Source organism: Amblyomma americanum, chromosome 10 (genome assembly GCF_052857255.1).
Source record: "Amblyomma americanum isolate KBUSLIRL-KWMA chromosome 10, ASM5285725v1, whole genome shotgun sequence".
Lineage (NCBI taxonomy): Eukaryota > Metazoa > Arthropoda > Arachnida > Ixodida > Ixodidae > Amblyomma > Amblyomma americanum.
The window spans coordinates 17,236,500-17,295,674 of record NC_135506.1 but is presented as its reverse complement, the minus strand read 5'-3'; the positions used below and the strand labels follow the sequence as shown (position 1 = coordinate 17,295,674).

Below are 59,175 nucleotides of genomic sequence, written 5' to 3'. Positions count from 1 at the left end.
GAGAGGCAAAAATAATCAAAGGGTGGCAAAGAGTGGCAAAGAGGGACAAAGAGTGTCGTGGAGGCGTCAATGCTTTCGCATTCCTCCAATGCTGGTTGCCGCAGTGATGACTACCGTTTTTGCTTCTACGCCCTCGATCTTCTACGCCCTCGAGGATTATCCATCCCAACTCCTGTGAACCCTAATATTTTGACGGTGGTAAAAGTGTAACTGCAAAAGTACAACTTTCACGAGCAAACCTAGTACAAAAAAAAACAAATAAGCAATCCTGTGAGTGCGACTGAAATTCTCTTTTAGTGGTAGCGGAAGCTCAAAGAATTCCGTAGCGCGCATAGCGAATCGCAATGGAGCGCCAAAATATCTCCTCGCGAGCTCAAATAATTTATTACCCAATAAAGTTACTGCTTTTACTAATGGCAGTCGCTACTTTTTCGTGGTGCAAAAGTTCAATAGCTACCCATATTATACCCGTCGCAACAAGTACGCAAAGATCTGCCCAGGATGTTTTTTTTTTTTTTTAACTTGGAGTGATCTGCTTGAAGCAGCTGAACGTTTTGTTCATTTCTTCAGACAGTGAACCTTCAGATCAATCAAATTTTTTGGTCGACTGTCACATTAAATCGCATTTTGTTGTATTGTTTCCTTTTTTTTTATATGCTCGCGGTACATGAAACAATGACTACCATTATTTCTTGAGCAACAATTTGAATTAAAAAGTCCGCACTGAGCTGGTATCTGCACTGAGCTACCGTGGCCCATTGAGTTTCTCAATATTGCCTAGAGATAAAGGTGGCGCCACCGTCTATGTGTTTTTCTTAAAGAGCACCTCATCCTGCGCGGCGACGGCGGGGAGACGAGGTTTCGTATTTCGATGGCCCAGTGTTAGGCAGAAAATGTGGGTTCTGCTTCGAATTCGGTAGCTGCGCCGCGATGCTCTCTTGTGTGCGCCGATTAAATTATTTCAGTGATGCGATTTTCACTTATTTAATAAATTTAACGCCAGTGAAAGTTCGATGATAAGCTGGTATGAAAACTTTCGCAGCATTTCTTTGCGGTATTTCCCGAGGAGAGTTCTTTTGTTACGGCTGAATCGCTCCATACCCTTCAATAATAAAGCCAATTTAGAAAGCTTATCTTCGAGGCATTACTGCGCTTGTTTATGGTAGATGAAATACAGTGCCGCCAGGTTTCCCGCTAGGTAATATCAATCAACTCTGTGATTCTGAACTACCATGCTTCACTATTAACGCAGCTCCCTCAGCACTTGCAACTGTAGAGAACTAACTAAGCGCTATCCTCTATCGTCTCAAGTGTCGACCGTCATCTCAGATTATTCGAAGGATTCGTTTAACAGGCGTCCTCCCTAGCAACTGACGTCCATAGGAACAAGATATCTAATCAATCATTTATGACGCACTTTGCCGCAGCATAAGTACAAGCCAGCACTTAAGTACACTGACCTCAAGGCACAGTCGCGTTGGAGCGTGACCCTTTCAGCGGGGACGCTTGGCTTTTTTTTTTATTCCTTTTAGAATTCCTGCCTTGTTATGAAGTGTAGCTGTATAGCACAGAAAATAAAGAAAGGATAGTCGTGACGAAGAAACAGGGTGAAAAGAAACTGAAAGATCGGAAAGCTGCGCCCAGCTTCACGAAACTACTTTTCATACTAGTGCTGTGCCTCTGCGAACTATTCTCCGAATAGTAATTCAGTTCAATTAATCTTCTCTCAGTGAAAGAAATGCACAGAAGCAAAAATAGAGAAATTCCATTCTATTATTTTTGTAGCGTTCCGCAATGAAGTGTGCTTCAGATCTGACTAAAATTGTAGCTAGAGCTCCGCATAACAAACCAGGAGGTAAAGATATGATCTCAACTACCAAGATTCAGGGGTAAATTCAGCTTATGCGGCTGAAATGTTTCTGTTGCACGTTTACTATGTTGTCGGTGGCCGAGAATTTTTCTAGCACATTCATGTGCACAACACGTTCAATTCCATTTCTTTATCGTAGTCAGTCACGGGTAATAAATTGAGCAGAACAGTTACAAGGAAACCGATAAGAAAGAACTCTGTAGGTATTAGATTTTTAATGTGCGTTTTGTGTTGTTAGCCCTATTTAATAATATTTAACTCATTTACAACTACTTCATATCAACCGCCGTACTTAAAGCTATTCATTCGGGTCGGCCTGGCAATTAACAGAAGCATATATGTTTCTAAATATAAGTGTCACTCGTCGAACTCAGTCAAATCTTCCTTGTTTCTCACTACTCTGTGTGTTGTGATTTCGCATTTTCCACTGCTCAGTTGCACCCGCCGCGGTGGCTCAGTGGTTAGGGCGCTCGACTACTGATCCGGAGTTCCCGGGTTCGAACCCGACCCCGGCGGCTGCGTTTTTATGGAGGAAAAACGCTAAGGCGCCCGTGTGCTGTGCGATGTCAGTGCACGTTAAAGATCCCCAGGTAGTCGAAATTATTCCGGAGCCCTTCACTACGGCACCTCTTCCTTCCTTTCTGCTTTCACTCCCTCCTTTATCCCTTCCCTTACGGCGCGGTTCAGGTGTCCAAAGATATATGAGACAGATACTGCGCCATTTACTTTCCCCCAAAACCAATTATTAATTATTATCAGTGGTCAGTTGCAAGCAATACTCTTCTAGAAATATCTCCATGCGCCGGCAAGAGGTCGAACAGATCAAGCAACAACTACGCAGTACTGTCTTCGCCTATCCTTTGGGTGCAAACCTCGGAATCTCTGAAAACCAACTTGTATAGTAAAGTTCGGCTTTGCTATCCACAAAAAGCACATGCTGAACATGTGGCACAAAGCCTAATCTGCATCAAGAACTTTTCCTACCCGCCGCGGTGGCTCAGTGGTTAGGGCGCTCGGCTACTGATCCGGAGTAGCCGGGCTCGAACCCGCCCGCGGCGGCTGCGTTTTTATGAAGGCAAAACGCTAAGGCGCCCGTGTGCTGAGCGATGTCAGTGTACGTTAAAGATCCTCAGGTGGTCGAAATTATTCCGGAGCCCTCCACTTCGGCATCTCTTCCTTCCTTTCTTCTTTCACTCCCTCGTTTATCCCTTCTCTCAAGGCGCGGTTCAGGTGACCAACAATATATGAGACAGATACTGCGCCATTTCCTTCCCCCAAAACCAATTATTATTATTACATTCATCTTTCCGGCAGTCTATCTGCGCTTCCCGTCAATAGACTTATGTGCCTGTCAACACATCATTTATTTCGCCATGCTATCAGCGGTCCCTCGGTTATTCTTTGTGTTGCAGCGATTTTTAGTATTACTGTTGTTGATGATGGTAATGGTTGTTCTAGAAATTTTTTCTTATTTGCAATGATCGGTGGAAATCAGGCTCTTAATAAGAGTCAATCTCCTGTTCTTTACCATACCTCCAGTCACCTCCGTTCTGCCTATATTGTTTGCCTAAAAAATGTTCACTTCAGATGAACTTAAAAGCGCTGTACAGATATAAGCCTATATGTTTATTGAAGATCTATTACGAGTTTTTTTTTTATATTCCTTAATCATCTTCCTTCTGATGGTCCTTATTTTTCGGATCAGGACCTGGGACATACTTCAATACAATAGCAGAATATTATTGTGTTTGCGCTGGATATGTTATTGCTGCTAATTTAGTCATAATGAAAAAAGATGACAGAGCGCAAATTATGCGCAAAGAATAAATCGAAGTCAGGCGTGCCATCGGGCAGAAACACGTTACCCGGTACGGACCTCTCCCAGGCCGACCACGGGATGTAGAAGACTGAATTTTGGGGCCAAACCAGCGGATGTTACAGGACTTCCTTCGAGAGTGCAGTGTGTATCTATATTTGTAGATAATACTTTATGCCAGCAGGTACACTGTCGCAATAAAAAAAGAGTTAGGCAAAGTAAAATGTTGAAATTATTTTCTGGAAGAGCCTTACTTTAGAGAATGAGCAAATGCTTTTTGCGTTTTAATCTAAACGTCTTCTATACGACATTTAACTGCTGAATTTTATAAGACGAAAGGAAATAAATAATCATAAAGATTATGCCCCTCAGCACATTCCATTTTATTTTGTGGAAAATTTATTCATGCTCAGAGACAGTGATGAACAAGGTTCGCTTTGAAAGCATAGCGACGAGTCAGTCGGGCTTGCGCACAAGTGTAGTTGAAAGGACTCTATTTGTTGCACTGACTCGTTAGTCGCCTAAAATCACGGAGCGTTAGTGGCCGACGACGCTGTTATTTTGAACATGCTGTCCGTGCGCCGCCATGTGACCTTTAAAATTAAATTTCTAAGAAATTCTTTCAAGCATTGACGGCTGCATGAACTCTTCCACGCTTAGCTTCAATCTCTCCCACAATTTTATTTGCGCTTGTACTTTTCGAAGTTGTTCTTCAGTGCTAACGACCAGGCTGCTAGCATTGTTGCCCTCGCCAATGGTCATTAACTTGCAACTGTCCTGGCGGATATACCCTACATCCAGTGCACGCTACATCGTTTCCGTACAGCGTTTAGACTAATTCGTCCTAATGTCATTTTGTATATAGATATGCGACCGTCGTGCAGTCGTGAAGACCACGGGAATAGGATCTGTCATAGGTTCACAGGACACGCGGTATTCGTTCGAATAGTATCTTTGGTACTTGCGTACCCCATGAAGCCAGCAAAGACCTCAGAGGTCAAAGTGAGACCCCTTCTCAGCTCGCATAAAAATTGAGCATCTGGGGTTTCGTAAATGCAGCCCAACAAGAATAAAATGCAAAGCTTGCGGATTTCCAACCAATATGTAGCCTCATCCTTAAGACAAAATCTATATTTATGATGACTGGCGAAGTAGCCTAAACTTTTGCTGTTGATCTGCCTCGCCAGTTCACGAAAACCAAGGTATAATTTGTGGGGACTGTGTGGATATGACTTCGCCACACAAGCGTCACTGTGTGAAGGCTTGTGAAAAATCGGTCACATCGAGCTTTCGTCACGCATCTCGTTGTGAACGAATAGCACGTGGTCGGAGCTTGCAGGCGTGTATGGAAACCCGCAATAGCGTAATATGCCATGCATATTTTTTCACAAGTCAAAGTTTTCGAATAACACGTCTCAAGCTCACGAAGTGAACAAGGCAGGGAGGCCCTCAGGGTGCTTGCTAACGTTTCGACAACAGGACTTGTCCTCTTGACGAAACGTTGGCAAGCACCCTGAGGCCTTCCCCTTCCTTGTACACTTTGTGAATGTTGAGAAGCCATCTGCCTACCCTCCCTCTGCTATAATATCCAACTAGTTGGTTGCTCATCACGAAACAAAACAGCGCGCACTTCACAAAGGACACAGAAAGGGAAGACTAGCTCGAGATGTGTTATTCAAGTTCATTTCTAGTACATTTGGCATCCATCCTTTGCCGTCACAGCGACACTGTCACGTCTTTGCTTTCTGTGTCCTTTGTGAACTTTGCGCTGTTTTGTTTCGTCAAAGTTCTCATTTACGGCTTCGCGGATCCTTATGGTTTGGTTTGGTTTATGGGGGTTTAACGTCCCAAAGCGACTCAGGCTATGAGAGACGCCGTAGTGAAGGGCTCCGGGAATTTCGACCACCTGGGGTTCTTTAACGTGCACTGACATCGCACAGTACACGGGCCTCTAGAATTTCGCCTCCATCGCAATTCGACCGCCGCGACCGGTATCGAACCCGCGTCTTGGATCCTTATGCGTTGATTCATGGAATTCTTCAGAATCAACGGAGAAAGCGGCCCGATGACTTTATCTTCGACCTCCGCTAACTTTTCATGAGTGAGAACGCACTGAGTGAGTGAGTGAGTGAGTGAGTGAGTGAGTGAGTGAGTGAGTGAGTGAGTGAGTGAGTGAGTGAGTGAGTGAGTGAGTGAGTGAGTGAGTGAGTGAGTGAGTGAGTGAGTGAGTGAGTGACAGAGGGGAAGAGTGAGTGAGTGAGTGAGTGACAGAGGGGAAGAGTGAGTGAGTAGTGGGAGAGAATGAGCAAGCTAAAGTATTTAGTGAATAAGCCTGCGACTGAGGGATTGAGTGAGTGTGTAAACGAGTGAATGAGAGAATAAGCTAACGGATTAGTGAGTTGAGTTAAGTTGAGGTGTTGAATGCTACAGGTGGGGTTAGCCTTGCTTTATCTGCCGGCAATTGCTCCACCGCAGCGTCCCTTCGATATAAACAATGCCGCATCTACCCCGCTAAGCGCACAGACTCTTATAATAGCACACATTCTCTCCCGCAGTCACCATCTATGCACACAATCACTCCACACAGTCCACATCACAGTCCACTCCAGAAGTCACCATCTATGCACATAATCAGTCACACTAGAACATAGGCCATTGTAGTGCCACACTCCATACACACATTCACTCACAGTACAAAGTAGTGCACTCCGGAAGACACCATCTACGCACACATTCAATCACAGTAGGCCATAGTCCGTTCCTGCTGTCACCATTTAAAAACAAGATCCGCGTTCTGCAGAAATGTTAAAAGAAGGCGTGCAGCCTCCCTTCTGCACGTCTGGTTTCCACTCGGGTAGACAATGTCCTGCACTGTGCTGTGACGGGTTCCTGTCTTCTTGAAGGAAGCGAACATCACATGCCTTTCCGCGTTGTACTCTGGGCAGTACATAATATAATGTTCGATATCCCCGCACACACCACATAAAGAGCAGAGCGGAGACGATGCTATGCCCGTCTTATGCATCCAGGTAGGAGTGCGAGCAGAGGCCGTGCGAATTCGATGTAGAAGGGTCGCCTGAGATCTTCTCAGTCCCTTGGTCACACATGGCTTGTGGGACGCACTCCGCAGGGTACTGAAGTGATTAGTGAGTGAGCGAGTGCGTATTACTTTTCGATTGAGTGCGTGAATGAGCGATTGAGTGAGTGTCCGAGAGTGAGTAAACTAACGAATCAGTTAGTGAGCGAGTTTGTAAGCATTGCTGAATGGGAGTCAGAGAGTGAGTAAACCCAATAATGTGTGATTGAGCGTGCGAGTGTGTATGAGTGACAGACTGAATGTGTGTGAAAACGAGTCAAACGTATTCCTGCACTTCCCTATAACCGCTAGCTCGTTAATAGGCTTCCTCTTCACTAGCTTCTTCCGTTCCCTCTTGAAGTCTAAGCTAATTCGAGACTTTACCATTCTGTAGTCGCTACAACGCATTTCTCCGATGACGCCCACGTCCTGAACGATGCCAGGTTGACCGCATAGTATGAAGTCTACTTCATTTTTATTACCACCGCTGGAGCCCTTCCACGTTCATTTCCTGTGTTCTCGTTTTGCGGAAGAAGGAACTCATTATCCGTAAGTTATTTTTCTCTGCGAATTCTGCTACTAAATCACCCATGCTATTCCTAGAGCCTATGCCATAGTCGCCTACTGCCTAGTCTCCAGCGTGCTTCCTCTCTACCATGGCATTGAAGTCGCCCATTAGTGCAACGTACTCTGTTTTTACTTCGTTCATTGCCTACTCCACGTCTTCATAGAAGCTTTATACGACAAGATCATTTTAGCTACAAGTAGGAGCGTAGGCCTGTACTACATTTAATTTGTAGCTCTTATTAAGTCTAATTACGATAGATGCAACCCTCTCGTCAATGCTACAGAATTCCCCTATGTTGCCAGCTGGATCCTGATTGATGGGGAATCCCACACATAGTTCTCGTCTGTCCACTAATCCACGGCATTATAATACGTGCACACTCTAACACTGTATGCGCTTCGTCTGTTCTAACCTCATAAAGCCCTATTACATCCCATTTAATACCCGATTATTCCTCTAACAGCATTGCTAGACTAGCCTCACTTAAGGTTCTGGCGTTAAGCGTCGCCAGGTTCAGTTTCCAATGGCAGCCTGCCCCGAGCCAGATATTTTTAGCACCCTCCGCTGCGTCAAAGGTCTGACCGCCGTCTTGGTCAATCCGTAACCGCTGGGGACTGAGGGCCGAAGGTTACCTATAGGCGGTTGTGACCAAATACTAGTTTAGGGTGGGCAAATACTGTTGAGGTGAGGCAGTACGTTGTCGGTTCTGGTTACAGATATCAGGCCACATTCCAAGACTGATTGTGGAATCCCATCGGCACGCCGAGTTTTATTTTTTTTTAACCCGGTGGGAAATTGCGCGTTGCCGGGATTCGAATCTCGGTCCTCTTGTACGCGAGGCGTATGCTCCTCTAAGTAATCGCTTCATTCTCAGCCGTAGCCAGAAGAACTCCTGAAAACCACGAAGCAGGCTTTTGGAATGTGGCTAGTAATGCTACTGCACTAAATGTGGCGGAAATAATAGAACCCGGCTACATAAATGAATACTGTACTTCATCGCAGAGGAGAGCTGTTAAGCCGCTTTTGAAATGCTCGAAAGCCCCAGGACTGAGTTCAAGGTTGAAAACTTTCAGAGTGTGCTCAGTGTACCCTTTTAGCTACGGACTACGGACGCGTGAAAAAGTGATCTTTCTTTCCTCTCTTTCCTTTCTATCTCTCCCTCCGTTCCCCTTCCCAAGTGTAGGGTAGCATACTCGCTCTCTCTCTTCTCTACATTCCGTGGAATACATAATCTATGTACACTGCCTGTACACGGCCGACTTGCGGTTCAATGACTTTTATTGTCTGCAAAGCAACATTTTAAACTGAAGCTATAGACATTTCAGAGAATCTTTTGCAGGCTAGGGCAGTGAATATATGCATTTTGTTTTTGTCATGCATATCGCGGAAACAAGATTGTTTCGCAAAAAAAACATACCTCTTGTTCAAAAATAACAGTACAAAAAACGGGGACGAAGCGTAGAAAAACAGAGGACAACCGCTGTCCTTCGTCCCCGTTTTTTGCGCTGTTATTTTTGAAAATGTATCACCAACTCGCGCGCCTAGCTATCGTGTTGAACATACCTCAGCTCCGACGCACATGCGTATCCCTGTACACGAATAGGCCAGCACTTCGTGCTTCAGAGCAAGACGCGGTACTTAGCTTTGGGAGTCTCTTTCATGTAGCAGCTTCCGTTTCGAATCGACCCCCTTTTGCTGGTGAGGGGGACACTGCGGTTTTCCATTTTTTTAATTTTCAAAATTTTTTGCCCGAGAACGCAGGACATGTCACTAATGAGGTAGTGAAACAAACGTATTCATATATTTCTTGTTTTTTTAAAATCAGTCAGCGCTATTATAAAGGTGTCCGCATTGTGAAATAACGCTGTGCTTTTCAGGACATGTGCACATTCAACTCTTGCTCATGCATACACTAAGAGTTTTCGAGCCTGTCGGCAATCAGTAGTTCCTATTGATCATCACATCGTCGGCCTCATCATAGTAGATCATAACTTAGGAGGAGGAAAGACTGATGAATACAGGAATACAGGGTAATGAACGTATTAAGTTGGACAAGTGTCGTGTGAACAATGTACCGAGGACGGGGTCCAGTCTAGGAATAAGGAAGTTCGTTACGTTACTCAGCGCAGGAAGCTATGAAGGAGAAAGTAAAGCCTTTTTTTTTTCACACAAGCACTAAGCAGCAGTGCAATAATTTTCGAATAGTTTATTTGGAGATAGCGAAGCCCACAAAACATACATTGCTGAGATAAGTAAAATTTCCAGGTTGCTCTTACATAGCATCAGCCATTACCTCAAGCGCCAATATAACACAAAAAAAATTAATAGTGCGCTGCTTACACCACACTGAGTAAAAGCTTTAGACGTGCAAGGTTTCCAACCTATGCGAATAATAGTCTAAAATTTTAAGGTTGTTTTCTTCACACCTAAAGGAAGGACTTTGAAACCCCAGTTTATGCAAGCACTGCTTTTTTCTCTATAGTCCTTACTTTATACGCTAATTGCGACTTTTGCAAAGGCCTTAACAGAACGAATTACAGAACCTTTATATTCGCCGCGTATGTTCGCATGAATTCAGAGAAACAATATACTTTTTTTAAAACTACGCAATCTAAAAAATGTACTATCAGTTGCATGCGAATCATTTTAATTTAGCAGCAACTTCAAGCAAATAGATGCAAATTACTGACATCGGTATTGACCTCTATTCGTATCAACACACGTAACTGGCAATGAACTTTGCGAGCACTAATTTACGCCCACTACGTTTCGCCTGCTGCTGACTATGTCCACGCCGCTCACAAAGAGCTCGATCATCTTGAACACGGCCGGAGAGGCATCGAACGTCGTATGATGTCCCGCTCGGGAAAGGGCCACACACGTCAAGCCTTTCGTTGTCTTCACGTATCCCACAAGCTTTGACCCTTCGCCCGACTCGTACCAGGGCCGCCTTGCTGCCTTCCTCAGGGCCGCCGTACCTGTCCAGTTCAATGAAAGGATGTACTTCTCCAACTTCACAGCGGGGAGCACGGTATCCACGGTCCCCCAGAAGGCCAACACCTTCGTAGCGTCCAGAAGGTACTCCATCTTGTCCCGGAGGTCGATGAGGTAGTCGCCAGCGAGGTACAGCATGACGTGCAGCCGGTTGCTATCCACAACAGCCTGTGGGCTCAAGTGCAAAGACTTCTTGAGCAGAGGCCTTTGCATGTACCTGTAGTAGTGGACAAATTCCGGAGGTCTCTGGTCACTGAGCAGGCTAGCGTGGTCATTGTAGCCGGTGAGCTTCGAGAATAGGCTGGGCGTAGGGTGTAGTCGGAAGATGGTGTGGCTGAGAAGGTGGAGAGCTAAGGTACGGTTGATGCTCCACAGGCCACGAACGCGTTGCATGGCCTGGTTGAAGATCGCATGGCCGTTGTGGTCGAGCATACCATAGTGGAACAGAGTGTCGGAGGAGTCCATGAGGTCCAAGACGTTGCCCACCGCTGGAGCAGCGACTATCACCCCCGACACTTTTAGGGGTACGCTCGGGTCTTGCTTCGTCAAGAGGCTGTGAGCCAGTGTCACGGCTGCACGCGCTGGAAAGAGCCATAGATGTTACTGAGCGCAATCACCAGAGCAGAGGCGTGGGTTGGTCACTTTGTCAACAAGAGCATTGAACCAACTTTGAAACTAGGACTTTTTGGTTCATTTTCATAAAACCGTAGCCCATCCGTAATACTTGGGGCGAGGACTATATGCAAGCACATACATTGCCAACATCCAACAGTTTCATTAGGAATACGCACCGCACACTCCTGTTATTTCCGCACAACACGAAGTGACATGCATGAATTCTAGCACAGTCTAAGGGAAGCAAATTTTTTATCAGACATCAGACAAACGTATATGGACAACAGTATGTAGTCCAGGCTGGTCGTTGCATTAATGATCGAAATGTAGAGCAGAAAGGCAACACGCAGAAAAAGGACGAACAAGATTTCTGGCTTGTATTACATAGCGACACGTGTAAACATTAATGTAAGCAGCTCTACCAAAAATGCTTTTTAATGGGAAAGAGCGAGGGCAAGACTACACGGGAGACTATCGAGGCCAAAAAAAATTAAAAACTGCTCGATTATGAAGCGTTTGCGTTAGCATTCCTACTGTCTCTCTGACAAGGAACTTGCTTTCCTTGGGTCATGCTAAAATTCGGGAATATCATGTTGTGCTCTGGAAATGGGGTCTTGTATATATAGATGTGCGTGTTTTAAAAAGTTAGCGGAGTTTCTTAACGTCTCGTCTTTTTCTCGCCTCTTTCGATTCTCTACGGTTTCACGAGCACACACACTAAGCGATTTTTCATCCCTTCTCTGTCGAACTACTCTTTCATAACCACTAGCACTTCAGCGGTTAACTGTTAACATGCTACAAATCGTTCCTTATGGCCCAACTGTTAATCTGAAGCGAGCAGCGTAGGGGTGCAACCGTTCATTCAAATAATTGGCGGTGGTTTAGCTCTGGTTAAACCTGGAGTGTCGCGATAGCTACAGCTGGCCGAGTGGAACTTGCTCAGTCGAATTGCAAAGTCAGTCTTTCGCCGCTCCGTTTCGCTGGGCGTTCCTTCTTCATCTTCGTCCCTATTGACACGGCGCATGCGCACAGCTGTGGCGCCAGCGCGCCACGCCGCCGGCAGCATCAGCTGCTCCGCACCACGTGGCTGGTCACGTGAGCAACCAGGTGACGAACCACGTGATCATCCATGGCGCCGCGCCGCCGGCAGCTGCACCGCACCACGTGACCAACCACGTGACAGCGTGGCGGCGCCGCCACGCTGAAGGCTCAAAATGCTACCGTAATGTAGCTATCGTTACAAAAGAGCAACGTTTCAAAGCAAAAAAAGAATTCATCCCTGGGATGGGCACCCGAACACTGCGTCCTCAATTGGGAAGCGGGCGCGCTATTAACCAGACACCACTACAACTAATCCAGCATTCTAAATACGTTCGTTAGAGGTACGAAGCATTGAAGAGGTAAGTTTAGGCCAGGTGCATTTTATCCAGAGTATTGCTATTATGCGTCCTAAGTGACGGTGTTATCCCGCGCTTCCGCAGCAGGCTTTGATAAGCCTGAAAAAATAGACGCGCTTATAGTGGCATCCTTCTGTAAAAAAAAAAAAACACGTTCGAGTCGTGTATGTATTGAACATAGCCTCACAGCCGGCGCTGCCGTGATCAAGACAACGTTCACTCGGTCCCTAATCGCGGTCTTCCTTCCTTGTCGCCACTCGGGGTAGAGTCTCGGCTTTTCGCGGGCGATGTCGAGTACATATTGCCGCAACGAGGACCGGCCACTTGCCACTTCACGCACCACTTCACTACCACACAGTTTAAAACCATAAACTTAGACAAAATCAATGAAATCACGCATATCATTAAGGTGCACCTCGCAACTCACCAACATGCATCATTGGAAAAGCGTCGTACTTACAGCGCTCATTCTCAGTTTACTATCACTGCGATGGCATTAAGCCTTTCTATAAGCAGAACTCGCGGCCTCTGCACGGCAGTGACAGTCGTCATTTACTCGAACTACCTTATCTGATTACTTTTTTCACTTCGTGCGTATTTTTGCGTACTTCGATTATAAAAGGCGAAAGTTTAATAGCAGAAAATGTGTCAACAAATTTTTGTGCTTACAGCGGAGCAGAGCAAGGGAGCGAGGACTGTAAATGATGTCGTTGGTCGCTCTGTTGGACTCTTTTTAACCGAAGGCTGAGCCTTGTCCTGGTCGTTGTTACTCCCGAAAAAAAAAATCGCTTAGAGTGTAGAATGAGTGATCTCCAAGTTGAGTTCTTTTCAAAGAGAAGTTCTTATTTCCAAGACCATGAACTCATAACACGGGAAGGGACTCACGTAGCTGCATGAGAATAAAACCAACAGTCCTTGAAACCAACGAAACTTAAAGGGACTTTGCCTTCAAATAATGCTAGCCTCCTTTGTTAGCTCCCAATCTCAACCTACTCCCAACTCAACCTCAGCAACTGAAGCAATTGCAAATCCCTTATACTTGAAGTTAAAATCACAAATGTTTAAGCCTTCAGAGTTGAAGCCATGTGAAATGGGCCTATGTTTAATTTTCCCAATTTTCAAGACGATTGTGCCATTCATATAAAATATGATTTTCTATTCGGCAGTTGATTAATGGTTTGATTTTATCGTGTTTAACGTCCCAAAGCGACTACGGCTATGAGGAACCTCGTAGTGAAGGGCTCCGTATAATTTCGACCACCTGAGGTTCTTCAACGTGCACTGACATCGTACAGCACATGGGCCTCTAGTATTTCGCCTCCATCAAAATGCGACCACCGCGGCCGGGATCAGCAGTTGAGTAATGAATTAGCGAGGCTAGCGCCGTGTTCTTCCAAACTCACATCCGTAGCTTTCTCCTGCAGTGTAGAGGTCACGCCCCTTGATCTCAGGAAACATGATAAGGAACTGCCTGAGAAACTCGCGAATTGCAATCCCGCACTCTTCACTGCTTCTGGCGTAGCCCATCGACGACTTGGTGAAGCTGAAACCTGCGCCGGCGGGCTGGTCGAGAAAGAGGACGTTGAACATCCTCTGGACTGTGTGTACCCGCCGGTACAGCACACCTTGGGAATTGATTCCTAGCGGGCCGACCTCCAGAAACTGGCCGAAGGTGCTCGATTTTCCGGGACCTCCCTGAAGGTATATCAGGATGGGCGCCTGCTCGGGGTTGATCTGAAGTAAGCAAAAAGGACAAAATATTAATCACTTAGGTTGCTTGAAGAGCACGTCTAACTTCCGCATCACGACAGTGGCACTGGAGTTCTATAGCGTCAACTCTTACAACCAGAGGGCTCCCCTCCACTCCTCCCAGGCACCACCTGGTCACCTTCCTCACGAAGTGACGTCATTGCATAGCAGGGTCACGTGATCCACTCTATTGCTACCACAACTGGAATGTGACAAACCAGGGCAGAGGGCCCCAGAAATGGTTTCGGATGCGCAGCTCCGAGGCAAGCCCTTTGGCTGTAGCCACTCTGTATAACACTCACCGGAGCGTCGTTGCATACATCGTCCTTATCTACAGCGCTGATTCTGAACTTCTCGTAACGTTACATGAACTACCATTCACATTTTTTACAGCCTTAGCTGCTAATGGCTCTTTCGCCACTTTTGAGCAGTTGGCGCAGGCGTCTCCAAGCGCAGCACCGGACGCCCGCCGGTAAAAATGCACCTACCGCATACGAAGGGATGCTGGCGCTAACCCCTAGGCCACCGCTGTTAATATACCTCCATTTATTCGGTATCACAAGCCAACTAACGCTGGCTCGTTCGAGTTACAATGGTTTACCTACCCCGTGATTTTTTATCTGATGACAAAAATATGATCTATATTTAGTAGAGAAGAAATGCGAACCCAAGTACTAATGACATTTTCATCGCTGTCTCTTCTGACCGAACTACTTCATGTTTGATTATTCACTGCACACGACACGGTTCTTCTCACGAACAAGGAGCTTTGAACATTAGCTTTTTCTCTTTATTTCAGATGGTGCATTCAGTTTCTCAACGCTTCAGTGCTAACGCAGTCGACAGCAATTTAGTGCGAACCAGTGGGTGTATAACAAAACTATTGTGCATCTCAGTTATGAATGTTCAAAATCCTGATCTCCAGTCCAACGGCATATACGCTAAAATGGCAGGAGCTTCCAAGTGCCCCAGTAATGTCTGAGTGCTCTGAACGTTCTAGCTCTACATGAATTCACGTGGATATCACTGGAACCTGTGCAGCGCTTCACAGCAACGAATGATGCAGGTTATGCTCAGGTTTGGATAAGCAGGGCCAATGTGCAGTGAGACGGCAGGCTTTGCGCAACTGACTAATTAAAACCGCATGCAAGCCACCGTTTTTGCATAAGTTTTGTCTTACGCGCAATTCAAATTATAGCATTCAAACTGATTTTTTTTTTCAATGACTAACTTAGGAATTGAATGCAGCAAAAATGCATGAGTAAATCGCAAAGCTAAACCAATGCTATGACACGTTTTGCTGTAAAAAAAAAAGCACCAGACTGCCACCACAAGAATTCAGACTTAAGAAATACGAGAACACACTTTGGGAGATGAGAAATAATACGCATCGTTTTCCGCAAAAGGGAAGCTTAAAACGTTTTAGGCAGTTAGCTCTTATTTTAATCGCCCAAAACGTGCAATCGTACTCAAGTCATTTGCCTCATGTACCGTTCTTTCGAAGGTTCGACTCTGCAGTGTATTGCTGTGTTCTAGCTTCCTAACAATTTTCCTCATATTGGCTGCCGCTGGGCGGTGATAGGCTTTGGGTATTTTTTTTTTTAAATTGCCAAGGCCAGTACACATAAGGTATTGTTGAATATGGGTCGCGTCCAGGCGGACAAAAACAGCGAGAAAAATTCTCACCGTAACTTGAGTAATTAACCAGAACTAATTAATTACTTTTTTGTTCACTACAGTAAGCGTGGATGTTTATATTGAAAACTTAGAGGCGGTGATATTTGATGACTATTGTGTTCTGTAGAATTTTACCAACGCACCTGTGTCCTCAGATGTGCACGTCTACATTTTAAGCCCTATCCGTCTCATTATGCACGCACGTCTAATTACCGTCTAATTATTCGGCACTCTGTTTAATTACGCTCCGTGTAATTATCCGTATAATTACACGGCGCTCGGCATGAAGCTCCTTAGTGATGTGACTGCAGATGTTGCGCGTGGCGCGTCGATTGAATAGAATGTGGGGTTACAGGCGATGGTTATAAACTTTCGCTCTTGGCCAGCAGGGTGGTATCGCTTCGCCTTACCGCTTGCGAAGTCTAAGGTGGCTCCACGTCTTATTAGACCCGTCTAATAAGCAACTGCTTAAAGCAACAGGGCACGCCCCGCGCCCCCGGCACCATGATTCTTCGGTTTCACTGACCAACAATGGAAAGTTATCGCCGTCGCCTGCAACTCCATATTGTTACGACGAAGTGGCAGCGGAAGACGAAGCGGCCTCTCGCGTGAAAGGACGAACGAAGAAGAGGAGGTTAATGCAGCTCCCTGTTCGTGTTGGTGCTCCCTGCTGGAACTTTTTTTTTCTAACCCCAAACACTTGTGAATAAATGTAAATAGTATTTCCCCGTAACATCCTTAGTGGAGGTGCGGGGTAATTATATTTACATTTATTTACAAGTGTTGGGGGTTAGAATGTATAGTTCCTAGCAGGGAGCACCAACACGAACAGGGAGCCACATTAGCCTCCTCTTCTTCGTTCGTCCTCTCACGCGAGAGGCCACTTCGTCTTCCACTGCCACTTCGTCGTAACAATGTTATTGTCAGGCGAAGCACCATACGCAACAGCTGCGTCATACCAGGGAGGAGCCTCATGCAGAGTGCCGTGGTCTCACATAAGTAATTACAAAGTTTGGGCTGAAATTTTAGATGTGCATATCTCAGGACACAGGCGGGTTACTAAAATTGAACAAAATATAATAATCTTTGAACACCACTTCCTCTAAGTCTTCAATGCAAAAATTCGCGCTAAATGCAGTAAATAGAAGTTAGTGAACTGTAGTTACTTACTCCGGTAACGATGATAATTTTTCTCACTGTTTGTGTCCGCCTGGCCGCACGCGCTTCACTTCTTCACTTCATCACCTTAAAGGCCCCCAGGATTGGGGGCATTACATAAGGAATATTACGCCATTTATAATCAATATATTTAACTCAAAAATTAAAATTTATTTACGCTTAATATAATTTATTCAACTCACTTGCCAACTGTGACAAATGGCAATTTGTAGAGAAGAAAATCCTCCTCTCCACTTTTATGGAAGATAAAGAGAGCAAGTTTGAGAGGGGGAGTCAGAGAGAGAGGTTGGAGGTGTCTGGTGCGCAGATCATATTTCGCAGATTCGCCTGAGCACAGCTATGCTTTTCCGTATTACGGCCGCGGTGTAGATTCCACGACTAAGTGCAGTGCTAAACGGCTAAAAGAGAGCTATAACAGCTTTCGCTGATTAATCCGCTAAGCCGGTAAGCTTAGCTTTACAGATGTTTTGCTAACATTAATATCACACCTTTCGATTTAAATCTAATTGCAAAAAAAACGAAACTTGGATGGACGTTTTAGACTTCAGTTTGTCGGTGACGTGTGCCATGCCAGATCAGTTAGCATCCTGTCTACACAAAGAAATTTGCAAAGTAGCACACGTTAAGTTTCACGAGAACTTGCTTATGCTCTAAGTACTGAAGCATGGCTCACCAAAGCTTCCATGTAGACGAAGAAGAGGTTCGCCTGGTGCTCCTTGTTGACGGTTATGAAGCCAGAGTAACCGGTAGCGTTAACCCGCGTCTTCAAGATCTTCACGAGGCTTGCCTGTCTGGCCTCTTTGATGGCGTTCTTTTCAATCAAAGGGCTCAGGAAGAGGCCCTTGTCTTCAACATTCCGAGATTTAAACGAGCGTCTGGGATGGTTGCAAAACAAACAAGAAATTTCAGTAAAAGTGAAGGTATTTGATGACTAACAAAAGTTTTGACTGCCTTTGGACTCCTCAGGCCGAAGGCTTTCCAGGAAACAAATTTGAGCTGACTTTTCAGCCAGTGCTTTGAAAAAATTGTTTTCCTGAATCGCTGCGCTAATTCTGCCTCGGCAACTTCAACATTACTTGGCGTTTGTTCTACATCTTCTTCATAGTTGCGTTAGTACATAGTTACTTACGTTAGTGTCACATTGCAGAGAGCAAAGAAAGCAGTATAAGATTACACGCGGCGCCTGTGATCGCATGCGTCCAAATAACCTCGAGAAGCTTTTCGATATCCACACTCGTCATGAGCATGGCGCTTAGATAGAATAGTCACATACAACCTCATTCGGGGAAGACTATACTAAAGCCCTCATGCACTGATTAATCCGTAACACCCTTACAACCCCCTTTCCCCTTCTCCTGGTGCAAACCCCATTTTCTCCTCTTCCTTCCAGTAATGTAAGTAGTTTTTTTGTGAGCGTCCGTCGTATTTGTCCAATCAAGCTGTCGGACGGATTTAAATTCCCCCACAATGCATTCCGCATCAGAGTACTCTTAGTTACATGACTCGAGGTAAATATCTTCCTTCGCCTCCAAGCCGCAAATAGAATGTTTGGGTATTTCATGAATCGTAAAACGGAAATATGCGCCGCAAAGAAAAAAAAAGATGAAGTCGCCAATGTTAGAGAAACAATTCGCCGCATGCCGTGCTAATACCATACTAGTATCAAAGCTACGTTATCGTTTCATTTGAAGGCTAGATGACAGCTGATTTTTATTGTTTTGCCAGACTGACAGCGAGAATATATAGTTATACACCAGCTCATTTCTTGGAACCTTCGACTCGCTTTCTCACTAATAGTGCTTTTGCGAGAGGATAATCTCATTCTGAGAAACCTTGCAAAGTAGGCGTACAGAGTGTGCTCACTTTGCTCGCGTCAGGTCGCTTCGACGTTGCTAGTGATTACCATACTTTGCCTCAAACTTACCTCAAGAACGAAGACCTTGAGACCGCTGTTTCTGCACAAAATAGCAGGCACAGCGATAACCCCAAGACAATTTTCGTGGCCAACTGCATTTTACTTCTGATTTCGGACCATCTATCTGTAAATAGAGTTGAGACCACTTTTAAGCTTTCCATTCCCTTTTGAGGGTCTGGGGACTTGCTAGGGAAGACGATTACTTACTCTGCCGTTACCCTTTGTTAAATCTCTTCAATACAGACAGTTCTCACTCGTTCGCACGCTTCTTGAGAAATTGGACAATCGCAAGTCTGATTCTTTCAGAGATACTGTTTCCTCTCCAGAATAATGTCCCCTGCCGGAAATTGCGCGCGTCCTTAATCTCCAGTTCGAATATTTCCTCACAGCATGTAAACATATCGGACAATTGAGTTAATATTAAAGGCTTACAGCACAATAGTGTCGGCAAAGAAAGGACAAGCAAAGAACCAATGCCTTGGCAAATACAACATTTCGCTAACGTGCAGAAATATTATCCGCAATTATGCTGCGCAGCAAATCATAACAGGTCATGGTGTCATGTCAATAGAGTCATGACGATTATAAGGTAATAGGCTCCTGAATAGCTTTCAACAAAGCTATCTCATCATGCTGTATGCTGCCTACGGAAATGATAGAGCATCTATTAAAAGTACAAAATCAAAGCCAGCCATTATACAAACATGCCACCATGAAACAAAAAGAAAATATTTTATGGTGTGCTAGAAGAGCGGATACATGAATATTTTGTTTTTGCGGTGAATTTCTTCGAACAGGCGAAACCACAGAGATGTCAGCAAATAGCGCAAAGACACGAATTGCGGTCACTGAGCTCTCTTCTGACTTTATTCACCTCCACCGTCGTCACGCAGCATTGTTCGGTTTGCATTACGGAACCCCACTGCACGCTTTTAGGTTGTCTTGAAAACTTTTGCGCGCAGTGCGATTACGGCGCAACACCGTTCTCTATGGCAGTGATTTCATTAAACTAAAACTCAACACGTTGGTCCCTGGTCATCCCCACAAAGAGAAGCTCCTCAAGATCTTACTGATTACTTTTAATGCGCTAATATGCTTCGCTTAAATACTCCAGGACACACGCTAACCATTCTAAATTCTGCACCAATCAAAATTCGCATTGATAAGAAGGCTAGAGAATGTGCACCGGACGTCAGCCCTCATCATGTGCGCCTCTTTCACTTGTCCCTGTTTTTGGCACGTGTTCAACTCCAATCACGCATCAACTCACCCGCACAATGCCACAGTACCAATCCATCCAGTGGCGCCATACCGCGGCCGAACTGTTTTAACTAGGACTTGCCACGCCTTGCACATTCTAGGGGCTAGAGGACTGCCATCTTCCTCGCTCTAGCTCCCTGCTGTCTTGCACACCCAGCACGTCTAATTAAACCTGGCCTGTGTGCTTCGACCGTTTATCGGTGACATTGTCTACTCTTATGCGTGAAGACCGCTTCGTGAAAGAGTTTGCAAAAGCACTGTGCCTGTGAACGCCACTCACTTTCTGAAGCCGATAATAATGCCTTGCACAATCAACCAAAATTGAATGAAGACATGGCACATACACATACTAGCAACGGCACCTAGGTGATTACGGGAAAACTTGCACTGTCACGCTTGTCCGGGTGGTGCACTTTTGAAATGAAGCATCGAGTACGCATAGGAGCTTAAAGCTCAAGTAAAAACAGTGCAACGAAGAGATACGACGCTGCGCCTCCCAGACATGTGTGCAATGGGCTGGCACCGCTGCGTTTACGCAGACGCTGAAATAACTCGAAGCAGAACTCACCTAGTAGTCTCGGCTAAGCGTACTTTGTAAAGCCTCCGAGGCCCTCCATCACCTCTGGAGCGACGCTAATTTTGAACACGAGGAAAGCCCCGGTTTGAAAGGGGCTAGAACATTGTAGCTGCAATTTTGCGCCTCAAGGCGCTAGATTTGAAGACGTCTTCGTTTTCTTTACTTCCGTTGAGCGTACTACACTAGTGTTGTCGTTCATTGCTTTTTCGTTTTCTTCATAAAAGCAATTATACCGTTTCTTTCAGACAGTAAATGCAGACGGCTTATTTCCAAATACATTCCTCATTTTACTTTAAACGCTTTAGAAGAATGTCAAAGGATTAATCATCAATATTTTTTCGTCTTTGCAAATTGGCCGTCAATAGTGGCCAGAGCTCTTAGATCGTACCAGCTGGTGGTAGTAAAAGCTTTTATTGACACAGAGAAGTTCGGGGATGCAGGCCCTTGGGCACCCGCACGGCCCCACTACACTCAAACGTTCAAGTTCCTACGGTCCATGACGTCAGCAGCCCGATCCTTGGCGGTCTTCTGCCGGACCAGGTCCTACGAAACTCAGCTTCAAAAAGTGACTAATTTCAGCAGGCGCTTTCTGGATGCTTAAGGCGGTGGCGCCATCTGGAAGAGGTAAATAAAAGCTCTTGCCGTATGTCGCCGTTGTTTTCTGAAAGCTTTTATTTTTGCTTCTTTTGTTCCTGGTAGTGGCTGCCTACCTTACACGAGGAGAGCACTATGAAACCAAAGAAAAGAAAACCACTGTTCTGTGGCGCGCTAAATACACTGCATCTGGAGCGTTGTCTGCTTGCACTTTTAGAGCTTCTGCCCTATGTCTTTCATTTTGATTTCATCAAATCAGGAATGACGACAGCACAGTGTAAAAGGGCAACTTTTGATAAACGTTCATTAGTACAACTTTTGCACACGACATCGCCTAACTTTTCGAGATTGCCCTATACATTTCCCTCCCTCCACTATACATTGCCTTCCCCCGTAATTCTGTTCTCTTAACACAGTACCTCAACTGGCGGTTTTGCCTCCCGGCTCGTATCGCAAGCTTTTCAAGCGGGATTTTTGGCTGAATAGCATCTCAGAATGCAACCTAAAAACGTAATACATACCAAGGGGGGAGTTACACTATTTTCATACTGTCATTTGTCGATAGAAATAAAATGTCTAGAAAGAAATCATTTACAGGGTGAAAAATTTGAATTGCCGTCTTACGCGGTAAAAAGCGCAGCGTTAATTCATCGCAATACAGGACCGCTGGAAATATACCTTTTAATTGTGCTCTTACCCGTTATCACAAATTATCCCCCCCCCCTCCTCTGTTCACTAGAATCCACTCAGCTGCATGTAGACTGCGTAGTACCAACTTACCGGTGGTTGAGGTGGAACCACGATAATTGAAGTAATAAAATCGTGAACATTATCAGTCGCCGCTCACTCATCAAATCCGATAGCAATGCACGAGTTTGGCAGTAATTTGCTTCCTTCCACGACAACCACTGCCAGACACGCTAATTCTTGAAGAGAAATGTCCGTTTAAGAGAGTTTGGAAAGGATAAAAAACAGGTCCTTAGCACAGATTTTAATTCCTGTAAGTTTCCAAGCGTCGCTGCTAATTTTAGCGGAGCGCCACTTGTTGGCATTGCAAGAGGTCGGCGCACGAGAGGGGGACATTAGAAACAGCATATTTGCTTCGTGTGCTTTGCTGCATCGTTTCCTTGGCGCCTAGATGATGAAACTTCCTTAACCACGCTTAAAAATTCATCGAACATGGGTGCATAGCCACGTGTTCATTCCAAAAAATTAACGCTGTCACATCGGCTGTTCTGATATTAGATGCAAATGGTTTTAGGACTTAGTCACGGCATCCTGAGAGTTTTGAAAACGCCCCCAAGCACACACCAGTCATAAAAGGGAACATTCTAAAAAACAGCTTTATTGGCTTTTTAAAGCAAGTTTGCCGCGCGTGGAAGATCTATAAAATGGGGAACATAAAATATCAATGCATTCCAATTTTTTTTTTAATATTAGAGCTAATATTAGGCATCGCAGTTACTTCAACACGTACGCTAAAAGTTCGCAATAAACAACAGTTCACCGCAAACAACGCTGATAACCGACTTAAAGACTTCGGTTTACATAAAAACATCTAACATAAAACTTCCAGTCCATGTTGCTTGTTAGCTTGCGCTGAATAATTGCCAAACAGCAAAAACTAATGACGACTAAATTCAAGCCAGCGTCTTCAAAACACTTCCTTGCGGAACGCGAAGTGGTGCCGGTTGCAGTGGTCGTGCAGGATCTGGCTGAGTGCCGGCGGACCGCAGTAGAACATTGTGACCTTGCCTTTCTTCTGTTCCTTGATGCCCTGGAAGACTTTCTCCCAGTCGGGCCTGCCCGGCTGGGTGCGGCTCTTGAGGCCCGATATGAGGCAGCGCTTGTCCTTCTCATGGAGCAGGTCCAGCGCCAGTTGCAGGCCTACGGCCTTCATGTCCGTGCGGCTGAGCGCCGACGTGATGTAGATGTGCACGTCCAGGAACCGCTCCAGGACGTCCCCGAGGAGGGCCTGCTCGGCCTCCAGGTCGCTCAGTAGGCGCACGAACCACTCCAGGGACTGCTGTGTGCGGTTGATCCAGATGAAGTCCACCTTGCGCAGCTTCATGACGCTGCTGGGGAGCTTCTCGACCCAGCAGTGGTTGCACTGGGGGCAGGTGGAGCGTGCCTGGTAGTATCTGTTGGCAGTATAATAAATGAAAGAGAAAAGCTTGCCTCTTTTTGTGACACTTCAATAATAAATGCGACGTCAGGGATATTATCCAGATGATCAGAAATGAACTATTCCAAAAGCTTATAAATCTGAATAGCCCGAATGAGCAGCATTTGCACTTCAAATGCTTTTTCCGGTGGAATGCATCATATTTTTACGCTTTTAGATATAGTCTCCCTTAAAAGCTTCTAGCCACTGTTTGCTCATATGCAGTTTGTCATTTTGACTAGCTGGCAATGCAAACCTTGGCTAAAACTTCGGACTTTCATCGATAAACTGAGCAGGTTGTGCGTGCAAGTGGCACGTGCTCACACACACGCCCAGAAACTAATAATTACATAATGGAGCACGAAGTCTGCGATATGGTGACTGAACAGACATAATTGTGACCACAACGTCGGTACAGAGCGGGTAGCGTTAATTAGTTGAGGCGAATAAAGCTGAATAGAGATGAATTATTCCAGGATTTTTTTCAAAGCTTTTGTGATTCATTTCAGACAACGCGTCATCACTTGAGTCTAATGAAGGTTTTTCGCCGTCTGCAATTAGCTCTGTACAATTTCTTTACGACAACTGTATGTACTATCTCCCATAAAACTTCAGAGCTGCTTCCTCATGCCTTTCATTGCAGGCCCACTTTGTTGATTCTTCTCGTGAACTCGACCGCAGCAATGAGTACCGCTTCGAAGGATTTAGCGAGAACATCAGGGAGTGGGCCATCACTACGCAGCCTCGCGATTCCGTACACTGCAAACGGCTTCAGCGTGAGAAATCGGCGAATGATTGAGGAAGCCCACACGTACCTGTACATGATACTTTGAAGAATGCTCGCAAAGGGAGTGACGCCTATGCCGGCCGCGACGAGGACCGCGTGCTGGGCTCGGAAGATGTGGCTGGACGGTGACCCGTACGGGCCATCGATGCGGACGGTCAGCGGGTTCTTGGCAATGATGAGGCTCGTGTAGTCGGCGTAGCGGGCACCCGGCTGCAGCCCCCTGCCCACGATAGCCTCGAGCTCACGGCCGGAATCCAGGAACGAGCAAGTGTCCCTTTGTTGGGTGCCTCGAGGCATTAGCACCACGCTCTCGGAGTCCCGGAGGCGGTTTCTGTCGATGTAGGCGCCCTCTACGCCGTCCAATGCACGGAGCTGCAGATCATTAGCGCTGACCTGCAAGTGAAGAAAAAAAAGTCTTTACATTCGCGCAGGCCACCGTGAAGTTAATTCAGCAATATCAACACGGAAGTTTCGCATTGATTCGTGCATGTGAAGCACATGTGCAGCAAAAGCAACAACAGGAGGGGTGCTTTGGTGGTGAAGGTGCAATATGGCTACTCGGCGAGTCTTGTCCTAAATGAGAGTACATTGCGAGCGTGTTCTGTGGATGCGAAACAAGTGTACATTTCACACATTATTGCAGCTTTAGGATTCATCGGAATGAAAGACAAGCGGTGTTATTAGCAGACTATGAATAAAACGGCCTAAAAAGTGGCCTGTACAACAAATGTTCGCTGTCATTGCAGAACCCCTTAATTTCATAAGGCGCTGCCTAACCATTTTATTCATGCAGTGGATCAAGGTGCACAGCGGAGGAAAGTTTATTAGTTTACTAACCCAGGATGCGACCACGGCGAATTCTTGTTACAAAACCGCGAGTCTGGTCTGGCGCCAAAACCTTAAAGGTTGCACTGCTATTAGGTTTTTAAACAATCCGCCACAATAGACTGAACAGTCTAATTTTTTTGTGAGGAAACGGCTTCATTTTGCCGTAATTAACAGTTAGAAAATCCGTTTTTTTTTCCTCTGTCAACTTTCCTGCGCGCCTCATGTGCCGCCGAAATATTTGTTTGGCTGCTCCAAGATTAATTTTGTGTGCCGCCTGTGCCCAGGGCGATTTGAGAAAACAGGAGCTGAAATTTCGTTTAATGCTTCCTGCAAGAAGAAGAAGCATTTGCCTTAGTGCAACTAGAAGGTAACTTCGACCGTCGCTTGAAAATGTTTCCTAAAGAAAGCAGTTATGTGCTCTGGGAATGGATGCAGAGGTGAACGCACTTTTTAAAGCGCTCGAGTGCTGCAATCCGCAAGAAAGGAAGCACAATTATAAAGCAAGCACCGAGTTTCTCCGGCAGTTCTTCCATTCGAGCACAGCAAAATAGGCATGCGAACCATTCAGGCACAAGGATGTTGCTGCTAACAAAGCAACCGTGTTAAGATTCAGCTGTATTTGAACCGTTTCATGCCGCTCGAACACTTTGTACAAGTGTCCTCACCTTCTGTACCTCGCCAACGCACAGCACGCGTCTGGCTATCAAGAATACTCAAACGATAACAGCATAGCAGCGCTCTCTATAGAAGCATCGTTACGACTGCTTTTAGTGGGTCCAACAATCCTCTGCAGGCCGAAACACCCGAAGTGCAAACGAACTAAGTCACGCTCACTACCACCAATGTATTTCCCAATGATTGGCAGCAAGTCATTTGCTAACGGTCTGCAAACATTAGTTCGATGCACCCACCTTGCCAGAAGGGGGAAGCTCCGATGCTTCTCTCCTGAAATTGTCAAAGTACTGGTACAAGTGGTTCGTCCATCCTCCGAAGGAGCGAATGTGCAACCATATCACATCGTCCTTCTCCGGCGCACTGCTGATTGTGAACGGGTGCCACTCGAACCTGGCCAGACACGGGATGTTCAGGTAGACGTAGTCGCCGGGGTGATAGTCGAAGTCCAGCGGCTTCTTGAGCACGAGGTGAATGACCTTCGAGGGCAGGATCACCCCCTTCATGACCGTGGTCATCCCGTAAGAGCTGAAAAAGCGGCATGCTCTCACCAGCATCTCGATCGTGAGCAAGAGACCCGGAACGAGGAACCACTTCCAGAAGTTGGGGGCGTGTACTATGAGGAATAACCAGAAGACAGTGTAAAGCAGATGGCTGAAGTAGAAGACTTCGAAGCGACCGCTCCGGCGCACGCATGGCAGCGAGCAGACAACCATTACCGTGAGGACAGCTACAAGAATCCATCCGGTCAAAGACGCGGTGCCTCCGACCCAGCCGATATCGTGATGCGTGGTGAATAAGTACAGAGCGAAGAGGTGCCAGTCACCTTCAGAGAGCCGCGCGAAGTTCAAAACATGAGCCACGGTGTGAATGACGCTGTAGACAAAGATGCACCAACCGGTCAGCTTATGGTAGTAGATGCTGCTGTCCACCGGCAAGAAACGGCCCACACTCTGACTTCGAAGCCAGGTGACGCAGTGCCTCAGTACTGGAAGAGCCGTGAACGCGCAAACGAAATTGAGCAACTGACCAAACTCGCGAGCGACCAACTCGTATTCGCTGTGCAAACCCATGGTCGGAGCGTCTGGCATCCACTCGACTTCGGAGCCCTCCTGGGTACTGAAGCGGCCGTCGCTCGAATGGTTCTGTCCGGCTAGCGCCCCCATTTGCCACGTTAGAACTTGGAACCAATAACGATCAATGCTTTCCCTCAGGTCTTGATGCTTCTGAGATTCGGCTTCCATACGACTAAAGAACACCGCCAGCTGGAGTGCAAAGAAACAAAAGCAAAAGGCAGCGCTCACGGCATTGTTCTTAATATATTTCCTGGTTAGCTTCTTGGGCCAACACGATGCGAGCGGTCGCTTTCCTGCTCTCCGGGTTGAAGGTGGAAGAAGCCAGCGCTCTACACTTACGGTCAGGTTTTCGTAAAGCCCTGGCCTGCTCTGGAGCTGGCAGCGAAGCTCATCTAAGGTGATTGAACCAGTCTCGTCGCGGTCGGCATCTTCGAAGAGGACACGGGTAAGTTCGTCCAGTTCGTACTCCGTGAATTGAAGGCCATTCTCTTCCATGCAGGCCCTCATCACGTCCCGCAGTTCTTGCGGCTGTATGAGACCATCGCCGTCTATGTCGTACAGCTGGAACAGTATCGTTAGTTTGTCGTCTTGAGACTTGTTGGCGAACCGCTTCACGGCTGCGATGAACTCGTCGAGCGAAATGGTCCCGGACTTGTCCGTGTCGAACAGCTGGAACATGCGTTCAGCGAAGAAGGCGTTTCGCGATTGGACGATAAGCCGGAACTGTTCCCGGTTCAACTCCTGCCCGGGTCCAACAGCTTCGCGGAACACGCACTCCAAGTGGCTCAGGTTTTCGATGGTCAGCCCCGTCGGGGACTCGGCCTCCGGTAGCTTGGCTATGATGTCCATGGCGTGTCTTCCAGTCGGGTGACCGAGACTTGCTTCACTTAATACAGCTGCGACTTCGAAGACGAAAGTTTTAGCAGCCTGGACCAAACGTCCTTCACCATGCCATCTTCATGAGCATCCAAAGTTTGTTGCAAAACAGGAATTCAGCTCTTCCACCCCTCGATACCTTGAAGGGATGGAGCGAGTCGCTCGCTCCGGTTGCCCTAGTGGGCGTACCTGTGCCCCCCGAACAAACAAAAAGCAGCCCTCCGCTTCCGGCCAGCGCAAGCTCTTATATAAGCTCGCCAGTCTGACGTATTTCCTTTTGAACTTCCTTGCGCCACCGCTGCCTCCCAGCATATTGGTAGTCCCCACCCCTAGAAAAGATTAAAAGACAACGTTTCCTGCACGCACAGATAGTGCACTGATTTGCACGGCTTTCCAATTTAAAGCTTCTTTTCTGTTTTTCTTTTTTCTCGTTTAGTTTCGATCGAATGTGTCGATGGCTCGTTCGCCAGTTTGATGCAACTTTTTGATAAAAGCTATGTTCGACTGCAGCCCACGGCCCGATACAGGGGCGTTCGACTTTAGTAGGCACGTGTTGTCGGGGCTAATGAAGGGAATGCTTATTCCAGCATTCCTTAATTGTGCGTAAACAGCACGTGTTTTACGACTATCCTGTAAACCCCGAATGCCCTGCATGGCAGTGCGTGTTCTGCAGCGGAAGTTATAACCAAGCGCTAATCGTGACCGTGACATGGAATCACAGCTGTCGAAGAAGTTGCCCGTATTATGTGTGCATTGAGCTTCGCTGCGTCGACGTACTGGAAGCTAAAGAAGCAGCAGCGAAATTAGTTGAATCGGGTTTTTTTTACCGACAGTGACTAAATAAAGTAGAGGTACTATTAGTGTGACTGTGTGATTTCGATCGCAGAGTCAACGCCTCTTCCCGAGATTAAAGATAGACGGACTGATTCAAGTAAAAAGCAGGCAGATCCGCCAGCACCTGCGTGCTCTAGCCAGCCACTCAGCACCGAACTAATAAAGGAAGCGCGAAAAAGCAGTGGCGAGAGCATAAATGCGGTTCAACCTCGTTATAACGAGATTCGACTCGAGGTTCAGCTGCCTGGTCATGAACATAGGGCCCTCCAACCCGCAATAGCAGACCACACCAATGAAACGTTTTTATTGTTCGCAATGAGAAAACGGAAGCTTCTAAATTGTACTATTTAAAGCGCGAACAATGTTTCCGAAAGAATATTTGCTCTGAAAAGTGTTTCTGCTAAACGCAGAAAATTGTTTTCGACAGTTGGCGATATTTGGTGACACGAAGAGAAAGCCTCTCTAACATTGGGCAAATTTGGTGCTCCTTTACACCTGCCTGCTTTTCTGCTCATATTGCAGTGTGCAGTAAGCGTATTTTATTACAGTAAATATTGATTGCAAAACAACCTTTCCTTGCAACATTTTTTCAGCGAAAATTCGTATTTTTGCTGTCGTAGTTATGTTTTAGGGCTAATACTAGACAATCCAAGCAAGCTACCTCGGCCTTCCCGGCATTCCAACGGTGGTTGAAGTGCCCTTTTAAGAAACCCGCATAAACGGCTGCGCGAGCTTTCGCTTTAGGCATACTGTTTAGAAAATGCATGATTCGCCCTAGCATTCTAGCATTCGCGCTGGTATAATGTTCCCGCCGCGCCGCCCCTCAGGAGGCTATGCGGTTCCAGACGCTTTCTTCTCCTATGTCACCAAGCGGGTGCATGCGCCATGGCAGATGTAGTAGTTGTCGCCTCCTTAGTGGCGCTGCATTAGCGCTTCACCGCGTCTCCTGCGCCGCTGGTCACCAGAGCATTTCGATTAGCGGCGGTGTCGACAGCGGGAGCATCGATGTCGCTTTTGCTGCAAGGAGGATAGCTAAAGGGGGAAAGCGTGCACAAAGCCGCGTCGATGAGCGCACGGGAGCGGTGAGACAGATTTCAGCGCAACGATGAGTGCCTGACGAGCGATGCGCGTTAGTGTAACAAAATCACGCCTGTTAAATGCACAACACAGCCTGCGCTCCTGCCCATCTTAAGGCCCGATTGCAAGAACACCTCCTAGGCGTACGCGCCACTCGCCGGCACGCACGGGAGTACCGTAATTACCCGGTGTATAGTCCGCAGGGTAAAATTTCGTCCTAAAATAAAACGTTTTTGCTTAGTTAGTCCGCACCCGGTGCATAGTCAGCGAGGAAGAATTTCGGCTGAAAATAAGTTTCTCAGATTATCCGAAGATGCTTCAAGGAAGCAGCCCAGATTTTCTTTAGGTGTTCCAGGGAAGCAACCGACATCCGTGCACTTTTTTCTTCGACATCAAATTCCTTCTCTTCTGCTCTGTTCGACTAGACTGCTTGCGCACGCTCCACTGCAATAAGCTCGAACTCTGCGATGAGGCTCCTCCTGTTTTCGTAGTCATCGCAACCGTTCTTCAAGAAGGACTACGACACCTATGCCGTTATTCATCCAGATTTTTCGTATGTCGTCTCTAACCCAAGTACTGAAAAGCAACCACTGTGAGTACCGCCAGCAGCATTTGGTTGCGTATCAAAGCCGATTGCATATCAGGGCTGATTTCGCTATGTGATTTTGCACGGCAAAATATGGCAATCGCAGCCGGGCCCCGTTTTGTTTTTACTACGACAGCCTCAGTACGCTTCCTCGCGTGTGACAAACGATCTTGAAAACTCAAGTCATGTAAAGTCCGCATCGATAGATAGTCCGCACCGCGCGAAATTTCATCTTTTAAACATGTAAATTCCGCTGACTATAGTCCGAAAAACACGGTATATCGGAGGCGGTCGGCGCATGTATGAAATTCGAGGCTTGAGCAAGCGAGAGCGTGGCGCACATGTCAGTACATGACAGATAACGGTGCTCGCGCGCGCCGGAAGCGGCGACTGTTTTACAACAGCAGGGCCTCGCTGAGGTAGCCACCCTAACCGCACGGCTCACACCGACTGTTTTCTTCACGGCTTGAGTCGCTGCATGAGGGAGAGCGAGACACATGAAGATGCACGCTCCTTTTCGACGCCTGGTGCGGGATGGCTCTTGACACAGAGGCGCGTGCCCATGCGCTTCGCAAGTCTCCGTGAAGTCAACGCTTCTGCGTGAGTAGGAATACGTCATCAGTCCTACGTACATCTTTGTCAAAGACGGCTCTCACGATGAGGCTTGCCTTGCAGATCAAGAGTTCACTGTTCGCTCTTAACTCAACAGTAAACTTCATATGTAGCCGCCGCGGTAGTTGAGTGGTTAAGACGCTCAGCTGCTGGCCCGAAAGACGCGGGTTCGATCCCGGCCGCGGCGGTCGAATTTCAATTGAGGAGAAATTCTAGAGGCCCGTCTGCTGTGCGATGTCAGTGCACGGTAAAAAACCCCAGGTGATCGAAATATCCGGAGCCCTTCACTACGGCATCTCTCATAGCCCGAGTCGCTTTGGGACATTAAACCCCCATAAACCATAAACCAAACTTCATATGCAAGACGCATTCGAATTTCAGAATTCCGCATGGTTACAACTGCTCACTCACTCTGAAAACGTGTCGCAAGGAATGACCGTCTTGGCAGTCAACGCACAATCTAAGCGTTAGCCCTTTTTCCAGTTGTTCCTTTCGTCCAGGGACCCCGGATCTGGGGGGAGGGGGCAAGGGGGGCGGCTGCCACACCCCCTCAACATTTTTCCAGAGGGGACAGCGCCCCCCCTCCACCCAGTCTCCAATTGCTTGCACTTGGGTCAGATTTCTGACAATCGAAACACTTCAGTTCTAGGACTCTTTTAATTCAAAGCACAGTGGAGCTGAGCTACTTGGCTTCGTAGCCAGTTGTAAATCATTTCCTATATGAGTAACCTAAACCAGTGATGTCCCAACAGATGTCGGCTGTCTGACCCGTGCAAATGATCATGGTCACCACAATTTCAGCAAACTAAGCACAAACTTTTTAACTAATTGATCACTCCTCGTGCACACATCTATAAAGCTGCCTATTTCAGATGGTTTTATATTGCCGTGAATCTTTGCACCATTTGATCGTTCGCATTCAAAACCGCCAGCACACGGCTTTATCATTTTGTTTTGTAATGCTAGATGCAACCAGACTTACCTCCATTGATCGTGGCCATGTGCAAATGCTTCCACATTTTTCCAGATTGTTGTAGTTGCTTTTGGTTCTTAATCTCGAAGGTTCCCTGCCAGCTTTAAATTGAGCGCGGCCAAGAACTGCATGCATTCAGTTTGATGACCGCCCAGCGCGCTTGTGACTATTGCCGCCGCCGAGTCATTCAGTTCTTAGTGGGCGGGAGTCAGCACCTTAAACAGTTTCTTTTGGAAGCCTTTTCGTTTTCTTCCTGACTGCTGGAGTGTCGTCACCACAACGTGACAGTTTGCATCAACATTTGAACATTGAAAAATAAAATAAAATAATAATAATAATAATAATATAAAGTTTATTAAGTAAATGAGCATTAAATAAATAAACAACAAAATAAACTCGAAGTCTTGCCCCCCCCCCCCACTGAAAAAAATTCTGGAGACCCTGCTCTCGCCGTCACTAGAACAACACCTCATTATCTAAAACAGCTGATTTTTCACAAAGGCCGATGTGGGAGTCAGTTTCCTCGAGTTTTTCAGGAAGGGCGTCGAGTATATGCAAGGTTACTTAAACGCAAGAGAAATGCCGGTGTTGAAAAGAACAAACAAGTTTTGATGCCGTCTTTTTTAGAGTGCAGCTCCTATGCGCTCGTTCATGGCTTGAGCCGCGTCGCCGTCGGTGTAACCGAGCGCCAGGGGAGGGGAGAAGAGCGAGGGGAGCGTGATTGTGCCGGACGAACGAAAGTACCGCCGCTCGCTCATAGATGGCGCCACAGATTGCGTTAACAAAGCACGCTTCAGGTTTCAGGATCTTTCAGGCTGTAACATTCGGAATCGGCAGCTGGTATTTTTTGACACTTCATTTATAATTTCAGTTTATAATCTGAGAACGACTAATTATGTCATTAAAACAGATGCTTCTGTGTCTGCCACAGCGCTCGTCTGTGTGTCTTCCTTCTGTCCGTGTCCAAGTTCGCGCTGTTCTTCAGGAAAGTTATGTCAGTCGCTTCTTAGCATTAGTGCATGTTGTAATATTCGGCTTTTTGCGTAGTTGTGTTGCCGTTTTGTCGTTACGCCCACCAGGCCACTTCTAGGCGACCACTCTGGATGGGTGCACAGAGGCACTCATGTAGGACATAGGATTGCAATGGAGCCTGCTGTTGCAGAATTTTCATTGTGCAGTCTTTATGCTTCCCGTAAACTACCCATGGACTGCGTTAAGAAATTTCAATTAGGGTTGGCGAGCTCACATGAGACAATGACCGCGACACCATTGTGCATCTACACACTGCAACTTCCACTTGACAGGACACGCCATCATGTGCGCACTTCACTCCACTACGCCGGGCTTGTTTGAAGTATGGCCTGTACATAAGCAGTAATTCCACTACTGATACGACGCTGAGGCTGCACTTTTTCATAGGAAACTCTAGCCCATTATTTACGCTTTTGAGGCACGTTAGCGGCCTCCGTCAGAGAAATTTGCAGTGAGTGCAAAAAGCTAAATTTCATTGTTGCCTTCTTTTTGTCGTGAGCACTAGAATAAGCCATTCGAGTTGACACAAACGATTTGGTTGGAAAAACCTTTAGCTGCAATAGTTCTATGTGATGACATTCTTAAAGCATCCCTTAGCCCCCTCGTATGCCCCCAACCCCGCGCACACACACACTCGTTCTCTGTAGTCGGCGATAAATGACATTAAACGAGTAGATCGTGCAAGCGTGAACATTTGCAAGTTGCACCGTTCTACGCAGCGCACTGCCCTTACGAACGCAGCGCGAAATTAAGGTTCCTTTTTCTATAATGGATTATCTCTCAAGTAGTCATGACGTAATAATTTAAGCGGAGTGCGGAAGTCAGCGCCTGCACAAACTAGCAAGACCTCTAAAGAAGTCGGTAAGCGAAACAATATTCCCGAAGACCAAGTCCAGAGAAAACTGAGGAGAAAATTGAACTCGAAAGGAATAGCTGAAGCTGCTTATGCGGCAAGGCATGGACGCCCTGGGTGCTTAATATGCGAACCCCGAAAAAAATGTTTCCTCACACTGCCGGCTTCTGTAACGTGTTGAGAAGATACGCTTTCAAGACCACATCGCTCGTGAAGCGGTCTAGTCTCCAAGACGTTTCTGGTTGTCAACACAGGAGTGAGGTAATAAATAAAGCACTTATCAGCCTCCTGTATCATCATTGAGACGGCAGCGGTGGTCAAGTGGTCTGAGCATCCGCCTCGCATGCGGGAGGTTCGGGGTTCGATCCCGAGTGCCGCCGGGAACCCACCGGTGACACATGAGTACAAGCTTTGCCCTGGTCTGATGCTCGGCTTATTTCGGGTGGAATTCTTTAATAATAATAATAATAATAATAATAATAATTGGTTTTGGTGGAAAGGAAATGGCGCAGTATCTGTCTCATATATCGTTGGACACCTGAACCGCGCCGTAAGGGAAGGGATAAAGGAGGGAGTGAAAGAAGAGAGGAACAAATAGGTCCATAGTGGAGGGCTCCGGAATAATTTCGACCACCTGGGGATCTTTAACGTGCACTGACATCGCACAGCACACGGGCGCCTTAGCGTTTTTCCTCCATAAAAACGCAGCCGCCGCGGTCGGGTTCGAACCCGGGAACTTTGAAAATAGGATTTTGACCCCACCTTGAGTGCAGTCGGGGACAAAAGTCTGTGGACCACGTGTTCCTCTAACGTAGCCGGTAGCTCTGCCTTTAGCCGGCGGCTGGAGACCACATTTATGGACGTGAAAGTCAAAATATCGTTCTTACACCTCCACAAGTGTGGTCTCTAGTCACTTGCTAATAATAGAGCTATAATAATAATAATTGGTTTTAGGGGAAAGGAAATGGCGCATTATCTGTCTCATATATCGCTGGACACCTGAACCGCGCTGTAAGTGAAAGGATAAAGGAGGGAGTGAAAGAAGAAAGGAAGAAAGAGGTGTCGTAGTGGAGGGCTCCAGAATAATTTCGACCACCTGGGGATATTTTACCTGCACTGACATCGCACAGCACACGGGCGCCTTAGCGTTTTTCCTCCATAAAAACGCAGCCGCCGCGGTCGGGTTCGAACCCGGGAACTCCTGATCAGTAGTCGAGCGCCTGAGCCACCGCGGCGGGGTAATAATAGTGCTATCGGCTTTGTTTTAGGAACACGTGGTCCAGAGGCTTTTGTCCCCGACTGTACAAGAAAATACCTTGTGCCATGGCGCTCTTTTGCCGGAGATGCCCTTGCACCAGAAAAATTCATCATCATCATCAGTACTCATCACTGAAAACTTCACGTGGTTCAACGAATAGAAATTGAGCCAACAGTGCGCTTTTTCCAACCTTTATTTCGTGCTATGAAACAAACTTCAAGGTGCATTAAAACGAGGGCTGCGCGTGACGTTCAGAATAAGACAAGGTGGCGTCATCGTAGTCAATGTTATTAAGGAAACGATATACAAGATCGTAAACAGCGTCACAAGTGTCCAGCCCCATTGAGTGACCTGCATTCAGTACGAGGGCATCCACAAGCTTCTCACTCTTTTTTACGTAGCCTGCCAGCTTCGAAGGGGCCGAAAAAGTTTTCCACGGCTTCCTCTGAGCACAGTGGTACTCGGCCGAACCATCCCAGTTCAGTTTAGTCATGAATCTCTCGTAGGTAGCGGGAGCAAAAACGTTGTCCATTTGCCCGTACATAAGGAGAACTCTTTCCGCGCCTAAGACTCTCTTGACTTCACTTGTGATGTTTAAAAAATCGTTTGGAGCCAGATAGTACTGAATCAGTGGTCTGTTACTGTCAAGAATTGCACGGGGAGATACGTGAAGATCCTGCTTCATACCAGTGCTGTTGACCAACTCTACATACTTCCTAATCTGGCTTGGTTCATCAGTGTGAAGTATGCTACCTTGATAATCATATCCTGTCAACTGTTTGAACATGCTTTTGTTGCCGGCAACTTTCATGTTACCCACGGTCTGAGCTAGAAGAAGAGCAGCCGCCGTCTTGTTTTCCTTGGATGTATTGACGATCAGCTCGAACCGCTCAGCAAGCTGTTTGCGACCTTCTGCATTGATTAGTCCAAGTTGATAAAGAAACTCGTGGGACTTGAAGATACTTTTTTCAATCGGGACGAAGAATCCAGAGCTAAGAATTAGACCAGACAAACTTTTCCTCCTCATCCCAGCTTGTCGAAGGCGCTGTGCTAAGGAGATAGCGGCTCTCACTGAAAAAGAAAATCATTTGGAGTTAATATTTCAAAATTATTGACAGCTGCAGCGTAAAAACTCGTATCAGGCATTGGAAAAGGTGATTTGGCCTTTAATATTTAAAGAGACGCCGCAAGTTGTGTTTAGTTCATGGTGTTCATGTATGAATATGGTGCTGAACCTTGAAACAATGTCCGCCACCATCCGACGCTATCGTGTGTCGTTTGAACTTTCCTTTGTCTCGTTTTCGTCCTTCTACTACATGAAGGTATAAACTTCTTTAAAATTCAAAGCACACAACGATAACGTTCCGCAGCGCTATGCTTTCATAACTCAAAGGGACGTCGTAGCCAGCAGTAGACCTTGATTACTTCGTAATCATATAACCAAAAAGCAGTCAGTCTGAATTTATATACTGACTCTGTTCATTAGGGTATTTGCATTGGCTAAATCATTGCTGAGAAGTTTACATCTTACTAAGGGTAGTTCCCACGTTTCCTTCTTTCCTGACTTTTTTTTTCTGGGAAGGTGTCACTAACAGAATTCTGTTCACGGCATTCGAACAGGTTTATGCGTATAATCTTTCCTACGAGGAAAGGTCTTACGAGGCCTCTATTGTCTATTTTGTGACGTAAAAAACAAACGCAGTATATCACTTGGTTTCGCCTATCCTTTAGAGCTTCTCACGTTGAAGGCTAACCCAAACAGTAACTGCTAGTTACTGTTTGGGGTAGCCTTGTGTGATACTGCCATTTCTACAAGCGATGAACAGCCGTGCGCTCTACAAGTGGCAATCACTATCTCGTTCCGGCAGAGAACGTAAAGTGTTCGCTTTTTGTTGAAGTTTTGGCATTCGAAGAAGACAATCTCATATACAAACATAGTTGTGAAAAACCATGTCCGTCATTCTTGGAAAAATTTTTTTTAAATTGAAAGATTGTAAATTATTGTTATGGAAATATTGAAGGTAATAATCCATTCTTCCGATGTGTACCACAATGTTTCTTTTAGAGCGTTTCTATCAGTCGCATCTAGCAGTTAAAACTGCCATAGAAAGCCAATGGCGAAGGCTTCTGACAACAGCAAGAACGTTAACAGCGCAAAAAAATCCAAGCCTGCCGATGCGAGACCTGCGAATATCTTGATTGTTATAGTGAGATGTCTTACAACATATTAAAAAATTGCGTTCATAAACAGGTTCCCGTTAAGAAATGTTTTCGTCCAGAATTTCCGGGTACAAAAAATGCACATTAACCTTTATTTTAGAATTTTAGGGAATTTTAAAGCTCAATTCGCGGATGAATCGGAGGGTTTTTCAGTTAAAACAAAAATTCTGCATATCATGCCATGAGCGCTAACAAGTAGCTCACATAACCATTGCACCTTTCACCTGAATTAGAAAGACCATGCTGTGTACTGTCCGCTCACTATTTTATTATACCCAAATGATCCATAGAGTAATTAACTGCTTGATATGTAGCATAAGGAATCAACATTTTCCCGGTCTTAACGCCAGCCCTATTTTCTTACCTCCGTAACTTTCTCCAGCTATGTAAAGAGGCGTGTAGGAATATTCAGGAAAGAGCGAGAAAAATTGCCGAAGAAATCTTTCCAAGTCAACAGCTACATCCTCCAATGTTTTTGACAATACGGATTTGCTTTCAATGATGCTGAAGCCTCCTCCTGCTGGGTAGTCGACGTATAGTATATGTGCGTCTTTCTGAAATGTACAGCTTCGGTTGTACAAGTTCCCCTCTGCGTCGATGCCAACGGGGCCGTTCTCGAGGAACTGGCCAAAGAGGCCAGATTTCCCGGGCCCTCCGTTAAGCCACATAATGAGAGGGGCTTCCTTGGGTGCATTCTGAAAAATGTTTACACGTGTAAGCGTATTCACTCACATGGAACACGGCACGAATAATCAAAACACTGTCTAGTCAGCGGAATGTCAGAGAAACTATAAACAACAAAATTTTAGCCTGGAGGGAAAAAATACAGCAAAGTTTTGATGCTCTTTAATGGCTCGAATTGCCAATGACTAGAAGAAGATGCATATTTTTGGGACAGGTACAAAAAAAAAGGCACACTCTCCGCCTTAAGGGTACGACACGATGGAGTTAATGGGTTAATGATCATATTAGCGGAATTGGACATTTTCGACTGTACATTCAGAGAACTCTGGGAAGTCTGACATCACTCCTGGCGCAGCGGTTAAACGATGCGCCACTGCCCTGCGATGGCAGATGCTGCCATAGGTGGGATTTGTGCGACCCGGGTTGCTCTTCCCGATCAACCTGTCGCGACCAATGATTAATTTAACTGCCACCTGTCACAGTGGGCAGGTTGTGATGGCGCCACAAGGTCATGTGACCTAGCTGGCTCACCTAAGTTGCTTCTCCAGAGATTTCTCGCTCACAACGCCAACGCCGAAAACGCCGGATTCTCTTCAGAACGGGAGCCTTAACGCTGTCGCGTTAAAACAGCCTGCATCTGAGCTTGCTGCTCTGATCGCCGCTTAATCGTGCCAACTTTAATGGCTCGTAGTAGCGCTTATAGCACTAAGAAACCGCTCTGGCTCGAGTGGTCTTGTTTGTGAAAACCACGCGCGGCGTTATTACAGCGCGCGCTTTGGATCCAAGAGTTCGCCGCGCAGAAAAAGTGAGCGGCGTTTCGCCCTTTGCAATAGTTGTATCGTCACGTTTCGCTTCCAATGCACCGCGCCACTAGCTTCTCATGGCTTCCTCTAAATTCTCTGATGCATACCAGCACGCTGGTTCTCAACGAATACCTGCCAGAAAAACAGGCAAGTTTTCATTCAGGTCTGGCCCTGCCTTCCGGTCGACGGATTCGGCGACGACCTTCCAGCAGCAGCAATGAGGTCACCGTGACCACGATAACGAAACAATAAAATGAAGGAGCTGTCGCCGCGTGATGCGAGACGTGTTTCAGCTTGAGCTATGGCGCCGATCATGCGTGTGTACCGTGATCATGGCGATGCGAAGCGTTTGACCGGTCATCTGACCCACTGAATTAGTGGCTCACATTGTGATTCATACGTCACATGTGACAACGACAATCCGTTGTACGACTGTGGTGATTACATCACAGAGAATAGTTACGTGACAATGATGCCATCTGGTGCGCACTACGCGATAGCAGCACAGGAAGCCGATAACAGCCGACGCTGTTTATAAATATTTTAAAATCACTGTACACATAACTAAACAATTCAGTCTTACGTCATCTAGCTACGCGGGCGGAGCGTCCGTTTATAAGAGTCCAGGCATATACGGCGCAGGACGGGGCGCCCGGCCGTCTGGCGCGCTTGCTCCTCGCGGGGTTGCTTCGCTTTGTCACTGTTGTAGCTGGCGCCATCTACAGAAGCTCCTTGTAACCAGATGTACCCGTAAAATGCGTTGTAACCGATAATTTATTTCGTAACGTTAAATATACGCAGTTTTGTTAGAAGTGTGCTTTACACAACGATGATGTGTTGCGGCTCTCTAACTTTCACTCAGTTGCCAACAAAAGTTCTCGCAGCGTACAGGCAGGCGTGGAGAGCGTTATATATATGTTCAGCGGTGCATACGTGAGATGAGCACGCTCCCATTCATCTTTGCACATCTACGTACCCCCATATTACACTGCAGCATATATCATTCATTTGCCCTATAGCGGCTGGGACAAATCCATAATCTCAGTCACGAAGTGAAACAAATCTTCACCGGCCTACCTAATCACGAGACCTTCAGCGAACCCTACACGCACCCAGCAATAAACGTTACGTCGGAGCTCGCTACGCAAGGCGCACTTTGTTCAGATGCACGCACGATAAAGTACTGATGACGTCTGTGACGTCATCCGTTTGCCATGCGAAGCCCCGCCTGAGCCACGGGCACACCCCCGATTCCGTTCTTATTCGCTATCGCTGTTTTGAAACTCCTTTACTTATTAACTTAAAAATTGTAAACTACAAATAAGAGATCCAGCTCCAAGAAATGTAATACGGGCATACCCCATTGAACATCGAGAATCCTTTGGAGTTCTGATCTAGGAAAGTTTAGGATACCCATAGAATAGTTCAGTGAAACGTTCTTGGAGCTGCCGAGATTGGTCATCGAAATATGATTTTAAGAAGAAATAACAATTCAGAATAGAACTCGCTTCAAGCCATCGCAGCCGCATTGGTTGATACCCTTGTGCACGTGCATTCGCTGAACTCCACGTATGGTTTTTGCAGAGAAGGCATGCGTTAAGAAATTGGCATTTATTTTGAGGCTTTTACCCAACTCTATTTCTGACCCGAGCGACCAGTAATTATATGACGTACATATAGGGTTAAAGCCCTTTATTCTCCTTGTGTTGCAACACTGACCTTTCTAATTCCTAATTTGACTGGACGCGTCAAAAGACACGACTTCTGCGCGGAATAAAGGTTGAATTTTAAAAAATGGCATTGAACTAGCATGGTATTTCCCTCAGTTGGTGCTGAATTGCTAATCAAGTGCGGGGTTTTTACGTCCTGTGTTTATTTCTTTTCCTTTTTCAGTTACCAGCGAAAAATTAATGGCGGATTCTTCCTTGGAAGAAAGAAATACCACTGTAAGAAAGAAAAGTTCCCGAAAAGTCTTTGTCTGCAACGTTAGCAGTTGCAGCTAGAAAATCAAGAGAGCGACGGTGGCTTGAGATGTTATGCTATGCTATACTAAGCAGATGCTGTGCATATGCTATGCAGATGCTCTGTATGGCCAAGCTTCTAAATGGAACCGGGCAGAGGTCGTGTCAATACTCCGCAAAAAAAAAATTGAATAACTTCATATGGTTGATCCTCTGTTCTTTCTTCCCGTGTATACTTCTCTCTCCTCCCCGTGTTTTCATCCACTTGATGGCATAATAATGATGGCAAATTAATAAAGCGGAACAGCCCACTATATTGTTCATTAGAACCAAAGTAAACATTAACTAGTTCGCTTTTTCGCGTCAGGATAGCATGAGCTAGCCCATTTCGAATTATGTGTTGTAAAGTTTCGAGCATTATACAGGGTGCTTCACCTAAGACTTTGCACAATTTTTAAAAATAGGCTTTTTGAGTTAAAAGAGCGCTTTTTTCGGCATAGCTCTGTCAGCGATGTAGTACACCAGAATACTGCTAAGACGTTCTAACTAGCAGACTGTTAACACATTGAATAGTGAACTTTTTAAGTGTTACTGTTAGGCTCTATAAATATTGAGTGGCGTGTAGACCACCATAATTAATATCCATATCAGTTTTTAAAATTTGTAAAACACGGTTAACCTCGAAGCTGTGGCCCAACAAATTCTGGCTACATCGCGACAAAATACATGCGCTTTTAAGATGCTTGCAGGCCAAGCAACCTCTCCAGTGCACATTACTCGTCGAAATAGACAAAATTTGATCGGCCACAGCGCCGAGGGTAACCACGTTTCTGAAACTCTATAAACTCATATGTATATTAATTACGGTGGGCTACACGCCTTTCAATAATTAAGAAGCCTAAGAGTAATAGTCAAGAAGTTAACTATTCTGTATTAGTGAACCAGGCTGCTAGTTAGCAGGTCTTAGCTGTATTCTGATATACTACGCCGCTTGCAATGTTATGCCGAAAAGAGTGCTCTTCTCACTCAAAAAGCCTGTTTTAAAAAAATATGTAAATTCTTACGTGAAACACCCTGTATATGTGTGAAATGCGGGCTAGGATACATTTTCTTGATTCTTTTTTTTTTTCAATATAATCTATGTATATGTGCGAAGTGCATTGCAAGTTGTTGCGACTACTTCCTTGAGCGTTGTTTTGTGCGCATATCAACTAATTTTTTATACTTTCTCCTCATTATAAGCTTGAGTGCTTAGTTAACTAAAGGGCTTGGGATTCTCACTATTTTCATGAGTATTTTCTTTGTCTGATAAATACATGCTCCTGCAATTTTTTGGGTCGCAAACACCCCAAACCCTCCCCCTCCCCATGTACAGCCGCGATGGAAATAAATGCGAACAACGAGGTGCCTACGCATTCCGCTGTTCGAATTTCTTTTCATCGCGCTTTTACCTGGGTGGTCAGCAAAGACGTTAAAGTCGTCCTAGAATGTGCCATGTCCGACTTTAGTGTCTTTTTACTACTGCCAAAGTAAAAACGGGATGAAAAGAAATGTTACCTGTTCGCATTTCTTCATCCAACCGCTCGTCCAGCTCACTATAGCTTAAATGTCTCCTTAGCCTTTCTGTTTTCACCTTTTTCCGCTTTCCCTACCCTTTTATACTCCCTTCAGTCACGATTCAAATACTTTAGAAGTGTAGTTAATTCTATGTTTAAGCAACTCTCGCTGCGGCAATCTGCAGTGGCTCGGCCACATGTATATAGTGCGCGCATTTAAAAAAAATTCAATAGTAGACCTTCCCATGATATGTTGTTACTATACAGGGCGTTCAAAATCAGGCTTTTATAATTTTCAAAAATTGAACCATGAGCACGTGACCCAAAATATGCCTGAACAAGAGTTAAAGAGTATGCGGACACAAAGTGATATAATAATTGCCGTTGTTGATCTCCAAACTACCTTAAATCTCCTAAATATTTTGGCCACAGCTGTTGGCGCACGAGTTGGTTCAGAGAACCTGGCGCAGTCGTATTCCTAAAGTATTTTATTTGGTAAAACTCACGCAATGCGCCAGTGTTCCGAGATATAATGCTCCAAATGTCTAGTTGAGTCCGCGTAATAGCGCACGTTATTACGCGACATGGAAGGATGACAGCGTTAATTGGAGATACGAGAGGGGCCTTTGTCCTGCAGTGGGTGTAGTCAGGCTGATGATGATGAATAACACATGTAAGACGGTGATAACCAGAGCAGAATCTCTCCCGCTTTGACGCTGCTGCTCCATATTGCATTTCGGGACTGCCAATGGCGTAGAGCAATAGGCCAGGCTGATAACTGTTCACCTTTCGTTTTCGGGTTGTGAAAATGTGGAAACGCGGTAGCTATCACGCCCCGAAGCCTTCACATGAATCAGTCCGAACTAGAGTATGAAAGTAAGAATTTAATGCTGTTAATCGCCGATTTGATCACTTTCAGTTTTGTTGCCATGGGGACGTACTTACCTCCTACGTTGCTACCACAGTATTTAAGCCATCGGAATTGAATTTCTACTCCGGTTATTCCTCGTGAAAAAATTCAAAAAGAAATGTTGCTTTGTTTTCATTACAAAAAAAAAATTGTGATATTTAAATGTACAACAAGACACGCATTGTTCCGGGTCTTTCAAGCGATTTGTGTCGTACACTTTGACGCAACCTGATCACTCTGTTCTTCACATATCCATTTCTTTTTTAGCGCTAAAGTACAGACTGTGAAGGTGCTTCATTCGCAACGAAAAGCTAAAGTTCTGCGTCGTGACTTTAGAAAAATGCTGCGCTCACCTTTGGTGCCTTTAGCAAAAGAAAGTACATGTGGCTCTTTTCTTGCACCGTGATATAACCCGACTGAGCTTCCACTCCAGCGTGTTTCATAAAGAAATCAACCTTGCCGATGCTGGGGACGTTGGGAAATCTATGGAGAGTCACAACAAAAATTTGACAGGGTTTCAAAGTATTCAAACCGAGTAGATATGTGAAACCATGCGTTTAACCTGGTTGGCTCGTGGCTTTGCTGGGTCGTCGGCACGTCTGGCATCGATATTAGACTCAGGCTAAGCTGTGGTCAAGGTTATGCTGGTCTGATCTTTTCGCGCCGCAAATGAAGTTGATGAAGATGACGATGTGCAGTGCACAGCGCGAGAGTGTGTTGCAGTTTAACACGAGGCGTGATAGGTTGCGGCGATAGCATAGTTCTGATCTGCTCGCGCCGCCGCGGGTTCGAAACCCAGTCGCAGAAACATTTTATTTCTGCAAGGGTTGTTGCTATGCTAGGGTTGAAAACTAAACATTTTGACAGATTTGCCTGTCTCGATAGGTTTGATGAATTATAATAAACTGTTACTGGGGCAGTGGCTAGCGTCTTTAAGTATCCTTAAAGTCTTTAAATATACTTAAAAACAATAGCTACAGCCCCCAGTCACCCCTGAAGGAGAAGCCGAGCCTTGTCCGAAGCGTCGGGTTTGAAATTTAAATAATGTTTATTGTTGGAGATGTCTAAGAGTTTATTATATGCTAGGTTTGGCCAAGGTCACCTTCAAGGCCACCTCCTGTTGTCTACAGCTGATGCAACGCTCCTCCGAACTAACCCGAGCTTACCCGAGTTATTCCGAGGCTTCACACAAGATTATTGGTCGGGACAGCGTTAAGTAGTGCTTTCGCACCAAAATCTGAATATATTTATATCTGATGGCAGATATGCTAGTGTGACTCTCTGTTTAACTAAATAGCCTTTACCGAAGAGTTGGAGCCCGCTCATAATGCAAGACTAAGCATTTAAAAGAGAGCAATGCACCGAAATATGCTTTCGCCAAAACAGATTTTCTAATATATTGCACCTTTATATATCCGCATTCCTTCGCTATATCTGCCGGGAGTTTATGTGGTGTTTTAAACTACTAATTTTACATTAAAACATGGCGAATCACGTGGACACACTTTCACCTTTCTTAAGGTACAATTTAAAATTGAAAATTGGTCTTGGGGAAAAGGAAATGGCGCAGTATCTGCCTCACATATCGTTGGACACCTGAACCGCGCCGTAAGGGAAGGGATAAAGGAGGGAGTGAGAGAAGAAAGGAAGAAATAGGTGCCGTAGTGGAGGGCTCCGGAATAATTTCGACCACCTGGGGATCTTTAACGTGCACTGACACCGCACAGCACACGGGCGCCTTAGCGTTTCGCCTCCATCGAAACACGGCCGCCGCGGTCGGGTTCGAACCCGGGAACTCCGGATCAGTAGCAAAGCGCCCTAACCACTGAGCCACCGCGGCGGGTAAGAAACAAGTTCTTTTTGTCCATTTAGCATGCTCGTATACTTACCGTCGATACGACAAAGCCACCACCACAGACACACACTGGATGAGCCATGGAAGGAGTCGCATTGTGACTGCCTGAAATGCAACAGATTCAGTCTTTATGCCGTGTCTGCCGGTTTTACGTCTTCTCTGACTGTCAATTTATACTGTTAAGTAAGGCCATTAATCTTAAACAAAATGCACTCACAGTTTTTAGCGTGCCTTTAATCAAATCTGATTTTCTCGCTGCATTGTGCATAACACGTTAGTGGCCGTGAACTTGCATGTTCTTGTCTTCACGTGTGAGCGTTAAACCCACACATTACAACAGCGCAAATGTCCTTCAATACTCCCTCCCTTTCTCATTACGCCTAATGGCGCTCATCTTGAATAAAAAAAAAGTGTCCGAGACAGATTTCGGCATTACTAGGGTATGCTAAAATCTTGAAACCCTTGCACCTCATTAAACCGCCGTCATTTTTATAGTCGCTGTTTTCGAAATATGTGGTCTTTCCCAATGTCGCCAGTCTAATCACGACCGCAACTGTATATTTTGCCTAATAACTCTTGTCTCAAAGAAGGGAGGGCAGATTTGCATTTCCCAGAAATGTCAGGCGTAAACTGAAAACCCGTTTTTTTTATGAGTCTCATAAAGACTCTTAAGCGGTGCTGTGAAACTTAGGCGCACCCTTTTTCCACTGCGTATCGTGATTTGGGCCTTTCGGCATGCACTTAAGGCAGCTTTAGGATACCGTCTTGCCTCATCACAATACTGCTATCTTCCCGAAAAGCTATTTCATGCGAGAAGAGGAAGGCCTAATTATAAGTCTCATACGCGTCATATATTCTCATACGCTCATATATAGTCTCATAGGCGTCGTATTCGATTCTTTTACGTCAGCGAAATAAACGCAAACTCAAATAAAATAAAACATTGATAAATTATGATTCATTAGTAATTCGTGAACCGTTTTTCAGACAAAATACGTACATGGAGGTAATGTGACGACCATAGAGCTAAAGCGGCGACTGTACGCTCATGTACACCCACTACACATTCTTGCTGCTCGTTGGTCTCAAGGTAAACGCGGGCATTAAGGTAACCGTGGGTATCGTGGTAAGGCGTCTTAATAGGCACCTGTCGCTCTGCGGATCAAATATACAGGGTGTGATAACCTGGCAACAAAGGTCTCTTGGGATCACGTTATCCGAACCGGTGCCATTGGGGCCGCTAAAGATAGCGTTTCCGCAAAGCTTTTTTTTTTTTCTATGAGCAAGGTGCTCTGAAGTGCGAAAATATTCTCCTTAAAAAGATCTGAATGCTTGCGAAAGCTGTGAGTCTTTTATATGGTATCGTTTTTTGAGCAAGAAGTTTTACCACTAACACGATCATGTTGTTCTAAGCGATACTACGATGGACGCGGCAGCCAAGAAACCGGGACTTACGAACAGCATTCTGACACTGCTCTTAATAATTCCGGGCGCGCAGCGCAATCATATTTCCTGCACAGATTTCAGTGTTTTTTATTTGTATCTTTTTGAGCAGAACATTTTGGAAAAACCAGTTGACTAACCAAACCCATTAGGCACCTATGACAGTATCGTGGTGGCTTCAGAAATGGTTAACAAAACTCTTCATGCTTTGCCTTCCTTGGTCAGATTGGCCGCTAAACAGTAGTGCCGTCCAGTGGTTTTGACTTGGAACAAATAAATAAATAAAAGGACCCCATCAGCGTCTATGTTTTGTGCATGCGCACTGCAAGATGAACCGCTACTCGCTCCAACAACACCGAGCAGATAAAAATCCCGGGTGTGTTAAACCATTTATCACTGTCAGATGTCGCACCTACTATTCGCAGTGCTGCCACCAATAAAACAACTAAAAAGGGAAAAAGTGGACAACTTGAAGATAGCCTCAGCTAGTAGATTACTGCGCTCTAGCGGCAGAGATCATAGCAGCCATTGTCTGAACACTGATCACAGACCACAATAGATAAAACAGAACGGTAGAACCAAAAATTATTATGTAGAAAAGTACGCTTATGCCCAACAGTGTTGGAAGAGAACAGCAGTTTACGATAGGCAACGAAGCGTTAGAAGAGGTAAGGGAATACATATACTCAAAGCTCGTAGTAACTACAGATCCGCACCACGAGAGTGAAATAATAAGGAGGGTAAGAATTGGGTGCAATGTATTTTGATGGTACTCACAGATCATTATTGGTAGTCTGCCAGTATCTCACAAGAAAAAAGTATACGACAGCTGTAACTTACCTGTATTCACCTATGAAGCAGACACGTGGAGGCTGACGAAAACTGTTGAACTCACCTGGGGACAGCTCAGAGAGCTATAAGAAAGCTTGGGCCACTCTCGACCGAGCCACTATCTGTATCGAGTGCGCACGGACTGTGCCTTTGCGCCGGTACAGTTGCACAAAATTCATTCACCGTGCCACCTCGCCTATGTATGTGTGTACACTGTACTGTTGGGGGTGATGTGAACCATTTCGTTTTCGCATGCCTGCGTTTTTCTGCTGAGAGTGAGACACTCCTGGAAAACCTGAGGAGACTGAACGTTCCCATGGGCGACGTCTCACGCATCGTGTACCCTGAGATCTATCGTACTGAGCGACTATTAGTGTCACGACCACTACTGACGTTTTTGGAGGAAACTGGTCTTATGGGTCAGTGGTAGGTCTCTTAAATCAGTTACTCGGGCTTAGTGAGTGCCGACTGGCCCTTTGTAAGGCTAATCCCGCCTGTATATTTGCACCACCACCACCACTCTTAAGAGTAACGAACTGGATTCCAAGAGAAAGCGTGCGCAGCAGAGGGAAGCAGGAAGTCGGGTGACCGGATGAGATTAGGTAGTTCGAAGAGAGAAGGTAGCTGCAGTTGGCGCATGACATAGCTAATTGAAGAGATATAGGAGGCTTGGGCAGGGCATGTAATGCGAAGGCAAGATAACCGCTGGTCCTTAAGGGTAACGGAGTGGATTCCAAGAGAAAGCAAGCGTAGCAGGGGGCGGCAGAAAGTTAGGTGGGCGGATGAGATTAAGAAGTTTGCAGGCAAAAGGTGGATGTAGCTGGCAAAGGACAGGGTTAATTGGAGAGACATGGGTGAGGCCTTTGCCCTGCAGTGGGTGCAGTAAGGCTGATGATGATGATGATGATGATGATGATGATGATGATGATGATGATGATGATGATGATGATGATGATGATGATGATGATGATGATGATAGGAGGGTCCTTTGTTCCGCCGTGACCGTAATTAGGCCGATGTTGATGCTTAATGGTAGCGAGGATGAAATCGGGCTGTAATAAACCGCGAAGCCTCTAATCTTGGTGAACTGTTCGGTAACGTATTTGCTCATTTTTATGCCGGTAGCGCTAAAACTGAAGGGCTGAGTAAAGCCCTTGAGTTTATTCGGACATTACTATCTTACAACTTTTTAGCGAGCCTAGAAATTGTTGGATAAAAACTGAAATCATTCGCAGAAGTTTCTCTTTCCTCGGGCCGAAGAACTTAATCGAAATCAATCCGGAATACTCCACAGCGGTGACTCTCTCTCTCTGTCCTTTCCCCCTCTATTTCATCCCTTCCTTCATTTCGCGGTTCGTGTGCCCACCCTTAGTAAGCTAGTTACTGCGCCATTGCTCTCGTCATAAGCAACTTATGCTATTATTCTTGATATAATTATTGGTATTATTATTATCATTATTATCAACTTCATGTCATCAACAATACACTTTCCATTGACCTATGAGTCGTATATTCATAGCGTCCACCATTCCAGGCTTGCGAGCCCTAATGTGTCTCTTGTAAAAAGTTTTAGCGCGAACAGGTACAGATCACAAGAAAGGCGACACACACATACTGTTGGCGCTAATGAGGCGTAATGAACGCAAAAATCTCGCCGCAGTAATAAATGTTGGTCGTGCCAGCTACTGGGAGTCAAACGTTTCAAAAAACTAGTTCATTTTCCCAGAGCAAGGTTACGTAACATCGTGGCGCTTCAATTTAGCTCTCCGAAACGTTCTGGAAACCTGTTAAGAACGGTTAAACTTATTCATTTCGGATAGAGTTAGCATGAAAACCCCATTTCATCTCAGTTCAAGCTATAGGTGGAGACACAGACTGAGTTCTTGTTTTGGGTACAGATCCGCTTCGGTTAACAAACCCTTAGGGCAGCGCAAAATCCCACATAATTGCCCCGCTAATTTAATCCACAGCGCACCACTAAACCGACTACGTAAATTCAGTGCCCTGAGGAAAAAGCTAACGCCTCCTCCTGTGAGCAGCAGTCCTTCCTCTGAGAGAATATCGAGGCACGGATGCCAGAGCGATCTTAGAAGTCGGCGATAATGTTTTCTGCGCGACTCGGGGAGCACGTGTTTTCTTTGCTCACTCCTTGTTTTTTCAAAGGACGCTATTTTTTTTCAGTGATAATGAGCTTATATTTTAATCACTATATCTTGAAATTTTTCTCTTTTTCTGGGCGTCACCTTCTGAACGTTGAAAGTTGTCCTCTGTAGATCAGCTTCTGAAGGCTGTTGAAACTTGTTTACAATACTCTACGAGAATTTTATTGAACCCGAACGGACGGAACATTACAATGCCCAGCCCAAATTACATCTCTTGTCATCACAAGAAGATAGCGTTCAGCTGTCTGCTTTTGCGTTTACAATGGTTCGCACTTCGTTGGCAAGTGTCTGATTGTCGCATGTAGAATGATTGTCCGTACACTTCTAAGTGGAATGCGTAGAAAGATTTCAACATATTTCGTTATCATGTGTCTGCAATGCTCTTTGACCCCTTTCCTTCAGAGCGCAGTGATACGTGTGTGCCTTTCTACAGAGCGAGTCAGCCCTATTGAAATCTTTATTGTAGGATATGGTGATGATGCACGTTTACTAATCATGCTATGAGAGTATCTGCCACGCATGCGCCGACCTGTCTCATATTCGGAGGTGTCAACTCCTGAATAAACTATTTGTAAGTTGCGCTTGTCCTGTCGTCTTGTCTTAATATGTGTCGCCTTTTTTTGCTCAAATAATCTTTCATGGCGTGTCAAACTGAGACGATTTCTTCAAAACAGGAGTACCTTACCGAGAAAATTATGCTGTGGTGATGGGATCGGACGCAAGAAATGCTCCGCAGAGCATTAATTCCTCCAGAGCATATGACATAGTACGCGAGTGACTCCAAATTTGCAAGACAAGTGGCCGTCGCTTGAACGGCAGTGTCCATATTTCACGCTGATGGCTTTGTGTTCACGCGCTCTTTTTTCAGTTTCTGGTTTAGGTGAAGTGAAAATTCCAAAAAAAATTCAAATTCTTTCTTGTCCCTGCAACGTCCATTCATTAAGCCTGCCTGCATCATGACACCACGCATCGCCCACTTTCTTATTCTTTGTCCCCTTGTGACAAGGGCAGACGTGCATAGCATTCTGATCATACTTCGGGAGTTGTACACGGGAGCTTTTGATTGACACATATGAGAACGAAGCTTACACCACTTCACTCAATGAAAATCTTCCCATTTGTACTCTCCGCAGCTACACTGGTCTCATCCCAACTCTTTGACCCCGCAAAGTTAAGAGGCTCCCCATTTTAACACTTCCCATGAGACGCATTGTGGGTGTACCCAAAGTGTGGTCAATTAAAATTCAGAGATCGCAAGCACTATTTTAGGTACTATTACAGCATCACTAGACGGCAGGGGCCTTTCTTATACTTCCTTCACTACAACTGTTCTGCGACCAGCGCCATTAGAGTTCATCTACAATGAACTGGGCTTCAAACAATATTTTTATAGGCCCAGAGTAGCGGCTTAGTGGCTATGGTGTTCGGATGCAAAGCCTACGATCGCAAGATCGACTCCCTTCAGCGTTTCGATGCAGGCGAAATGGAAAGACAGGCGAGTGCTATGCGATGTCGGTGGGCGTTAAAGATTCCCAGGTGTGTGCAAATAATCCGGAGCCGTTCACTAAAGTGACTTTCATAGCCCATACCCACCTTTGGACGCCACCCCCCCCCCCTCCTTCCCCTCCCCTCTATATAAAAAATATCAAATTCTTCTGAGTGTAGTGCTAGAAACAGTTATAAACTTTATACTCGAAATATCTGCGAAATTCACTTCACAGAAGACAATCATCAGTACTGCAACATTTCAAGCTCTATTTCGCGTCCGCGTAGGAGATGCCGCTGATGAAACGATGCATTAGATCGTAGACGGCGTCACATGCATCGAGCCCGAGGAGATGTCCCGCCTTAAGCACAAAAACGTCCGCTAGTGTTCCAGCTTCTTTTACGTAACCCGCCAAGTCATGCGGAGCCTTGTAAGTTTGCCACGGAACTCTTGGTGCAGCCTCAAACATAGTGGAACCACTCCAAGGCAGCCTGCCTAGATATTCGTCAAATAAAACAGCTGGGAAGATGTTGTCCATTTGTCCATTTATAATCAGGACTCTAAAGTTGTTCAAAACACTTTGGAAGATGTCGGTAATGTTTGTGAAATAATCATTTGGAGCCAGCGCAAACTGAATCGCCAGTCGATATTTCTCCAGACTGGCTGCCTGTGGTATATGTAGGGCATTCTTGAACTGCGTCGTATTCACGTATCGCTCGTATTGTGATACCTGGGGAGGTTTGTGAGAGTGGAGTATGCTTCCCTGATCACTGTATCCAGTCATATTAGAGAATACACTCGGCTGGCCACCAATTTTGAAATTGAAAAATGTCCCAGCTAGAAGCAAGGCGGCGGCGGTCGTATTCGATTCTGCTGTTTTCCTGATCAGTTCACAATGGTTTGCTAGCTTTTGGCGACCTTTATCGTCCAAAAGCCCGAGTTGGTACAGAAAATTGGGAGACTTCAAGATGCTTTCTTCTAGAGGGGTCAGAAATCCCGCTGACAAAACAAGGCCACTGGGGCATTTTTTGCCACTTTCTTGCGTACGGTTTGCTAGAGCGACAGCAGCTCTTGCTGAAAGGAAACAAAAAACACGATGACAATTAGGTATTGCCAAAAATGTAACAAAAACTCTAATACGGCATTCTGGGCAGACAAGGGTGGAGAAATCAGGAGCCCGCTATGATTCCTGATTCTTTACTGTTTGTTTTATTGAAAGCGGTGGCTCAGTGGTTAGGGCGCTCGACTACTGATCCGGAGTTCCCGGGTTCGAACCCGACCGCGGCGGCTGCGTTTTATGGAGGAAAAACGCTAAGGCGCCCGTGTGCTGTGCGATGTCAGTGCACGGTGGTCGAAATTATTCCGGAGCCCTCCACTACGGCACCTATTCTTCCTTTCTTCTTTCACTCCCTCCTTTATCCCTTCCCTTACGGCGCGGTTCAGGTGTCCAACAATATATGAGACAGATACTGCGCCATTTCCTTTCCCCAAAAAACCTATTATTATTATTATTATTATTATTATTATTATTATTATTATTATTATTATTATTATTATTATTATTATTATTATTATTATTATTATTATTATTATTATTATTATTATTATTATTATTATTATTATTTTGTTGTATAAATCTCGTTCTTGTTGTGTTTTTACGCCTAAGTTGTAATGAGGATTTGCTCATTTAACCACTGTTCGCGTTTTTACTTTCTGTGACATCGCCCCTACGGGCGATTTGTAGTACCATAATAAATAAATAAATGAATAAATAGTACGGAGACCAACAGTCATCGAAAGCAACTATTATGCAACTAGCAACCCTCCAGCAAAACAAGAAACCTGTGCCACGATGCTAGTGCGGATTTAAGGGAAAGGAGGCGGCGCACCCCCCCCCCCCTCTTTTTTCAGCGCGCATTTTTTAATGTCAAAATGTTTGGCTCCTAATTTTAAAAATTTACTACAAAATTCATTGCAAATTACACAAAACTTAGTACCCCTCGAAATCATCCCTACTTCTTTTTCTTATTTGCTTCTTATAGTGTCATAGGCATTATTGGATTTCCGCGTGTCTCTCCTCGCTCTCAACATAAAGAGAACTTTCCGTATGATTAGCTGCCGCTGAAGGACCCTGGGGCAGAATGCATTTAATGACTGCCCCCTCCTGAGCTCCTGTGGCACAGGCCCGTGGCCCAAGCTGATGGTCGAGCCGCTGTTCTGAAGAGGCTCGAAATACGCATTTTCGCTAACGCCACCCCATCTTCGTTACCACCTCGCTCCTAGGATGACCTGGACCTCGTTAACACAAGTGGCTCATTGTAGGGAGTGTCCTCTGCCTCATTTACATATACCTTGTGGCTCAGGCCCTTCTGGACAGCATTGTCTGTGGGCATCATGTTAAGGTGTAAGCTATGACACGTTTTTATTTATGAAGTTTTGTGCAAGGCCTGCCTAAGGGAAACCTTGTGAAGGAGTCTTAAAATTCATCTTGCATTAAAAATTTTGTCTATGCCGCATCCTGCGTACTTCAAATATCCCCCTTGTGAGAAACTGGATGTTCAGGTTTTGCTCACAGCAATACAGTGGCCTCAGCTGTGTTGCTGTGGGACAGGCTACACACGCGTTTTCTTCTAAGCGATGCTAAATACATAGCTAGTTATCATCGAGCGCCAAATTCAATGCGATTACTGGTCTCAGTGAACAAGGACAGACAGGCAATATGCGCTACGTCCCATTGTTTCATCTTTTACATTCGTCTTCGTTCTTGGTGACCCTTTAAAGCACACACGTTACTTTCTTTCGCAGTAGCACCATCCGCTGGAGTGAGATAATAATAATTGAAAACCAGAACCCTATACGTAGAAGATAACACAACGCAACATTTTCTTACCTCCATAGCTTTCTCCCGCAAAGTAGACGTCTCTCGATTCGAACTCTTTGAACAGCATGTAAAATTGCGTAAGGAAATTTTGAAGGTCATCGGTCACGTCCTTAAGTGACCTTGAAAGTACAGATGGGTCTTCGATGATACTGAAGCCACCTCCCGCAGGGTAGTCTACGTAGAGCACGCTCGCGTCCCTCTGAAATGCGCAACTTCGGTTGTAGAGCCTTCCTGTAGCGTCGAGGCCAAGCGGACCGTTCTCGAGAAACTGCCCAAAAAGACCAGATCTTCCAGGGCCTCCTTGCAGCCATAGAATGAGCGGTGCCTTCTCGAATACACTCTGTAATTAAGTTGCAGTTAAGCGTATACACTTTGTTTTCAAGGGAAGAAAGGAGCAATTAAAAAAAACGCCGATACAGACACCAAGCGGGTACGATGCCTGCACATAAAGGTGAAAAATTACGCCGTGAGGACTTTTTGAAATAAAAGATGAGCATGACACAAAAGCATATTTTGCATGCAGGTTCTGCGATCAGATGGGCACAGAGCGAGGGGATAATCATCGTCATAGTTAAAAACAAATAAGCACATTTATTACTGAAGTTAAAGTGCATTTTCAAATTGAGAACTTAGAGCCAGTCGCTTCCCTAAGCTCTCCTATTCGGTCATATTGTCGTAGTAAGTCTTTGTTGCGAGATGTTCACAATTAAATGTGCAGCTCAATACGCTTGACTAAGCATTCAAAGCGGTGGTGATCGGTGCAGAATTTTTGCATGTGCCGTTGCTTCTCTATAGCTCGCCGAAAGTGACAGGTAAGCAGTTATCAGCTTGACCTATCTTTCTGAGTTTTCGGCAGCCGGAACATCACAGCTACGTCACATCATGGAGGAACTTCGCGTCGACGTCTTACGTGCGTGACTGCGCGGATTGAGCTTAGAGTGAAGTTCGAATATTTAAGAACACAGACTGGATACGAAAAATAAGTGGTTCAAATTACGGTCCCTGGGGTCGCGTTGCTGTACTGATCATAACAAAATAATGATACATCTTCTGCGGCAAAAAGTGCGTCATCAAGATACACGGCACAAAATATTTGCTAGGCAAGAACACGATCCAAAATGCTCATATCGTGCATCTTATTGAGGAGATGAATCAGTCAGGAATCAAAAAGCAACTGAATTGAGTTTTTGCATTACGCACAACTCTAGAAGCAAGCTGCGCGCAGTTCGTTATCACATTTCGCCCTCACCTCTGGAGCCTTGAGCAGGAGGAAGAACAGGTGGCTTTTATTCCGGACTGTGATGTATCCCGAATGGGCATCAACGCCAGCGTGTCTCATGAAGAAGTTTACCCTGCTTGCATTAAGGGCTTGCTCAATTTTGTTTTCTTGAATATACTTGCTTAGGAACAGGCCATTTGACCCTTGACTGAAAAGGAGAAAAACAACGGCCTGCTTTTCTGCTTTGTTTTACCTGCGTGCAACAATCAACGCTGTCACTCTCGCAAAATATATAAAATAATCATTTCTTTTTACTGAGAGCCGCCGCGGTGTCTTAGTAGTTATAGCGCTCGTCTACTGATCCGAAATACGCGGGTTCGATCCCAGCCGCGGCAGTCGTATTCCAGTGGAGGCGAAATTTTAGAGGCCCGTGTTCTGTGCGATGTCAGTGCACGTTAAAGAACCCCAGGTGGTCGAAATTTCCGGAGCCCTTCACTACGGCGTCTCTCATAGCCTGAGTCGCTTTGGGACGTTAAACCCCCATAAATCAAACTAAACAAAACTTTTTTTTTACCGAGAACCTGTCAAGGAAGGCATTCCCGGAGTTTTATCACGCGAATATTGCGGTCATTTTCGAATTTACAAGCCACACATGCGTTGTGTTTCTGTAGAGTACTGCAAGTAGCACTATACTGCACTTAGCCTCCGAAAGAAAAAAGTTTCGCCGAATTGTCACTTGAGCTGACGAATCCAGTAAGCTGAAATACACAGGCTAATCACGAGAGCTCTTATCTACAGATTTATCTATAGATTTATCTATAGATCTATAGATCTATTATCTCTCATCTATAGATTTGTGAACAAGGCCCCCGTAAGCCGGGGCCGAAACGTCATCCTTTTTAACGATTGGTCGGCCCTTGAAGATGTGTATAAGAAATTGTATAAGAAGATTTGTATAAGAAATTGTATAATGGCGCTCAGCGAGATGCAAGACTGTGCGTGCAATATCGTAACCTTCCAAGAACTTCATAATAAGGGGCACTAATAGGTTGCGCTATTATGACCAGTCTTCACTGCATTAGGCTCGATGAGAAGAACATGTTTTAGCCTTTGACGAAGCTTCATTTTGCAAAGTGAGTCTACGAACTGCTTTTGCTTCACCAATGTTCTTTTTAGAAATGTGTCTTGCTTCGCGGTATAGTTTGGGATGGAATTGGCGCCACACATTGCAAGGATATCTGAAAGCTATACTTTAACGCAAATTTATCAGAAATGAAAATTTACCACTAATACAGGGAGATTTCTCACTCCATTCAGCCAATGCATAAATTCATATCATTAGTCCCCTTTTGGGAACCAATGACATGAAATCATTAATGCGTTTTAGCAATACTTAAGAATAATAATTGGTTTGGGGGAAAGGAAATGGCGCAGTATCTGTCTCATATATTGTTGGACACCTGAACCGCGCCGTATGGGAAGGGATAAAAGAGGCAGTGAAAGAAGAAAGGAAGAAAGAGGTGCCGTAGTGAAGGGCGCCGTAATAATTTCGACCACCTGGGGACCTTTAACGTGCTCTGACTTCGCACAGAACACGGGCGCCTTAGCGTTTTGCCGCCATAACAACGCAGCCGCCGCGGCCGGGTTGGAGCCCGGGAACTCCTGATCAGTAGCCGAGCGCCCTAACCACTGAGCCTCCGCGGCGGGTCAATACTTATGAATGAGATGGTTTCAGTAGTTGACTGACGCCCATGCAAGCATCAAAGAGCCCTTGAAACGACTTTGAAGGTGCCTACAAAATGTATTCAATATAGGTAGTAAAGGGTATTGAGTGTCCTGCCCCTTCGAAGTTCTCAAAAGTTATCCAGTTATTTAAAAATAATTTCCAAAAATTTCCATTCTCGCGGCTGGCGGCGAGCTTGCTGACGGTCCCTCTCGTGAATTTAGCGTTACGGCTTCGTAACGCTCGCTTGACGTCGGCAGTGAGGGAACGTCATGAGCTCGTCATAAAAGGTCACACCATGTAAAGCTGAAATAAAAGCGCAAGACATCTGAAGCTTTCTATTTCAAATGGAGGGGGGGGGGGGGGGGGTGCACCTTTCTTTCTTTAGAAAAGAAAGTGGCCGTTAATGGGCATGTTCATCCGGGCATTGTGCACGCACTACCGCGAACCAGTTCTGCATTTGCAGTCTACAGCGCTGCCTGCTTCTACCACATGCCTGTAGATCCGCCGGCGCTGCCTTCGGATCCTGTTGGGTTCGACGCCCATGCCGGCGGTCATCCACAAAAGTCGCTGCACTCTGAATAGAAAAAATCCTCATCGACGTTCGTATCTGCAGCAGCTACTCGGGCACACAGCCGTGCTACCCTCCAGTGCTGTCGTGCGTGCCAATACGGAGTAAACAACAAGGCCACGTGACTTAATTGCAGGCGGAGCGTAGTCCCAGTCGGTAATCTTTATTTTCTCTTGCTCACTTCGATTATGTATAAGTTGAGAGAGAAAAGGCACAAGGTGATCACCGATACAATTATTTTCGGGAGGATGGTGGGTGATTCAAAAGCACTCAGTCTCTCGCTTCCCTTGCCCTCGCTGCAAATTTTCTTAGGGGTTCTTTAATTTGCCAGCTGCTTGCATCTTCTTACCGAAGGGTGCAAACCGCCCGAGAATGATTTGAAAAGCTACAGGTCTTTCTTTGTTTCAAAAATAACTAGACCAAAAGCATTAAATACCTCGCTCTAGTTATAAAGCTTTAGCATAATACTTAACCATTTAAGCGTAGTTTTTTTTTCCTCTAATGAATGTCATTCTGAAGAGATTGAAGAAGAGGTTCTGAGGAGTGAGAGACGGAGATGAAAACATCAGTAAACATAGAAATTCAGGAGCGACGGTGTAACTATCTCTCTCTGCGTAAAACAACCACTTCTAACTGAAGCACGACCCTTGAGAGAAGAAAAGAAGGTTGAAGGGGAGAGTCAAATTAAGTTGAGATTCTTGAAATAACGGCGGTCTAGAACATGCTTGGTTTTAGGCCGAACAAACACGTTATAGGATTTATGGTATATGAACACAGCCCACGTCCGCAAATTGCAGATGTCCCAGTGGGGCTTGCAGTTGTGATGTGCAAACGTTTATGCGTTTTCTATAGGCTTATCGCCATTGTACGGTTCCTTCAAGATGCGACTGACCCCACCGCATACAGCTCTACGTGTATTTTCCCATTTATAATGTATAAGTGTGGGTGCGGACATAAATGAGGCTAAACGCATACCTGGATATAAGTCTTATATGCAAGAGTGCATCATATATTCGACACATATTAAACAAATCAAAACTGCACTTCAGGACCCTTTCAAAACCGCAGGCAAAAAGTCTGGTAGTTCGGAAGACTACAAAGTAGTTAAGTTCGGGTCAAATATTTCGCACCCTTTCTGGCGGCTCGCGTATCTCATGCTTAGAGTCAACACCCGACTTCCAACAATCTTTCTTTAAAAAGGTAATAAATTGGTTCTCCAGCGCAAAAGAGTACATTTTTGGTCTAGAAAGTCAAAAGCATGCGTTCCATTTGTGCGTCCCTTTACCAACCTGTGCTTGTCTTCCAATGAAGGCATCACTTCCAAGAGCAGCAGGGTCAAGGGCAGAAACCACATCTTAGCCTCAACTGCCCCTTGAAGAACAGCTTCACTCGCTACACAGGTACCGATGCCTATTTGCGTCCGAAGTTACACTCATTTATACTGCAGCTAGATCGATTGTTAATACCAAAAAAATTTACATTCCCCGAAGGTTTTGTGCGCTGCAACCGATGGAGTGCATTAACCGCATTCTCGGAAAAAAAAATACAATGGGTCTCTTCATTACAGCCGCGGTTAATGACACGAAACCTTATGAGAATGCAATGGGGAGAAACGCGAGCCAATCATTAAGAGGCTATGAAATCTGGAGAAGTGAGATGAGCAGCAACAGATAATCAGTAAGCTTTGACGGGGCGAGTTTGCGCTAAACCGTAGAGCGCGGTGGAAATGTCGGCACCCGCCCCTGTTAACGATAACAGCGAGTCAATTTGCTCATGTCTTAACAGCTCGACGCTATATTACGAAGAATTTTAGATTGTATTCGCAATACTCGTTTCGTACTCCTTCTGTTTGTTGTTTTTTGATCTCATGGTAGCCGGCTGCCTTTGCTATAGCCGCCGTTCGTTGCAGCACTTGCCGGTCGTTGCAGCAGCCGCCGCTCGTTGCAGCATCCACC

The 59,175-nt window shown here is 45.6% G+C and overlaps 3 protein-coding genes across 3 annotated transcripts; all 3 read right to left on the bottom strand.

The window, feature by feature from the left end:
* Positions 1-9,522: 9,522 nt before the first annotated feature.
* LOC144106466 (venom serine carboxypeptidase-like) lies at positions 9,523-20,854 on the bottom strand. Its single transcript, XM_077639284.1, has 5 exons — positions 20,685-20,854; positions 18,866-18,980; positions 17,615-17,816; positions 13,740-14,070; positions 9,523-10,905 (listed from the first exon to the last, which is right to left on the bottom strand). Exons 2-5 carry the CDS (start codon positions 18,952-18,954, stop codon positions 10,079-10,081), a joined length of 1,449 nt encoding a protein of 482 aa, XP_077495410.1. The 5' UTR covers positions 18,955-18,980; positions 20,685-20,854; the 3' UTR covers positions 9,523-10,078.
* A 2,087-nt stretch (positions 20,855-22,941) lies between these two features.
* Nox (NADPH oxidase) lies at positions 22,942-27,663 on the bottom strand. Its single transcript, XM_077640094.1, has 3 exons — positions 25,978-27,663; positions 24,267-24,631; positions 22,942-23,428 (listed from the first exon to the last, which is right to left on the bottom strand). Exons 1-3 carry the CDS (start codon positions 27,661-27,663, stop codon positions 22,942-22,944), a joined length of 2,538 nt encoding a protein of 845 aa, XP_077496220.1.
* A 3,603-nt stretch (positions 27,664-31,266) lies between these two features.
* LOC144108054 (vitellogenic carboxypeptidase-like) lies at positions 31,267-55,046 on the bottom strand. Its single transcript, XM_077641335.1, has 4 exons — positions 54,957-55,046; positions 53,717-54,047; positions 51,721-51,900; positions 31,267-31,310 (listed from the first exon to the last, which is right to left on the bottom strand). The coding sequence occupies exons 1-4, from the start codon at positions 55,044-55,046 to the stop codon at positions 31,267-31,269; spliced, it is 645 nt and encodes a 214-aa protein (XP_077497461.1).
* Positions 55,047-59,175: the final 4,129 nt, after the last annotated feature.

What these genes read in the sequence shown, in the direction of transcription:
- LOC144106466 (XM_077639284.1), bottom strand. Translation starts at nt 18,954, where the DNA reads ATGCAGTTGGCCACGAAAATTGTCTTGGGGTTATCGCTGTGCCTGCTA. An exon ending in TCAAGGTCTTCGTTCTTGAG is followed by an intron (nt 17,817 to 18,865) that starts GTAAGTTTGAGG and finishes CAACCATCCCAG; the next exon opens with ACGCTCGTTTAAATCTCGGA. An exon ending in TCGTCTACATGGAAGCTTTG is followed by an intron (nt 14,071 to 17,614) that starts GTGAGCCATGCT and finishes TGCTTACTTCAG; the next exon opens with ATCAACCCCGAGCAGGCGCC.
- Nox (XM_077640094.1), bottom strand. Translation starts at nt 27,663, where the DNA reads ATGGACATCATAGCCAAGCTACCGGAGGCCGAGTCCCCGACGGGGCTG. An exon ending in AGCTTCCCCCTTCTGGCAAG is followed by an intron (nt 24,632 to 25,977) that starts GTGGGTGCATCG and finishes CTTCACTTGCAG; the next exon opens with GTCAGCGCTAATGATCTGCA. An exon ending in CTTCAAAGTATCATGTACAG is followed by an intron (nt 23,429 to 24,266) that starts GTACGTGTGGGC and finishes TACTGCCAACAG; the next exon opens with ATACTACCAGGCACGCTCCA.
- LOC144108054 (XM_077641335.1), bottom strand. Translation starts at nt 55,046, where the DNA reads ATGAGACACGCTGGCGTTGATGCCCATTCGGGATACATCACAGTCCGG. An exon ending in TCCTGCTCAAGGCTCCAGAG is followed by an intron (nt 54,048 to 54,956) that starts GTGAGGGCGAAA and finishes ACTTAATTACAG; the next exon opens with AGTGTATTCGAGAAGGCACC. An exon ending in CCAAAAGCTAGCAAACCATT is followed by an intron (nt 31,311 to 51,720) that starts GTGAACTGATCA and finishes CCCTCCCCCCAG; the next exon opens with ATCCGGGGTCCCTGGACGAA.